The sequence below is a fragment of the Corvus moneduloides genome, chromosome Z, assembly GCF_009650955.1.
Source record: "Corvus moneduloides isolate bCorMon1 chromosome Z, bCorMon1.pri, whole genome shotgun sequence".
Classification (NCBI taxonomy): Eukaryota; Metazoa; Chordata; class Aves; order Passeriformes; family Corvidae; genus Corvus; species Corvus moneduloides.
The window spans coordinates 43,886,929-43,959,017 of NC_045511.1; the positions used below are offsets into that span (position 1 = coordinate 43,886,929).

Genomic DNA, 72,089 nt, shown 5'->3' on the forward strand with positions numbered 1-72,089 from the left:
AAAGATCTATGCTTTCATCCTTAAAATAATTTACTATTTCATTTCCTTTATAATTTATGACACTGTTTTCGTAACACTTAATTATAATCATCTGTGTAGAAAAACGTACTAGATTAGCCTTTTATAAGAATTTTAGCTGACATGGGGACCCAGATTTTTTAAACAAAGTTGCATCAGAAATTTTAAGCTGTAGGCAGAAAGGAAAGTCTTAGCAGGAGTTTAACTCTTCAGATGGTTTCAGAAAATAATAATAAAACATTGAGATATTTGTAAATAAAGAATTTTTTTCTAAATCAATTGACACAATTTTTCAAAGAATAGGATTTTTTTCCTTTATTTTAAAATAACTCTGGTGTGCTGGTCTACATGCAGGTAAATAAACAGGCTCCCTAAAATCAGTTTTTGTGTATTGGAAAGGGTCTACATTTGGACATTTATGTAATAAAATCAATTTGGTTTAGACCAAAAAAAAAGTATTCTCACTAGCTTTATGTATCTTATCAGTGCTTAAGTCAGAGATCAAAACTCCATATAGTTAGCAGAAAAAATAAGTGTCTTATCTTAAGATGTTCTGATGAGCTGCCCTCAGAGAACTCTGTGAAATGGATGTGTTCCTCATACTTGTTCCAAATGTTTTCATTTACAAGAGAAAAGACTGTCTACAGTCGACATGGGATGCTAAAGAATTTTGAATCCTTGGCATAAAGGATAAAAATTGACCAAGCATGGAGAGTGAAGTTTCTGTTTGGTTAACAGTTGTATTCCATACAACATCTTACTTGTAAGTCCTTCTGTGAGAGGCATCTTACTCGCGCTTTTAGCTGGATGCTAAAAAACTATTGATCTTCAAAAACAGGATACATTGATGTATCAGCTCAGTATTGGAAATCAGGGATTTTAGTGGGGTTTTTTTAATAGTGTATTTTTATAAAATATGCTACTGAGGGGGGAAATATACTGATATCAATAAAAAACTCACAAAATTTTAATTTATTTAAGAATATGGTGAAAAGATGTGAAGCAAATTTAGTCAGTAGCTACAGTTCTAAAAGAAATTATCTTTTTTGCGTTATGAGAGTTATAATGAGAAAGCAGAAACTTACAGATCCAATCTGATGGACTTTGTTTCACTCAAGTCAAGCTAAGCTAGCTGGAAAGCTTGAGAACTAGAGTTTCAGGAAATTTCCTCAGTGCATCCTGAATTACTCATATTGCCTTATCTATAACTTGTGGAAACAGAGCACTGGGGAAATCTAATAAAGAGAAAAATCCTACCCTTAAAAATAAAAATGTCTTTAATTTTTTCAAGTACAGAGACTTCTCTAAACAAAAAGTAGTGAGGGGCATACAAACTAGACTAAACCTAAACAAACTGAATACTAAATAAGGCTTGCTTTTAGTCAAACTCCTTGGAAATAGCACAACTAAGTGTTTCTGCCACTCTTTCCCACACCCACAGTAAGCATATTTTCTAAAGGAAATATTCATTTCCTTCTACCTCCCTTTTGTGACCAAATCCTCAGGTTCCTTTGTCTTCTGTAGTTTTTGAGATTGAAACTAGAACTGTTGTTCCCTACAAATACTTTAAATCGTCCATTCTATTCCTTATTCTTTCCCCCAACCCAGTACTTACAAAAACCAAAGAAATTGTCTTTTATTTTTCTTAAATAGCAATATAAAACTATTAATATGTTCAGTTCTCAATCCATAATTATTCACAAGGCTGAGATTTTCTTGGATGACCTTTTTAAAATTTCTATTTATAAAACTTATCTGCATGTTCTTTTATATTAAAAAGCCATCAAAGCACATAAAAATCGATACAGTACCAGCATTTTGTTTTCTGCAAAACAATACTTACATGTCCAATAATTTCTTATCTGCTGAAATATGTTTATTATATAATGCACACAGAAAAAAAAGGCACTCCTACCTCATAAAAGCTATATAAACAGGCAAAAAAGATCTTGAAACTAAGTGGTAAATTTACCTGAGATTCTTACTTCTTGCCTTGAATCCATCAGTGGTGAAAAGGAAAATTATGTTATTGTCACAGAGGAGAAAAAGCTGAGAGCTTGCTTTGATTGAAAACTTTATTTAATTTACCACCTTGTGAATTAATATTGTGCAGTTTGGTACTGAATCTTAACCCAAAAGCTGCACCATTCCTCAAATTCTCTTTGGATCTGTATAGGTATTTTCTACTACCAGGTACTCTTCAAAAGTGTTGCTTACTATTGACAGACTACTTGAGGTCTGCACAGGAGCACTAATATGCAAAAAATGTATAATAAAAAAACCTCACTCGGTGAGCCCTAACTTTGATGTTTGATGGCTTATAAAGTACCAATAACCTTATTCCCTGAAATCAGAAGCTGGCCCTGTAAAAATAATAGTTGTTCTCCTCAAACTACTACATGATTAAGCAGTGCATTCTTTCCAGAAATGCCCTCTCAGTTTCTGCTGTCCTTTAAAATGGCCACTGGCAAGGATTAAGATTTGAGTGAAAAATAAATACATATATATACAGATACATATATATATATATAAATATATATACAAATATGTATATATGACCTTCAGGTAATAGTGGTCAAAGGTGAGGAAATGGTTCAATATGCATTGTTTCTCCTCAAAGGAGACAACCCTTAAGACAGGACAAATAGCAATAACTTAACAATACACTTATGTCTGTAAAGGTTTGAAATCTGCAGTAAATCTAAGCTTTCTCAATGTCTAATTTTCTATACTTTCCAGGGATAATGTGAAAATCATATGAAAGTGGGCAAAACTTGAGTAAAAATATTCCAAGGCTCTTTCTCTATACTATGTGTATTACGATGTAAAAACATCTATTTAGAACTTATATTGAACTCTGAAACTTTATTCCTCAACATTTTTTATCATAATTAAAAACCTTCATCAGTAATTACATATGTGAACAAAATGTTCTTGTATAACACAGTCAACTCCCATTTTAAGGTTTTCCCATGAAGAAAACCTTCATTTATTTGTGGGAAAAAAAAAAAAATAGATCACAAGCATGAAAAACTGATAGTCTTTGATAAATCAGTTTTTCAGGGGCTTATTATAGTCCTAGGTACTTTATGAAAATAGATTAATGAGAGAAATAGCAGCTGATTTCGTTTGGACGATGTAATATATATGTGTGATTGTCTGAGGAATACAGTGGGACGCGAGTGACATTTTAAAAGTTCACATGTATTATGTAGAGGATTTACGAACATAATGCACTTATTTGGGTTTTTTTTTTTTTACCCAAGGCTGTCAGGGAGCTCTTTGTTTTGAACTTTCCTCTATATATACTTCTCATCTTCCCAGGTCATTTTCAGTGCTCTACAAAAATAAACTTACTAAATCATTTCAAATACACAAATATCATAAACTGTAAGAAAAAAAAACCCAAAACAACACTGTCTTGAATCTACTGTATAGTAACATAAGTATTACAGTAGATAACATGAACAAGCACCAAAGCAAACATGAAAACTGACCCATTTGTTGCTGACTCCTGCTATGAGATTACTACTTTGTACATAATTTTTGATTCTCTATCTTGTCCTAATGTCCTTACATACATGTTTACCACTGCTTAACAATTTTCTTGTTCATCCTCTGACATGGCTTTATTGAGTGACTCTAATTTAGCTCAAAGCATTTAATTTTGGTCCAATGAGTGCTCTATACAGTCAGGTGAAAGGACAAAGAGGTGATCAACAAAATAATCAAAACAAGAATGGTAATTTTCAGCAGTTGAGAGCTATGACCTCTGAATCCAAGCCCTACTCAGTAAGAGCTTGCTTTGAAACAGAATAATATATAGACATGTCACATTTACTTAATGTCTTCAACACACCTTTCAAAAGTAGGTTCCCTTTGTTTCCACAAAAATAAACAAACACGATAACTTTTTAGGACTGGTTGTCACAGAGACTCCATTCTGCAAAAATGAAGTTTAGAATTTAACTGATATTACTGCCTTTCAGGGATTGTAAGATTAGAATTTTAGCCACAGTGAAGTTAAACTTTTCATAAAATTCTGATTTAACTCTGCAGTGAAAACTTCATGATTAACAAGATCATAAACCTTCAATGTCTAAGAATTTTTCTGCAGCCTATGGCTTTGTCAGCATTCCAACCAACAGTCTACTTCTTCTACATCAAGATTTATGTGACTGAGAGAAGATTCATAAGATAGCGCAAAATGCTGCACAAAGCCCACTCCTTTTTTTTTCTGAAATATTTGTCTGCAAACAGTTGATTAAAAACAAACATAGAAACAAAAAAAACACCCAAAACATGAATTTAGAATCTTAAATATAGACCACAGAATTTTAAGTTCTTAGAGCAAAAAATTACTATTACACTCAAAAATAAAATTCATGGTTGTAACAAACTTTAATTTTGCATTACAGGTTTTGGGGTTTTTTTGGATAAACTTCCTTCTAAAGTCCACATAAAAATATTATACAGAGCATTTCAAGCACGTATATGTAACTTTCTACATACTAGTACATATTTTGTATGTGTGAATATTTTATCTAACATTAGTAATTGGAAACTGTTTAGAAAAATCTTACAGGGCATCAAATGCAATTTATGGTATAAGTTCCTTAGCATTGGACATTTAAAAGTTAGAAAATGAGATGCATGAATAATCGGGGTTTCCTAGTGCTAGCTCCAGAATTTTACTTTCAATTATTAAATAAGATGTAAAACTAATCTGGTTCATTTTCTCATTAGAGAAATGAGATAATGTTCAAAATCAACATAATCAGGCTCAACCTTGTTAGAACAGTTTTTAGGTACTATACATCTCTATCTTATTAATGCTAATCTGGTACCTGGAAGTGGGAGTTTACAAAAATTTAAAATGTCACCATGACATTATATCTATCCCACTGCTTGGTGATGGTGTTGCTTTGAGCCTAATTTGAAACTGGAAAACATCATTATAAAAAGTTTCCCAGACTTGATACCTCACATGCAAGGTACTGAAAACCACAAAAGTTATAATAGTGTGTTAGAAATTCACAGTTAACCGATAGACTTTTTGCAAATAATATTTCCATGAAGGCCAGCTGAATCACCAAAGCACAATCACTGTAATTCTGAGATGTCTGCTTGGCTCAGCAGTTTTATTACACAGATCAATTTTGCATTACCTCCTTCTGGCTGTGAGTGCCTGCAAGTGCTCATAGAGGGAGGTCATGAAACATTTATAGGCCTAAGAATGTAAAGTACAGCAAAGAGTGAATCCTCGATCTGTGGGCAGACATTTGAAAGAGGTTTTTCTCAGAAGTCTGTGGTAATTTGCCCCATTCCACACCCTAAAAAATTTTCATTTAAATTTCCTTTACAGGGTTTATCTTTGATTAGTATTTGGGATTCTAAAATGTAACTGCAAATGATACACACACTGAAAATCATATGCAATGACTTTCTTATTATTAATATCCCATGTACCAAAAAAGGTGGAAAAATAAACGTTTCGGTTCTCCTTCAAGTGACAAAGCCAACAGACAATTTAAGAAGAAAAATAGAAAGATTGGACTGAAAAAAGAGTATATAGTAGAACTCTGCAACACAAGGGCTAGTGTATTTCAGATTACATAGGAACAGAAAAAGGGTTTATTTAGTTTTATTTCACACTAAAAAGATCAGATTGAGTGGTAAAAATGTCCAACTTCTCCCTCAATATTTTGTCATCAAAGTAAGAAAATTTCTTCAGTTAAACATGCCACAGTAACTGATCTCCTAATTAAGAAGTCCATTTGAGGCCTTTGACCTCACAGCAGAAACACTCAATCCTTTCTGAAAGTCTACAGTATAAAAATAGAACAAATGTTTCAAGTCGAGAAAGAAACAGTAATTCAGTAATGAGAAGCCCACAGAATTCTCAGACTCCTTGTGTAGGGACATCTTACATTAGTTTTGGAATGGTTTACTAATACAACAAAAGGGATAAACTCAGCTGAATAGAGAGGAACATTCCTCCTATCAATCATTAATAATGGTTGTGACCTTTGTCACAATTCAGTGCTAAAACTATTCTATGAAAAAATGAGAACCAAGGAGAAAATAAACCATGAAATAGTTATAAAAATCCTGTGTTTAACCATAATGACCCAGCAGGTTGCAGGTACTGTCCACAACACACAATTCTGTTGGGAAGAAAGTATGAATTAAGAAAGGTTAAAAAGTCAATAGTGCTGACAAATTAAATCAGGAGAACATCAAATGCAATATACATCTTTATTCATGACAGATGACTGATACACATATACATGAGAAAACTGAGTAGTCTGTCCTACTGAAACCATATTTTGACCTTCTCTCCCACAAATGTTAGAAAGCTAAGTTATTAATTCAAAAACTAGAAAAGTGCTAGCTTTGAATCTAATTATAACCAAATGACTAAGCAGCAGGCAGGTATTCTATGCATATATACATGTTTTTAGGCATATATACATATTTTTATACATATACACGAGGAGATGTTTTTTAGAAGGCTTTGGTGTTACAGAATCACATAGAAGTTGAACTTAGAAGGAACCTTTTGAGATGTTTTTTGTTCAACTCATACATTTTTTCACACGCCCAATTGCAACTGAATTTCCTTCTTCATCAATACCTAAGCTGCTCCTTTCAATCCACCTCATGCAAAGCAAACAGTGCATTTCTATAATCAACTGAACAGAATCCAAGAGAAAAAGATCACCAATTTGCAGCTCAGTTACAGTGACATTTATTAAGCTCTGAAGATCTCATCTGAGTGTCAGTGAATGTCATGTGCTGATTTTATAATATTTACTTCTTACATACTTTGTAGGTCAAAATGGCATTTACATGTCTTGCCCTTCGATGATACTGAAAACTGAGATTTAATATCTGAAACATCTAACTTTTTTTTTCCACAATTTATCAATAAAATACAGGACCTTTAACCGGATCTTGAGTTTGGCCTTAGAAATTACAAATGAAACTTTGAATATCTATGCAGGGCAGGTATTGGAAATATATGCAAATGCATAAATGTGGGAGACAGAACATACAATTTCTCTCCTTACCAATACCAAGGATTTTTGTTTCTTTCAGATTTGGAAGTCATTAAGTCTTATCTGCATAATGGAGATAAAAGCTACTTGACAGGGTGCTCAATAACAGATTCCATTCTTCGATCCCTGGTGATGCAAATAACAATTACATACCTTTCTTCCTCCATCACCTCCAGATTTCTGCAATGAGTTACCATCTCCAGCTCAGCTCCTTACCTCTCTCATCCTAATCTGCTTCTCACTTTTGCTCTGTGCTACACTGTACTTACAGGCTTTCCTTGCCTCAACCTTTTCATCTCACTACCTGTTCTTGCTGAGCTCTTTCCACGGACTCATCAGTTATTCGCCTTTCTGGATTCTGTTGTCTCCTATGGCAGCAAAACAAACATAACCCCAAAAGCGAAAGTTTTCCTTTTAAGCCCCAAGATGAAACACTTACAGAACAACCCATTTTTCACATCACAAAATTAAATGCTACATTCGAAAATTAAAATCTTCAAGAATCACATGAAAACTGTGGGGTTGATTGAATGGTTGGTTGGCTGGTTGGTTGGTTGGTTGGTCTGAGAGAAACAAATAATCTAAATTAAATAGCCACAAAATTACACAAAACTTAAAAAGTTAAATCTGCTATTAGAGGTAATGTGGTTATCTGAACCTGCCATATATGACAGATCATAACTTTCTGTAAGAAGAGAGATGTACTCTACAAATGTCTATGAGTTGACTTTTAATACTTTTCAAAGTTAAAATATTTTTTTTTTCTGGTTGTATAATGAGGTCAGAAAGGTAAAGGTGTGGAACTAATGCAATATTTTTGCAGAAAAATCTGGAGCAAATAAATGAGTGAAGTTTTCACACTTCTACATTCTGATCCTGAACACCAGAGTCTACAGTAAAAAATATATGTTCCTTTGGCATTAGTAGTGGTACTGTCTGCAAGTGCTGATTTTTGTCCATCACAGCACATCATTCCGATTCTGTACTCTTGTTTGTCTCTTAAAGCTACAGTTAATGTAAAGCATTCAAGATTATAATTAATTTCTACAACCAACACCAAAGGATTGTTCATCTAAATGCATCCCCCACTTGCTCTTTGTTGAGAGGCATAGGCAGCGCTTTTTGATCCCTCCAGATTATTTCCACACTTTGACAAAAATTAGACAGTGGAAGCAGGGCATTGCATGCTTATAACTAACAGAACATCATATTTCAGTGCTTTGAGATGAATCATGAAGCGCCTGTAACTGTGTGAATCAGGGCAGAATATCTCAGAAAAGCTGTACAAAGTCCAGAGGTGTGACAACTTTAGTTGCGGACAGTTTTGCTCCAAGAAAATAATGAATGATGACTTATAACACTATGTTTAGGATTTCTTTGGTCAAGGTAAGTCCTATGCTAGTATTTCTTCATTACTGGTGCCAGATGTGATATTCTAACAGAGATTGAGTTGGAGTATTATATATTTGTAGCCTTTATATCAGGGAGCATCTTATGTGGGATTAAGGTAGAAAATGAATGCACAGGTCTAGGAATAGAAGATAATTTTTTAAAATTTTGATTTGTGAGCTGAACTTTCTGAGAATCTTGGCAACTTCACAGGCATTGTCTGTTTATTGATCTTATTTACACAAGCAGATTAGCATTAACAAGTATTTCTCCAGCTGCACCAGTAAAATAATACCACCACTGTAATTCACACATGAAAGATGTGTCATGTTACCATGGAATATTGCATGATAACATAGAAGTAACATTTTGCTCTGAATTGCAAGTGGATGTCCACAGTCTTTGGTAATTCTGTAGGTAAAGAAACGTAGAAATGATGAATGATGACTCATGACGCTACTGTTTCAATAATTGGAGCAAGCTGATAGGAGGCATGTTTTGATATGGGAAGAGGCATGGAGACACGGTGGAGGAACAGAAGTATCTTCCCACAGAATTCAACCTCTTCTCTTTGCTAAACAGAGCTGAATTAACCCAGTCTTGCTCCCTGTAGAAACTACCCAAGAACATCAAGTCAAATATGATGTTTCCTGGGGAAAAGGAAAAGAAAAGATATTGGAGAAATGTTTTATAAACAGTAGCAATGAATTGGTAAATAAGTTGAAACCTGGATGAGGTTTCATTTTCACTGCTTATATTGCATTTTAACTTGCTCCTAGTTACTGCAGCATGAAAATATAAATATTCCACAGGATTTTTATGAACACCATATTATGTTTTTCCTTTCCTTTGGCTTACTTGTGTTTTACTTTTAATATTTCTGAAAAACACTTATCTGATATGATTTTATCACCATTTTGCCTTGTGGGGTTCATGCTGATTATATAGCAGGGTTTCTGGTAGTTCCCTTCCTTTCTTTTTATTTTTCAACCAAACTTCATTACAATAATGCAATATCAAACACTTATTTTGCAGAAATCTAAAAGTATCACTAAATGGAAGAGCAATTTTTGCTTTTTCTTTAACTATCCACAATTAAATGGGTTCTCTGTCTTCCATTTAGTCTGATATTTTCTTATTTTGTATTGTGCTCTCTTTTTTGTGTGTTAATCTTTCCTTATGACTCATGTGTGCCTTTTTTGGATTCTCTGTCTGAGTCTTTGTCTTATTCAGTATTTTATGACATAAAATGTTAGCTTATAGAAGTAAATACCATGAGATACCATAAATAAAAGTTACTTTTTAAACAGATAATAAGAAAACTCCATACTCTAATTTGTGTTTCTTTTAAATGTATTCCCTGGAGGGTAAACAAGATAATTATAAATTCTTCTCTTGGAGTCCCTTTCACATCTTTCTATCTCCAATCTTTTTTGTTTACTCTTCTGAACCAGGGAATACATGAAGCGAACAATAAAATAATATGTTCCGTGGACTTCTTTAACATGCCTTGCCTATTTCTAAGTAAAATAAAATTATCCCTGGAATTTTATAAATAGCTTATTTATACACACATGGTGTACTAATTTTCTTTCTGAGGCAATGACACTGATAATGGGGGTATTCTCATATCTAAGTAATACATATGTAAATAGCTAGCTGTTAGGGTAAAAGGATGGCCATATATCTTCCACGTAATTCTGACTCTGTAGCATGTATCTACTATTTTCCTGTGCTTCAAGAAGGATGGGATGAATTAGTTTCCCTAGTCTTTCACTGTAGTTTCATCCAGAAACACTACTGAATTGACAATGGTTATACAATTCTCAAGTTATCTATTCTGTGGATGATGCACACTGCAGTACAGCCAACCAGCATACAGGTATCAGTGTAAGCTAGAAAAGAAATTAATTCTCTGAAGTTCAAGTTGTGCAGGCATGGAAACCTTAAATAAAAAAGGCGAGGGGAACAGGAATCTAATCCTTAATGATTATAACTAGTGACTGCAACTGTGCTTTAGTGAAGAGAAAAGGTCAAAAGACTCTTTAGCATATAAAGAGATAAAACCCACTCAAGGTATAGCAATTATTTTCTCACTGAAGACTTGTATACACTGTTCAGTATCCCTCGTAAGCATGCCACCTTTTCATAGGTAATGGGTTTCATTCTGCCTTACATTTCTAGCAGGTATTATCAGCAGTCCAAGCAAAATAAAAATCCAATGCACATCTGACACTGCCTACCTGGGGTGATGTTACTTGAGATTCATTAAATACTATACTGGAGCAGATCTTCTTACCCTTTAAAAAGGTTATATATGTCTGATGACAGCTTCTGCATCTTGTTCTGTAATGCACCAGAAAAGAAACTAAGGCAATTCCTTTATTCTTTCCAGCTCTGTTTCCAGGAACCTGAGGTCCAGTGATAATATCTCCTTAATATTAAGTAAATGAAGCATTTTACTAGATAAGCTAGAGAATGATATCTGGATACATGTTAATTTTGTATGACTAGTCTGTACATATATCTTTATGCAAGTGTTAATTTAGTCATTTTGTTGTTGTTTAAAGACCTCTTGTTTTACTTTGCAATTGCATTTTTTGTTCTTTTTTTCTTCTTTTCTTTTTCCTGTTTTTGGTTGGGTTTTATATTTTTGATGATTTTGAAGGCTGATATATTTTAATCTGACTTGGAATTTATGACATGTTAGCTTAGTTGTTAGTGTTTACAGTGAAAATGCCTTTTTTAAAACTCATGAGAAATTATTTTCATTCACATGTTAGTGATGCCAAAGTGCTGTGACCTGTGTGTTTGTGCAAGGTGCCATTACTATTCAACCTCCCTCCCCAGCTAATACGCTTCAGTTTTACTCCAAGTCAATCTGTGTGAGAAAAAGTTGCTTCATATTAAAAAAACCTGACACTTTTTTCTGTAAGAGTGGTAATTTTGAGCAGGGGCTGGAAGTTGGCACCTCAGCACCTCTATTTGTCAGAAAGGGAAAATTGAAAGTTCTGTACAAATTTGCTACTGCAAAGATACAAAACTGTCTTCCTCTTTTGGTACACGTTATACCTTCAGATACAGACTTAGAATAAGGAAAGCTGTCACTTTTACTCTCAGTGTATCTTATTAGACATAGGCAGATTGAAAGAAGAAGAATAGTTCAATTTGAATAAAAGCAAAGGAAGAAGGCTGTTCGGGAAAGACTAAAAAAATTACTAGGAACATAAGGACCCCAGGGAGAAAGGCTATCAGGAGGAATGGGTAACACCTGACAACAGTGGAAAAGCAGGCCTGAGGAAGGGTTGATGAGGCTAGAATGAAAAGAAGCAGGGAGGAAGAGATGTCACCAAGCTGTCTTGTATGTGTTGGTACCAGACTGACTCTGGCTGGCACCCCTTTCCTAGCATAATTCCTTACAGAAGCAATAAAAATGCAGAGGAACCAGACTGAAATAAGGTATATCAGTTCTTGCATCTATTTCCACTAAAAATAAAGGGATTTAGGCAAAGGACATTGTATCTATGCTTCTGCAGTCTTGTGATTCCAGCAAATTACTACATCTGTACTGTAGAGATGGATTTGAGACTAATTGGGAATAATAGGGAAACAAGTGCAAAATCCAATTTAAAACATCCCACTTTCATTCACTCTATGCTACAAACTACCTGTTAATTTTTGTTTTATTGATGGCATCTCCTGATTTGTGCTACCTGGCATTTAACAGCCCTGCTAAGACCTGACTGAAAGAAATGGCAAACAATGACTACGTATCTGTACATTTGTTGATAAAGGACTCAGCAGAGGGGAATGTATTTAAAAGATCAAGGGAGAGGCAGATAGTCTGTGTAGGATTAAGAAAAAGTTGTGTGATTACAGGCTGTCAGTATGTATTCCAGTGAGAGACTGGGCTTTCTCCATGTCACTGACTTTGGCCTCAACTCTTCACTGCATTCAAATGTGAAAATGTTGTCAGCAGATTTAGTGTGGATTCACCTGGGCAGCAAGAGTGGAAAGGGAGGAAGAAATATTAAGCAAACTCATGTCATATCTAGGTTTTTTGTTAACTCTGTCATTTACAACAGTAACTTTTATTTTCTCCATATTTATAGAATCACAGAATCACGAAAACACTAAGATTGGAGAAGACCATTAAGTCCAACCACTAACCCAGCACCTTCATGGTCACCACGACATCATGTGCCCAAGTGTCACACCCCACATTCCTTTTGAACACTTACAGGGATGTGATTTCACCATTTCCCTAGTGATGCCAGACCACACTTTCAGTGCAGAAGTAACTTCCAATATCTAAACTAGATCTTTCCTGGTGCAACTTGAGGGCAAGTTCTGTTTTTCCCTTGTTCTGTCTCCTTTCACATAGTTGTAAAGAGTGATGAGGTCTCCCCTGAGACTTCTTTTCTCCATGCCAAACAACGCCAGTTTCCCTAACTGGTCCTCATCAGACCTGTGCTCCAGACCTTTTACCAGCTGTGCTGCCCTTGTCTGGACACACTCCAGCACCTCAATATTTCCTTGAAATGATGGGATAAGAACTGAACACAAGAATGTAACCTCACCAATACTGACCACACTATTTCTGATACAGGCCAGGATACCATTGACCTTCTTGGCCACCTGGTAACCAGCATATCTAAAGACAAGGCATGTGATTTTGTCTTCCTCCTCATCTTCTGCAAATATTTGATACTATCATGTGGATATGGTATTTAAAAAAAAATCAAAACCAAAGACACTTCATTTCCTAACGTAATATCAAAAATATAAGCCACTATCCAGAAATAAAATATGTCCCTAGAAAGCATATTTTAAAGTGCAAAATGTACAGTCCTCCTTTTAGTCTTATTTGAACCCTTAGATTTCAGTATTCTGTTTGAAATACAATCTTACCTTTGCCTATTTGATGTTTTACTTGCAATTTCTTTCCTTTCTTCCTTGCAGTGTCAAATATTTTCCCCAGCACATAAGCAGCAGTATGTGGTACTAGTGCATCAAGCACCAAAAACTTGATTGTTTTAAAATTAATTGGGTCCAAAAGCTGGTATTTTTTCTTTAATCCTGTCTTACCCAAATAAAAGAAAAAAATTGTAATCAGTAGTCAAATTCAAGAATCTGGAACTTCCGGATCTATGGAGGTTTGCTTCAAAGTGTCTGTTCTGTCATCTCATTGCTTTTTCCAAACTGGCAAGTTTTCACCTCTGTCTTTCATTTTTCTTCATTTATTAGCTTTCTAGATGATTGTTGTACTCTAGTTTATGCATGATTTTCCTTAAACAAGATGACACAAACCCATCCTCAGAAGTTATAGTTACATTGCACAGCACCAGAGATGGCTTACTGCCTTAGCTAAGGGCCAACAGTTTGCAGCTCTGTAAACTTGAACCAGGCTGCTCTTGTCAAGCATATTTCAGTTTTTCCACATGTTTCTTTCCATGAAATGAAGACACAATTAATTCTCTTCCCTAAGCCATTTAATAATTAAGTAGGCAATCTTTAATTCTAGAGGCTGGACAAGTGTACCATATACTTTTAAAAGTTGAACAGATGCCCTCTCCTGCTACAAGAGCTGGATGGTGTATCAGTCCATAATTTGTATAGCTTGAAAGAAAAGGCAGGGTTTGTAGCAAGTTTATAGTTTCAATGAATGTTGACTGAACTCATACAGCAACTGAGCCAGACTATGGGCTGGAAACTTTTCAAAAACATTGCAAACCACCATAATTGTCAACTCTAAACAGAAAAGAAGCATCAACAGACCTGATGGGCTTTTTTCATCTTCTAATGTATTTAAGGAAATACAGAAAATTGATGTAAGTCAGAAACACAGGTAGGAATCAGAAATGGTTACAAAAGCTTTTTGATATGTAGGACTGATGTTTCTCCAGAAGCTTGAGTCCTTCAATTCATTTTTTTGCAAGCACAAATGGATGCACCCATGACATTCTTCCTGTGGTTTATCAGCATAACATTTTCTGGTGAAATTTTTAGTCTTTAAATAAATATTGACGGTCTTTGCCACTTACTAGTCTTCCCTTTTTTTTGATGCACTCCTCAGGACTTGTTGGCTGCTCACCACATCTCCACTGCCAGCTCGTTAGTTCAGTTCCTGGATGAGTTGCAACAAAGGCAGATATTTAAAGCTTACAAATCACTGATTAATTTCCACTCTCATCCATATAATTTTTTTTCTTAGACCTTTTTTTTTTTTTAATAAAGTGCACAATAAATTATGTTTGAAGTATTTATTAGCTTTTTCTTTTTAAACACTGCCATTGCTCTTTGTGGCAAAAATTATAATTAACAGCTATGCAACATAGTTCCTTTTTCTGCTCTATAGAAAAAGCAAGGTTTATTCAAATTATAAGACACATGCAAGTTGGTTTCAGTGATTCAGGTCAGTATGAAACCTCCAAATGCACAGTTAGTTTCAGCTGTTCCTACTGAGCTGTCAGTACATCTTATCCCAAATGGAAGACATTTATCCCACTGTGCTCCTGGCAGGACACATACATTCCCCAGATGCTTCATTCCTTGCTTCTTTAAAAGGCAGCTGTCATCATAAATAGTGAACAACCCTTTCTTTTCTGAGAGATGAGTGCTCTTGACCAGGAAGGTGCAGTAAAGATAGAATTAGCATCTGTTTTCTTTTCACAGATAGTGTATGAAAAAAAAGGAAAGTTTCCCCCCCATCCAAATAAACTATGTGGACTGCCACAGTGCTTTCAGCGTGAAATTAGTTGGATTTGTCTGGGGGCAGGGTAAAACAACACTTCATTTTTTTTTGTAAATTCATCATGGTCCTATTTTTGAATTATAATAGAGTTCCTCTAAAAAAAAAAGAAACAAATCAAACCAAAACCAAACCAACCAACAACAACAAAAAAACCCAACCAAAAAACAACAACAAAAAACACCCCACAAAAAACCCAAAGCAAAACAAAACCCAACTAACCAAACCACCAAACCAAACCAAACCAAACCAACAAACAAAGTAAAAAAAAACCCACCCTGAAAGGGAAATATCTTATTTTTAATCCTGATGAATCTCAAACATCTTACATTTATCACATACTGCAAAGCTGTTCCTCAGCAAAGTTTCTGCATTCTAGAAACCAGTGACAATAGGTGACTTTTGGCCTTATTATCAATAAATACCTCTAAATAATCTGAGACTGATACACACAGAATTAGTACACTCTGTGAATACGAAAGTAGAAGCTTACCAAAGCTGCTCCAGCAAATGGCTACAAAGGTGATGAAGGGACTGAAGCTTCTCTCATGCATGGACAGGCTGAGAGAGCTGGGACTCCTCTGGCTGGAGAATAAAAGACTCAGGAATTTTATCCATCTGTGGATATATTTAATGAGGAGGAGTAAAAAAGATGGAGTAAATGTAGTGCCTAAGGACAGGACAAGGGGTAATAGACACATATTGAAATACAGGAAATTATTTAAACATAAGAAAAGTCTTTTTTACTGTGAGGATGGGTCAAGCATTGAAGAGTTTATCCATAGAGGGTGTGGAATCTCTATCTTTGAAGCTATTCAAAACCCCTTGAAGCATCACAGAAACATTACAAAATATTCTGAGTTAGATCATCAAGTCCAACTCTTAAGTGAAAGGTCCATATGGAGATCGAACCCATAACCTGGGCATAACTCAAGTGTACACAGCTCTCAACGCTGCCTGAGTCTCCTTGATTGGAGGAGGGGAGCAGAGAGTAGGAGGGAACTGGGCAACGTCATCTAAAAGGTGCCATCCTGGCCTTTGTACTTATTTGATTCAGTGGAAGCAAAATTTAAACTGTCCCCTAACAAGTAAACAAAATGACTAGGATTAGGACAGAAATTACCAATACCTTGTTCCCAGACACAAGAGTCTGTACCAACTTTAGCTGATTTGCTTTATCCTTCTGAACATTTGATGGAACAACAGTTAGAATGCCCATGCTTAATAGCAGTAGTTTCTTCATACTGATGAATGTATGACTTTTTATATTCCTAACCTTTCTCTGTGTGTATCTAGTAGAAAAATCACCACTAGTATTTACAGAGGCTTGAAAATAATAAATCAAATACCTATTTCTAAAACATGTTTTCTTGGATTTAGTGCACATGAATGACAAGGAAATCAGCACAGTCAGGTCAAAACTAAAGGACCCACTGTTTCCACCACAAGCATCATAAACCAAATGATGAGTATTTGGGAACTTTAGACGATACAAACTGAAAGTCAGAACATTAAATTAATCAAAGCTTCTACAGGAGGTAACGGGAGTCAGAACTGAAAAATGGGGAAGTTATCAGGCAGAACCTGAAGATGTAGAGAATCTCATATTTATAATGTCGGTAGGCAAACATGAAAATTGTCTGCAACTTTTCATTTATGGATACAGTTAAGAAGCACCCATTCTGGCAATGGCAGGAAAGGTGTTTTACTTTTGAATGCTATATGTGACACTTCAGATAAACTTAGCTTTGAGTTATGAGAAGCTGTTAATTTTGTAGCATCATCCTTGAATTTACACAATTTATGTTTTATACATTATAAGGCAAAACCAGATCATTTCAGATAACTCTTTTTTCTCATCAAAATAATCGTGTTCATTTCTCCCTTATTTATATTTCCCTTACGAATTCTGCATTGTGATCATTAGAATTTCTCTCCCATCACATTTTTTCACACTAAACATGGGCATCACACATCTATCTTTCTACCGCCTCTTCTTCTGCCTGTCTTGCAGCTCTAGCCTCCAATATCTCTTATCCTTTTTCACGTATCCTCCACTCCCACCAACTGAACTGCTGTTGAAGGTAGTATTCATTTCTATCCCACTTGAATTTTGCTGGAGGGAGAAAGAGAAGTATGTGAGGAAAGGCATTTCTTTCTCCTTTCTCTTGTCCCCTGGGAAGAATTACTATCAATCTTTTCTTCGCTTTCATACTGAAATAAATGTTAATTAATTTAAACATCCCTGCAGCACAGAGAGGGGATTGTTCCAAACTACACAATGACTCCTTCCACTTCTTTCTTGTCAGCCTTTTGCTCTCAACTTTCATTTTCTGAAATTGGACCTAATGCAGCAAATGATAAAATACAATGGGAGAAAGACAAAAATAAAGTCTTTGGACTCCTTCCTTATCTATTCTTAAACCAATTCCAGGGCAAAAATATTCAGTCAGCAAATAGGATGCCTTTACTGCCCTAAAGCAGGAATAATCCCTTGAATAAAATCAAACATGGCTCTGTAGAATGGAGAATCCTCCAAAGATCTCTTCTATCACATGAGCAACCTTTGCCCTGACAGGACTCAGAGACACTGGAAAATAACTAATGCCTATGTTAGTATGTTCAAGTAAATGAGCCAATTAGAAGCCAGTCCTGCTGAATTACAAAAATGCTCCATAAATATGGAGCATAACCTTGGGTAGAGGTAAAAATAAAGGAACACAACAGGAGCTTTAGTCAGAGATTTAATAATAAGGCCTTTGGCTTGCAAGGATCGTTTGACAGATAATAGCAGTGTCTAAACTGCCCTTCACTGCAAGTATTGGAGAAACTGACATATTTGTAGAAGAGCAGCAAGGAAAATTTTACTGCCTTCCATGAATTCTACCTTAGTAAATTCTCAGGATTCTTTTTCTTATACTTTGTAGCACAGAGTGTTATCGGAATATCAATTCTGATTTCATTAGTAAATCATATACACAAGGTATCTCTGTAACATCAACTGCAATTCAAGCTATCTTCACTTGAACCTTTTAGGAATAAATTGTTGAAATAGAAAGACAAGTGAACTAACAAATTAAGATTATGTTCTTTCTTGTGCTGGAGTTTTAGAGAATTTTCTGTAGAAAACAAAACTCCCCTCTCCGCTGTACTTTTCTGCTTCCATATGAGGGCTAGAACTTCACTACCTTTCACTTCATTGCCACCAAGATAACATCCTGGGTTCAACATAGCATTAGAAGTTTAAACTCTGTATTTAAGACAGTTTGACTGTGGTTTCTGTCTTACTCTAATCTTGCTAAAATACACACTTAAAATAAACAAGTACTTTCTGTAACTAGGCAATAGGTATTTCACTGTCCTTCAAATATTTGCTGAATAATTTGGTTTTTCTCAGATTTCATCTTTTCCTCTTATAATAGTATTTAATTCAACAATAAAAAAATTAGATCTCTCTTACTTGAATTTTTATTCCTCAGTCTCTTTATGATTTTCTCCCATGTATCTAAGTTGAACTTATTTCTCTCAGTTGCCAACACAAAATCCTAATCATTCTATGATCCTTTAAATTTACCAATTATTTTGACTCTTGAAGTAATGTCAGATAAGAATTTCCCATAAGCTCAACTTTCTGACATTCCCCACACCTGATTATTTTACTCTCACTTGCGCTCCTGAGCCCACAAGAAGTTTCAGAAGTTGTACCATCCTTTCACTAGAATAGAGCAGCAGGCTAAAAGGGCAGTTAGCTGAAATTAGAATCAAAGCTACAAAAGCTAAACGAAATTTTAGGTTAAGGTTACCTAGTCAAATATAAAAAAAAAAATTATACTGTTTTCAGTCAGTATAAGTCTTTTAGGAGTACCATTTTAAATTAATTAATTTGTCATTTCTACTAAAAATATACGTTAGAGAATTCAGTTTGAAAACGTCTGCCCTTGAAAAAATTATGCCAATATTGAGGGTGAACAATTTTCCAGAAGAGAAAAATTTGACAGTGGAAAAAACTATTCAGAAGAAAGATACACTGAAATTAACAGAGTGACAAAAATTCATAATCACATCCAGCCAAAAAAGCTGGCCTTCTATCCTCATAATCAGCTGCCAAACTTGACCAGTATGTGTTACTTCACAGGGAAGTGGATTAAAAAACAATGAGTATATTTTTAATTTGAAAATTTTACTGTAATGCCCAAAAAAGGATACTTCATTATATTACAAAGATCGAACACAGCACTAAAGTCACTCCTCTTTCCTTAAGTCAAGAATTTTTAACAGAGGGTAACACAAAGTCCCTTGATTTGCGTACAAGGCCCATTTTGTTTTCTTATTGTAGGTGGTAGATCTTAGTTTATAACAAGCATCTCCTGAAAGATTATTTTGGTTATCCTTTTTTCCTCTTAAATTTTATTTTCCTTAGCTATTGATGTAACACATAACATAATTTTAAGACAGCATCTCCCACTCAAACCTGTTTGTACTGTGGGCAGAACCACCACCTGCCACCTCTAATTAGCTCTCACTTCATTGTCTACTTTCATCATATTTTGCTGTGCTTTTCACTGGAAACTTCTGGAAATACAAAAATTTCTTATTGCCTCTCTGAGGTCAAAAACTTATAAAGCTAAATATTTGGTAAAGAGAAGCTAATCAGATGTTTTTATTTACCACCTCTTGAGTTGTACTATTTTAAAAAAACCCAACAAAACAAAAAATGAGTTTAAAAGCAAAGTTTACATTTTGAACACAGATGCAGTAGCTTCTTAATTCTCTCAAAATATTATTGAGACCAAAGCCTTAGGAGAGTTAAGCATAAATAATTATACATCTGCACATATTATGAAAACACCAGTATACTGAAAAGAACCTCTAAAAGTGCAGAAAGGTTATTTTGTTACAGAAAGCACAATGCCCATGTTTCAAAGGACGTGGCAGGAAAAAGTGTTTCTCACACAACCGCCTGGTATTTCCACCACTGTCAAGGAGATAGCACCAGTGCAAGTAAATCAATGATTTCATTCACCAGTAATTTCTGCATCTATAGTAGATTTTTACATGGCTAAGTCAAAAGGTAGCAAAAGGACAGTACATAAAACACAAAAAAAAGTACATAAAAATTATCAGGCATATCAGGAAAAAAATCACCACAGAACTGAGAAAACCCAATGCTCAGCTGCAGTCATATTACAGTGTAGTGTATATCAAGGAGAGCTGAAGTAAGGAGAGGGTGGGTGAACAGAGAGAAAAAATCAGACAGCTCATTATTAAGTCAAAAGATTAATAAAAGCAGACCGTATTTATGAAAGCTTCTCAGTTTATCAGTCAATTTAAATGAGACCCTTTCCATTACAATGAGAACAGTCAGCCTAAAATTATGACCACTGATTGATTGACTGAAAGTGGATTAATTTTAGGGTCATAAGAAAAACATAAAATGACTACTTCTCTTTATGTTATTAACCCCCTGAAGAAATGACAGATCTACTGCAATAAAATGAAAAAAGAGCAAGGAGATTGGGAACAGGATTTTTTTTTTTTGACAAGCCAAAATATGTACTCTTGAAGAAAATACTGTTTAATGCTTTTTTCTTCCAGATTAACTCACTCACCAGTATTTTTCACAATTATCTATGAACCACAATGTCTCGGGGTTGTACACATTATTCCATGCATGTCAGTAACGTAAACACAAGCTGGTTGTCATGCTCTGACAAACAGGTAGATCTAAGATAAACCTTCATTATCTGTGTTTCCTGATATTGACTTGCCTTAAGGGAAACAAAAACTTAATAATTAATAAAAAATGAATTAATTTATATTAATTATTATTATACTTACCTGTGTTCCTAAGCAAGGTTGACTGATAGCTAATGATATATCAATGTTATGGAGAACAGAGATGCATCAAAATTCTGTAAATGAACATGACTTTACACAGAATTTTACACATCTACATACACGAATATACACAGGTTTTGGACTATCTGCCTACCGTCAGAACGTGAAATCAGGCATCAAACTGGGCATTCCAAGTTGGGACTTCAGTCTTCACTAGTAATGCTTGTTGCTCATTGACCGTGTAATGCTCTTCTGGCAGCCCCCACTCATGCCCCTGCCTTCCACTGGCATCATGCTTTTTCACACAGTCTTCTCCCTCTTCGATCAGTGCTCAGGTCCCGGATGGTGTGTAGTTTAGATGGAGAGCCTGTGAAATCCTTCAAGTGACAGATTATGCTTGGAAGTCAGCTGTTCATGTATTTTAGTAGACAGCAGTAATCTTCAGAAAACTCATGGATAAAAATCAAAAAGGTAGTGCTGGTATTTCCAGACATTGTTTTCAGTTTTAACTATTCTCATTAACGGGATGATTATGGCTTTTCACAGGTAACCAGAAAAATGACCACATGTATACGCTTTGCCACAAGGACAATGATACTGTGACCAATCAAATCATCTGACCTGCCAAAGAACATTTTGTTTTTGGTAACTGCCGCTAAGTATTCATGATACACAAAGTCTTTTCCACTCTAGAGCATTCTTCAAATTCAGACTTACTAGAGTTTCTTCAATATATATAAACAAGTAGCTTAAAAATATAACTTGTAATTTGTTTATCATTTTCTTAAATCATCCTTTGTTTAATAAGTTTTCAAATACAATGTCAGAAATCAAAAACAAATACAACACATGAAGCATAATAGATGCATTCTGTGATACTATGGTTAAATATGTTTTCCGAAGAATTTAATTTTAATTATAAGAAATGTGTCAAGAGATTTAATTTTAGTTCTTAAAAATCATTTTTTCACCAAATAAAATCAAACAAACTTACCTGTATTCAGACTGCTTTTATTTTCACTTTCAGAAAATATTCTGGGTAATTTGGCTTCTGAGAATGAATAATACTACAATAAAATAACCACATATATTTTGCAGGTTAGAGATAGAAATACTTTTTGTACATCTTGTGTTCCATCAGGTACATATTTAAAATTGAAGTGCTGATTCAAGCCAATCACAAACAACCTTCAGAATAAACTCCTTTTATCAGGGAAGTCCTTTTGGCTTGGGAAATTGTTCTGAGCAAGGTCAAGAACTTGCTTCTTGTAGATCTCTAAGGATCTGACAAAATTAGTATCTGACTAGGAAAACAAGTGCCTTTAGAAACTAAACTAAGAGGTGACTCTTAACACCTAACCTGTACTGTCAGCTCTCTCAATTTGATTCTGAAGGCTATAAAAATCTCCCCAAGTTCTGACAGCAGAAGTACCTGTATTCCATATGTACTTTGTTTAACATGTAATCTTACATTCCTCAAGAATGAAAGCTAAAAATAATACCACTTACATCTCTATTAATCTTCTGGTTGCTTAAATTTGAACTACATATTTTCAAAGGCTCCTAACTTCTGAGGCACAGCACACTGAATTCATGAGATGATGCTTCTGATCCTAAAGAGGCTAACATTTAAAACTACACTAGCTGGTTATCTTGTAAATCTAAGACACACATAGACAGTTAGTGTGATTGCAATTAGTTCCCATTTAATAGGGAGTATTGAGGCTTCTGTCATATCTTCTTGGCTAACTGCACTTTAAAATTATTCTTTACCTATCAGACAAGGAATAAGAAGGATGTGTAGTAGCACACAATGATAGAAAGAAATGAGTTACATTTGATGACAATATTGGTTTCATGTGTTGAAGAGTGTGGAAGGAGCAGCCAATCACATTCACACATTAACAGGCGGCAAGAGTACAGTGCTACAAAATCTGTCAGGGATGTAGAACCACCATCTACAGTTGTATTTTGAAAAATTAGAAGAGCTTATCCAATTAGCTTTCCTATCAAGACTCTTTTCTTGATCAAGTTAGTCCTGCAGAGGTGGTCCTGGCTCTTGAGAGAGAAAAAAGGACTTGTAGATACACGGTGACTTCTTACACTACCACTGATAAAGTAAAATTATGCTTCTTTAAGAGTCAGAGGCAAATCTCAATTTGTAATTAGTTGTAATTGCTAGCCTATTCTGGTAGTATTAAGTTACCTCATTTTAAGATCTGATCCATTATGTTTCTAATTTTCCTCTGAGAAAGGTTTTGTCTGATAGTATTCATTTAGGAACCACAGATACGCTGCGAAAAAACAACAAAACAATGAAACATAGACAAAACACTGGATTGTATAAAACCTCATTGGGACTAAAAGATATTTTGAATCTCAGAAGTCTAAAAAAGAGTATCGTATTGAGGTTTTGGGAATATTTCCCTATGGACATGGAAAAAAGTCTGAAGAGAGCATTAGCCCTTATATACATCACTAATAAAACACATTGTTCATGTCCTCATGTCCTTATCATTTTTTTCACCTCCACAATCCATTCATGGAGTCGTTTCAGCCCAGTAATACCTACCCATGACATAAATTATTAGAAATAGGATGTTTCCTATTGATATTCTTTGTTCTTACTCTTTTATCTAGTGGATGTCTTGCAACATAATACTAAAAGGTGTTTATATCCTTTTTCTCCATAGTAATCTGTACACATTTGACATTCAGTTATACATTTTGTCAGATCTCCCGTAAGTAAATGTCTTTTATCTGTTAGTGGAAGGGTGGTGGTTAATTTTTGCAACATTACTTTTAGTCCGTGTGTTTTAAACCTCCTTTAAAAAATAAGCAAATATGCCTACCTAGATAATATTCTGTTACAATTGAGAGGAAGCTGAGTACTAATGAAAAGCCATATTGACTTCCCACGACCAATAGACCACACTGCTCCAGAGCTCATCATTTAACTGACAAAAGATCAGAGCAAGATGAACAGCAGAACCCAGAGGATTGTAATCAGTGGGACAGGGTCCAGTTGGAGGCCTGTTCCTAGTGGTGTCTCCCAAGGTTCAGTACTGGGCCCAGTCTTGTTTAACTTATCCATCAGTGACTTGGATGAAGGGGCAGGGGCCTCCTCAGCAGTGTCACTGACAACACAAAGCTGGGAGGAGTGGCCAATACCCCAGGGTACTGTGCAGCCCTTCAGAAGGACCTTGACAGGCTGGAGAGATGGGAGGGGAGGAGCCTTCTGAAATTCAGCAAAGGCGAATGCAGGGTCCTGCACCTGGGGAGGAGCAAGCCCAGGCACCAGCACAGGCTGGGGGTGACCTGCTGGAAAGCAGCTCAGTGGAGGAGCTGCGGGTGCTGGTGGACAACAAGATCTCTTGGTGACCAAGGCCAGTGGCATTGTGGGCTGCATTTGGATGACCATTGCCAACAGGTCGGGGGAGGTGATCCTGCCCCTCTACTCAGCCCTGGTGAGGCACACCTGGAGTGCTGTGTCCACTTCTGGGCTCCTCAGAAGACAGACAAGGAGCTCCTGGAGCTGGTCCAGTGGAGGGCACTGGAGACAAAAAGATCAAAGAGAAATAAAAGCTAAGTGTTTAAACTAGTCAAAAACACATCCTGAAAATAAGATAAAAAATAAGATAGAAGTCAGACAGACATAATAAATATCTGACAGAACATTTCAAGTTCCAGGAGAGGAGAAAAAAGCCACTGCTACACCATAAGTCTAATTCTGGTCATTTAGTGCTTCACATGTCTGAATGGCACTCTTGGTCTCTTTGCTGGTAATTATGTAATAAACAACTGGGACATGGTGTTTATTATTATTTTTGCTCTTTTTAAAATCCATTGTAAACATAGCCTAAACAAACCAAACTTCCAACTAAACTAAGAGGTAAAATAGTTCAAGCATTGATATTCTGAAAAATATCTGTATGTCTTCTGCTATGAAAGTGCTCTGAAAATAAATTCATTCTAAGACCAGTGCCAATGAATGAGGCAAATCTTACTTCAAACGGTTATGTTCTGTTAATATAAATATGGTGACTACTAGGTTCTGGGACAAGAAAGGAGAACCTGAAAAAGAAAGGGAATCTGGCAGTTGATAGAAATAGGACAAATACTGTGACAAATCTGTCAAGTGCAGATACTGTCACAATGAGCTAAAGTACAATTAAATTAGAAATGGAAATGAGACACTATTTAAGCAAAATTGCAAGTGGAGAGGGAAAAGAGAATACCTAGTGCCATGCCAAATGCAGCTTTCAGCTTTAGGAGGAACATTCATCGTATTCAGTAAGGACAGGGTCAAATATATACAGCAGTTTCCACAACAACTAAGAAAATGTAATATACTAGTAACTGTCACCATCAGCTTCAACTATATTATTAGCTCTCTGGATACATGTATATTATAGTCTTATGACAAGAGAGTAACACTACATTTAAGGTTGCACTGGAGTTTTCATTTTACCAGGTTAATGTATAATTACAGATTGAGATTATTTTAATATGTGCATACGTACAAATGTATATTAAATTACAGTTCATAGTCATATTCATACTGAATTTTTTGAAGCACCTCTGTAAAATGCTTTTGATTTGCATGTTCCATTGCACAAAATGACATGAATTAATACATCTACAGATAAAGTAGGGGGAGAGGGAGGGAAGATTGGAGAATGAAAAAGCAGAGAAAATATATCAGAATAAATGGAAGTGAGAACTGGGCTACCACGTGGTAATAAGACTGGAAACACTACAAAGCAGCAACAGTCTAGGAAAACTGTGAAATTAAAACCACAAATTGTTGTGGTGGTTATTACCGTTATGGAGCAGAAGAAGTCACCAGAATGTAAAGGCTGCTCAAAATAAGCAGAAGAAGGGCATGAGAGCTGGGGAGAGGACCTGACCATGGTACTAAGACTGGGTGAAAAAGAAAAAATCCTCAATTAACTGTAGGAGAAGTATTACATTTTCCTGATTAAGGAGGCTTTGTTACCTCTGCTCTGCTTAGTCATGTATTCCAGACAGGATTAAGTACTCATCACAAAAGAAAACATGAACTTTTGGGTTGGCTGAAGCAGAAAAATATCTCCAGATACATTATGATGAAGTTTTCCCGGAGCAAACTTTACACCTTTTAAACTATCTAAAACATAATGAAAATTCCAGAGAGCAATCTTTTGAATTACAGTGTCACCAGTAAACAGCTGGGCTGGAAATTCTTCCAGTTTTCTATGCTTTTATTTGTAAGACTGTTTGGGAGGTACCTACATCAGGAACCTGCACAAGGGACACTTAGTCCTCTTTCCCAAAAAAACCTCAACCCCATACAGCCAAACATAAACAAAATAAAACAAAACAAAAACCAAACCAACAAGGGAAAAAACCTCAAACCACACACACACACCAAAAAAACCCACTCAAATTAACTCATATAGAAAATACTTCAGCAAGCCACTGAATTTTCCTTCATTCCAGGACCTCATAGTGTTTCCCATAAAGGGTTGCCTGCACACATGACTTGTTTTTCTTTGAAGGTAACAAGTACAGGCAGAATGCTTCCAGTGTTTTAGTTTCAACCTGGAGTCACACTTAATATCAGACTTTTAAAATGGAAACAGTGCATACTTTTTCTGGCAAATAAAAGGACAAGATTTTTTAATTACATAATCAGGAACAAGATTACAGAGAGTGAGAAAAAAAATACATCCTCAGATTACCCCTAAAATTTTTAAGTAATTTCTTGTGAGATCCTTGAAAAAGGAAACAGATATTAATTTTACAGAAGCCAATTAAGTGGGATTCTAGTGTCCTCCTTACAGGTGAATCTGAAAGTTAGCCTTGCTAGCAGGAATCAGACATCTCAGTTCATATCCTCTTCCCACTCAGCACTTCAAGACAAAATCCTTCTCCTCTTTTCACCTCTTTTAATCCCAAACTTTATTTCTGATCCTTTCACTGGTGGACTGATATCTCATTAGAGGAAATGTGTCTGAACATCCTGAACTCCCTCACTTCATTGTAAACAAAAGCAATGCAAGAAAACCACAGCCCTTCCCAGAGCTTTTCAAGATGGCCATCTTACTTTTGCTTTCTTTACTTGGGTTGTCTCTCCTATTTTAAATAGCTTTCTTGGTTGTCAAAATGTTTTCAATGCTGTCATAATATTTTTATAAGTGTTATGTCACAAAGAATATTTACTGTATGTACAGCTTTATCAAAACGGCAGTCTTTGATTTGGACAGGTGCCCTGAATATTTGATCTAAAGCTTATGCTTTTAGAGTTGGATGCCATTTCAGTGGAGAGCATCTCTCACACACCCCCCAGCCTAGATGTGCAAGCACAAACACATGTACACTTATGGAATTTTATGGCCCTATAGGGTCACAATGAGGAATAAAAGCATTGTTTTTGCAGATACCCTAGTAAAATCTTCGTGCCAAAAAACCAAAGGGCCTCTTTCTCAAATACTGCAGAACAGTAAAGAAAAAAAAATAGAAAACAAGAGAAAAAGAAATTTGTGTTTGGAAGTTGTGACTCTTCTGTAGTACAGAAACGTTGGAAGAGTAAGAGATTTGGCTGTTTTCCTTTCCATATGTAGGCAGCTATACAGCTTAAGATGTTTACATGAGTCAGTGGGAATCTCCATATCTGTGTGTACATATAAATAGGCATGTAAATATAAAATAAGCATGATTTAGAAAACAGGAAGTTAGACAAAATATAAAGTTATTTTCTGTAGTTTAGGGTTCTGTCAAATTTTATTCCTCACAGTAAATTTCAAGAATTCATTGGGGCAAAACATACGTTGCAATCTTGTAAAAACTTCCAGCTCTTACCTATACTAGAAAATACAATATCTCTCATGGTATAAGAGCACATCATTGTCTTAACTGGCTGAATGCTGGGGAAAAAGTACTGACACCAAAGACATCTTGACAGCATGTAAATAGCAGTTGTCTAATGAAGCATTTGTAAGCTGCTTTTTTGCTTGAGTGGTGGGAATGTCAAGGGCATTTTTTGGTATAGAATAACTTCATGCCACTTTTTCTGATCACTCCTTTATTGCAGGAAGAAACTAAACTGGGTAGCATAAGTACCCTTGATGAATGTAACAAGAAAAGAAATTTTATGTATCAAACTTACATGCAGAATGGGAAAATAAATTTGAAATTATATTCAGGGCCAAAAAGAGAATTATCACCTCAGAAGACAATTGGCAAAAAGGAGAACAATCTAAAATAAATTATTTTTGTCCACTTTAGGAAAGGAAGTTCTTTTTCCACTTTAAAGGAAGTTCTTTTTTCTTACTGATATAGTATCAGCCATTACATCTAAACACTTAGCTATCACTGCAGTCATTCATTTTCTAAAAAAGCATCAATTCTCTCAGTGTAATGACATTTCCCAGTAATTGTTCTTTCTGCTTACTGAAAAGGAAAAGGTACAGAATTATTGATGGGTATTCTTTGGTGTATTGTAAAAAAAACCAAACCAAACAAACAAAGAACACTTTATCAATTCTTCTCTAGATTGATGCTCATTTTAGAAAGTTGATTCATATGCCATGCTGACAAAATTCTACCATCCTGTAGTGTGATAACAACATGTGATAAAACCACGTCTCCATAGATCTCAAGGTGCTTCACAGAACACCATGAACTGGAGAAACACCAAAGAGAACTACTGGGGTAATGAGGTTATAGTGAAAAATTCAGAAAGAAATGTTGGCTCTCCTGAACTCCAAGTGTTAGATCACACTATATGTTCACCTCCAGTCCTCTTCACAAATAACTATAAATCAGTTGTGTTCCCACCATTCAGTCATAGTGTAAGACATGAAAAAGCTTTCCATGTAACCAGAGATGTCATCTCTTCAATACAGCAGTGTTATAACCTGACATAAAGCTAGGGAGTAACAATTTTGCATTAATTTTGTCATGGTAGTTGTTCCAGTACACAAGTTCTTCACAAGCAATGTAGTGCTATCAACAGAGCCATAATGAAAGAAGCTGGCAACACAGAGAAACTCAAAATATGTCATAAACTATAAAACCATATCTGAAAAAAATAGTCATTATGACAGATACTTTCTCCACAATAAGCAACACGAGGAGTGAAAGACCAGGTTTTTGGAGTCTGTACCCTACCGTTCATACATCCAAATAGGAATGAACAGAGCAGTAAAATTTAAGATATAGGTAAAATGGTTATCACCCCATCCAGCTTCTTATTCCCAGGAAACATTCATATGAAAAAAACCCAACCAATCTTGTAGCAATTACCTATTGAAAATTCAGGAGCAAATTTACTGTCTTGAAGAAGTCTCCCAAATCCCACTGCCAAGACAGAGAGCCAGAATTGGGGATGTATCAGCAGTGATCTCATTTCGGCAAAATTATTAAGTTATAGGTGTTTCATAGAATTTAACTTTATTTAAAACTCTCAATATTCAATCAAAGTTTGTTCAGAGTGGAGAAGATATATTTTTAGCTAGTAAACATTGTCTATTTGATACTGCCGATTCTGCAGTTTAGTTCAGTGGACAAAGATTATATTTTGTTGTCTTTTTGTTGACAGAATGATATGAGCAAAATTACGTTCTATTGACAAAAGTGTTATGAAACTTAGTTGTAGAATTTATATATTCATTGCAAAATGAATATATAAATAATTCACAGAAGAAGAGGAGTGACAGTTATTGAAAGCTTCTTTTGAAAGCAAGACACTTTAATTCACTGATGATTTTCACTAATCTAATAAAACTTCCCCAATTCAGAATATATTTTTGGTGAAAATTTAGTAGCAGTCTTTGTAGTGGTTAAGGAGAAAGGAAATTTAAGCCTGGCCATGACAATGTAATTTTAGGCTTTGGCAATGAAATTTCAAAGCATATTCAGGCTTCCATTTCTAAGTTCTAATATGTGTTGGGAGGGGGGTGGAAATGGAAATATCAGTTATTTCCATCTTAAACCAAAGGAAAAGATGAGTCTTTGGCTCTAGCTCCTTGTAAATGCCATTGCAAAGCACATCAGGTAGATACGTAGCTGCACCCAAGCATCTGAAACTTCTCTGTCTTTAATTTTTAAGGTTAATCAGTGACACTGGGAATGGACACATTGTCAGCCTATTTTAAAGGTCACCAGTTTAATGCATTGTGGTAGAATTAACTCTCTGTTAAGCCAAACTAATTTTCACTATTTCATTCAGTGCTGGTGCAAGTCTGTTCCACTTTGCTCCTTTGGCAAGTTTTGCACACTAAACTCAAGGTACAGAAGAAAATAAAAAATTTGAAATATTTCTGTGAAATGGAACCTCAGTGTTGCAGCATCCACTCAGACATCTGCTATAATAGATCTTTTGCCTGGTTGAAAAGTGCCAAATAAGAGCCTTGCAAAATGAACATAAATTGAATAACCTCTCTAGGTTTGTTCCACATGTGGTTTTTTTGGACACAGGTATGGATGAGGTTCTGATTAAAGAGGATACAAGAAAACTGGGGAAAGGAAGAAAACTGAAATACATCTTTAAAAGCCTTAATAGAAACAGAAAATGTTTGCAGCTTCTGGTAGTAAATCTACAGCCAAGCAACCTTTTCAGTCATAAGCTGCTATATTCGTTGTGACCACTTGGGACACCGTGACACACCTAATGACAAAAGCAATTTGGGTTTGACTCCAGTGATCCACTCCTAGAAACCTACCAGACTAACTCTGTTTACCCTAAGCAGTCATGGCAGCTTGATAGCCACACATTATACCCAAGAGAACAGAAAGTATGCTCACATGCTTTATGATACATTATAGAAGTTAAATATATCAAAATATAGAATCGTTTTAAAAACAGGGAGGAGATGAAATCTAGCCTTTTCCTCTGGTAAAACCAACACAGTATTCTGTCTTGGTACACTTTTAGAGGTTTGTTACTAGACTATTTCATAGTATTCTTCGGAAATTATAATAGATGGATATATTTGGCCAATGGCTCGCTGTGTATGAAACCTCGACTTTGTAACATCCATGAATAGAAAAGACCCAGGAAACTGTTTAAATTAGATATGGTAATTAAATATAGCATTTACAAGAACAAACATGCTTTGCACATTTTCAGCAACTACATGGCCAAAAAGAGAAATGTGTATATGTATGTATGTAGACGTGGTTTTATATTCATACAGCATTATGTTGTTGAGTTAAAATTCAAAAGAATCTCAAAATGCATCTGAGATTTTTCAACATTTTCCTCTCCCAGTGTAAAAATGTATAAATACAGTGCAGCTAGTTCAGATTGTCACAAAGATGCGTTATTCAACCTTCATGAGTTAACTGAAAGTAAATGGTCCTTCTCTTTGCACCTTCTCTCTCTTCCAGAGATATTGTACATATTCTCTAAATTATGTCCTCGTCTCCTCTGACTGTTATGAGGCATTATTTTCTGTCTTCAGTGAGGATCTGCAGTGAAGCCCAAAGGGGTGCATGCTGTTTAGGAGGGACAGACCTGTGGGTGGGGCTGTGCTCTATGTCAGGCAACACTTGATATGTGTCAAGCTCTGTCGTGGGGTGGATGATGAGCAAGTCAAGAGCTTATGGGGCCAGATAAAAGGGCAGACTAGTCAAGGATGACATAGTTGCGAGTTGTGCTACAGACTCCAGGAGGAAAAAGTGGATGAAATCATCTATGAGCTGCTTGAAGAAGTCTCTGAGTCACAGGCGCTAGTCTTTTAGCGGAGTTTAACTACCCAGACTTCTTCTGGAGAAGCAGCCCAGCAAAGCACAAACAGTCCAGGAGGTTCCTGGAAATCCTTGATGACAACTTCCTGCTGCAGGTAGTGGAGGATCCCACAAAGAATGATGCGCTGCTCGACCCCATACAGAGCAATAGGGAAGGCCTCATTGGAGATCTGAGGGTTGGGAGCAGCTTGGCTGTAGCGACCATGACATGGTAGAGTTCATTATTAGATGATGACAAAGCAAAGCAGAAATTAAGATTGTAACAGGTATCTTCTTGGAAGAATCCCATGGAAACAGACCCTGCAAAGAAGGGCAATGCAACCAAGCTGTTTTATATACAACAATCACTTCCTTCAGGCTCAAAAACAATGCATCCCAATGAGCAAGATATCAGGAAAAGCAGGCAAGAGACCTGCATGGAGGAGTAAGGAACAGTCAGACACAAGAAGGAAAGAGATGGGAGATGGAAACAGTCAGGCCACTTTGCATGACTCTAAAGAGGTTGTGAGATTAAGTAGAAAGAATTCCAGGCTATCTGGAGTTAAATCTGGCTACAGGTGTTCAGAACAACAAGATGGGCTTCTTAAATACACTAATTACAAAAGGAAAGCAAGGATAATGTGGACCCTTTACAAATGGAGAGGGGGCTCTGGTAGCAGAAGATGCAGAAAAGGCAGAATTGCAGAATGCCACCGTTGCATAGGCCTTCACTGACAAGACTTCCCTTCAACTAGGTACCAAAAATTAAAGACAGCACAGATACATTAAACAGTTCTGAGAAAATAATACTATTTTTGTGGTAGCTTCAGGCAACCTCAAGCTGTCTGAATGATCTTTCAAATAACTTTTACTTTATAGTATCTCTGATGTGTTTTGGTGACACAAAGGTTATGCTCAGCCTTACATTGTTTTGGCATTATTTTTTGTGAGAAATAGATGCAAGGCATGTGTGAATTACAACTGTATATGCAGTTTCTAAAAACAGTTGGGATTTTGTTACTGCCATATCAAGTCCAGATTAGAAACAACTTGACAAACTTCAATAAATAAGTGACCACTGTTGGTAAGTGGATAAACAGACAGAAAAAATAAATGAAAGACCAACAAGCAGAATCAATGCTTCAAAAAGGCTGCATAAAAGCTTAGAATGAGGGAATAAATGAAAAGGATTGAGAACGTTGGGATGAAAATGAATGAAAAATAAAGTGTAGGGTGAAATGATAAATAATAAATGATTTTGCAAACATATAAAAATTAAGAAGTTGGCAAGGGAGGATGTGGATTCCTTGTGGGAAGGTGAAAAAATAAAATATCAGAAAATGTAAATATTGATGGAAAATGTAATGCTAGAATGAGAGAAAGATGTTCAAGGTGAAATGAAAAACAACTAAAAATGGAGCTAAAGAGTGTACCAGAAAAAAAACCATGGAAGCAAGAAAAGTACTCTATTATATTGTATTATATGAATAGAATAGAATAGAATAGAATATTTGGTAAAACTGAAAATGCAACCTGTCTCAGTAACCATGAGACAGATCATCCCAAAAATTCAAAGCAAAGACCAGGTGAAAGATCCCCCCAAACCCCTCAAGACAGGAATTACTGACTTTGTGTTTATTTACTCCTATAAAAGGCAGAGTAATGTCCTACTCCATAGGTATGAATGGATCAGCAGTGATGTAAATTAATACATGTCATCATATTAAATATGGTTCAAAAGGACATAAAGGAAGAAATTAGAAGATTGAATTTGGTTGGTTTAAACTGGAGCAACTATGATCTTCTGCTAATCTATTCTGATTTCTTTATTTTGAGGAATTTTTATTTTGAATTCCTTCCTGGTATTTTAAGAATTTGGGTTTAAGAATCTTCATTCTGACTCTGATTTGTTTCATTCCTGAGACTTAATGTCTCATCTTCATATTTAAAAATGAAAATAAAAATAATAGAAAGCATGACAAAATGTTCTCTGTTGTTTCTAACCTCACACAAAGCCTACTGCGTGATGAGGATTTCTATTTTGATCAGAGCTGACAGAGCTGACAGGCATTGTTTCAGACAGTTGATCTATGATTAGTTGTAGGAGTCTTACAAAATTTTTTTTATCATTTGGACTATAGATTGTCTCCCCCAGATGTATGAAGACGTTCACATGGTTCCTTCACCTGAGACACCTTAATTAACTCTTCTGATACCACTTATCAAACTTGCATTATTACTGAGACCTTCTATTTGGGAGTCCTTAGTTTCGGCCCTGATAAGAGCCTTAGTGAAAAGTATTTTTGGAAATAAGGCTCATTCTATCACTAGAAGCTTCAGTAGAGATGCACCCAATTGTGTTTTCTGTAGTTTTTATTGGGGATTAAGCCCATCTCTTACATTGGAAAGAGGGTATGAAGTAATCTCAAGGCCACCATAGCACTGAATTTACTTTCATGTATACCTGGGATTGTTGTAGTTAAAAAACCCACAGCCATGGCAAACCATTAAAGAGGGAACCATTTTGCATTTTGGCAGCAAAACTGAGCCACTATCTTGAAGCCAGGTGACCTAATTCCTTATTAGTCAACACATTCTTCTAGGTAATAAACAAAGGGAGGTGCCCAGAAGAAATTAATGTTGCACTATTAATGTTACCATATCATTTATCATGATAGAAGAGTCATCAATTCTGCAGTTCTTGCAGGAATACATTGAGTTCTCTCAGGAGGTGTCGTCTTCCTTTGAATAACAGGAAGGTAATCATAGGAAGTATTCATCTTAAAAGGATTTCATAGTTTTTTCGCACTAATATATGGAAAGATACAGGTTTTACAGTAGTGTATGTTTACATTTTTACTTCAAGCATAGAAAACTTCCACAAACCTGTCAATTACCTTCTTACACTGACTGTCATCAATTATAGTCCCATATATATCTGCAAAATGTGTGCAGATATTTAGCATTTTTCTCTTAAAATAATTGAATCTGTGTGTAAAAACTGCATTACTACTGTCCATTGCCTGGACTACCAGGAGTCTGCGCAGGTCACAAGTCTTTATCATTTTATGGTATGACCTTTCAACTGCAAAACTTTAAGATATATTTCTCACTTCACAGAATAATAGAGGAGATTGAGAGCTATCTATCTATATCTATCTCTCTATCTCTCTATCTAGCTAGCTAGCTTGAGCTACAATACTTGAGCTAAATGGCCCCACCTCATTTTAAAAGTAAGATGGCTGATATTTTCAGAAAATTCAAAGCAAGTTTGGAGGAACATTTTCAAATATTTTTACATTTCCTTAAATATTTCGTTTCCAAGATTCAGTTATAAATTCTACCCAGATTTCAAAGAAGTGGAAAACGTTGAAGATTATAACAAAAAGATGGAGGAAAAGAAATATCTTTGGTATTCAAGAGTCTCATGGAATCTATTAATGCAATTAATTAATCATATTAATCAATTAGTTTGATTAGGAAGTGTAACAGCCCTCTGTATGTGTCCACTGCTTTAGAGAGGTTCCTTTTTAAAAGCTAGAAAAATATATTTGAGCAGTATCCTGGTACATTATCCCACCCCCAAAGTTATGTGGGGATAGATCTGTTCAATCGGAGAGCAGCTGAAAAAATTCTTTCAGAAGGAAATGTGACCTCTCACAAGGTGCATTTGATTTCATAAAAATCTAGGGTTTTTTTTTAAAAAACCTAGCTTGTATGATTTATTCAGTATGTTGGGGAATGAATAGCAGGGGTTGAAGAAGATTTTTAAAGTACTAGTGCAACACATTATTTCAAAATTATGGTGTCCTGGAGGGACTGACTGAGATAAGTACTCATATTGTGAAAAAAACACATTTAAATGAATTATCTCAGCGCTGAAGATATGTGCTGTAACAACACAGCCTTTTCTTTTTGAGACTATAATGTATTAAGTGAATTTCAATTTAGAATATGAAAGGTTTATTTTCTTAAAAATAAATCCTTTACTTTTGAGATTATTTTATTGATATAATTAAAATTAGACTCTTGTTCACACCATACATTCATTTTTTCAATTAAATTGCCAGGATTTTAAAGTATTCACATTAATTCAGGTCCAATTATTGTTTGCAGTGGCAAAGAAATTTTACAATACCCCATAGTGTCACTGCAGATAAGATGGTGTAATAATTTAGTTCCCTGCTTTTTGGAAGGCCATAAGACCCCTAGGAGGTTGTTTGTTGGGGGTTTTTTAAATGCCTTGTGGTCTGGAAAGCCCAATGTAAATGTCTTTCTCTCAGTGTTTAGACCATATATATTTTACATATCTTTACCCCCTGGGATGGGGACTTCAAAACTCAGGTGTTCGAAGGGCAAGAGATGGCAGAGAACATTTCTGTTGCAGAGATGATCAGCAGTGTCACAAACAGAGCCTCCAACAATCATGGGCTCAAGAGCCTTCATACTTCACACTTCATCTTCTAGAGTTCTTCACATATAAAAGAACAAAGAGTTCAAGAAAATTTGTATTGCCTTTTACAAGAACAGAGTGTATTTTCACTTTGCTGTAAATTTGACCTCTTCTTACAATACTGACTTTCACTACAGTTTTCTGCCATTGTGTTTCCCATGAAAATATCCTTCACTTCCCTTCCCTGCTCCTCTTCCAATAGGGGGACAGCACTTCAGTCTTCATGTCTATTGTAACATGAAGTATTTTAGCAAGGAGCTGGAATGCTCAGAAATGCTACAATTGAAGCTGACAATGATTTTAACACTGGGCCTGTCATGAGACGTTTCTTGCTGCACACTTTGGGGGAATTACTCAAAGAATCAGCTTGAAAGAGCAATGATGTAACCTAGGAATTAAACTAGAGGGGTTGCATTTATATCTGAGAGGAGTAGAAATGATAGATATGCTCAGTGAATTTCAAATAATCAAAGGTGTTAGCTTCTAATCTTTTTAAGATTTGCCATAGTACACTCTTAGTAAAGACAGAGTAGAAGATGCCCTGGCAAATGTTGGTTTTAGCAGCTTTGCCTTTAAGTTATTCTGAGCTTAATGTGGGGCTTTTTATCCCTTGTTTTTCATTTTCTATGTGAATAGCTGCCAAAATCCAGATGTAATCCAAGGAGACAGGAATAGAAGACTTTGTGTCAGTCCCTCCTTAGGCTTCTTCCCACCTCTGCTCACCCTGAAATTTCTCATTTTTCTGGGACACAAGAGAGGTGAACATCAACAATGTGAGCTATGATTCTATGTCTGACCTGTGCTACAGCCTTTAAGATAGTAACACCTCAAAATTATCAACTCCACTTGGTAAAATTACCCTGTTTCTGATTTTAATAATAAATTTAAAACCTGTCACATATATACTCTGGTATTTCTATTCTGCTGTTGAATGAATCTAGAGTTTCTAATAAAAAATAAATACTAATTTAATTAAAATCAAATCACAATGTGCAGGATGGAACTATGATAGGTGGTAAGGGAGCAGAAATGTTTCAACAAGAAAACTCAACTTTCATTTTTCCAACTTATAAAACCAAATTTTTTAACCTTACAGTTCTCTTTCTAATAGCTTATGTATAATATTGCATAACCAGATACATGCCAAATTGAGTTACTCCAAATCTTCACGGAAAACATAGAAATACAGAGCTTGAAGGAATCAAAAAAATACATTCTTCTGTTCTGAGACAGATTTAGATATTACTAAAATAATCTCTCACAATCAGTTCTGCCATCTGATCATTTTCACTTTAAGAGTGCCCCATAGTTGTTTTCCCTTTCTGGGCTTTAAAAATAAATAGATAATTAAAGAGAGACAGAAACCATAGAAAGAAAAGTACTCTCCAATTGTTAATAGAGAATGGAGAGAAGATAATAACAGATATTTATTGTGAATATTCTCTGCCTATTTTCCTTTCCTTAAAAAAAACAGACAGTGTGAAATCCAAATTACCTACTTAAGGAGAATCCTCTAGAGAGTCAATCAGCTATAAAAATCTTAGGAATTTGAAAGAAATACCACTAGAATAGCATAACTGACTTAGGTAGCAAACATGCAGTTTTCTTTTAAAATTTTCAATGTATAGTTATTAGTTCTTCATATCCAGAAAATAAAATATATGAGGACCCATTTTAAAAGCTTATTTATGGAAGAGAGGTGAATATTTACAGGAGTATAACTGTAGAGAAGAATAAATCAAGATTATTTAATAAATTTTGTGAAGGAAAATTTGGCTAAAAAAGGCTATACTCTTAGGAAAAAATAATCAGGATATTACTTAAAATATGGCTACTATAACAATGATGAGACAGAGGAAAAAAAGTATAAATGCAGGCCTTGCTTCAGAAGACAGTAATGTAAGTTAAACTACATCTAGTGACACTACAGAGAGGGAAGAAGAGAGGGAAGAAACCTATAAAACTGCTGAGATATAGGACTTTTAATTTTTATATATATGTAAGCATCTACATATAAACGTACTTAAAAATAAAACATACATATAACGTAAAGACTGCAAAAGAATCCATCTATTTTAAAAGAGAGGACTATGCAGCGGAATGTACTAGAATTTGCAGTTGGGGTAATTGCAAGCAAAAACCCCAATAATTTACTTTGTTAAATGCATCTTTAAAGAAACGCTGTCTGAAGTACCACTATTTTTGTCAGAGCCACTGCAAGTTGTGTAGAAAAGATGCGTACAGAGTTTCTTTGTAATGTAGAATTTTTTACTTTCACTATTTTCTCAATCATTCAGTAGAATTCTTGGTATGAAAAAGAGAAGCCCAAGGCACCATAGCCTTCATCTATCCCTGCTCTTTACCTACAAATCCCCCGCAGAGACTGACAGTAAGAGCAGCTTTCCAGCTCTTCTAGATGTCTGCTGGCAACACCACCACAACTGGCCACAGCCACAGGTGCGAGGGCAATTCCAGATCCTGGCCACATCAGAGAGGAACTGGGCTCCACAGCTGTTCCTAATATTCTCCAGTTCCCAGGTGGAAATGCATATCCCAGTTTTCCTTGCTGAAAATGAAGCATGCTTTGTATTAAAGGTCAGTGAATTAGGTTAGCACAATGAGCAAAACAGTAATAAATGCTAAGTTATGTCAGAGTTGCCCAAGTGCCTGGCTAATTACTGAACATTCTGCTCTTTTGAGCTCCCTATTTAACAAAGTTACAGAGGTTTAGTACCTCACTGCAGACAAAACTAATCACAAAAGACAATTCCATGCATGGACAACGCTGATGTTACCCTCTCTGCACAGTATTTAAACTGGAATTGCCATCTTTCTCAGCCTTCTCAAATGCAGTTTAATAAATGAACAAAAGGGTTTAGCTCCACTTTACAGGAATCGTTATTTTGTGGCTTTTGCTTCAGGGGAGATAGAGAGACGTAATCACAGAATGGCTAAACAGGTACTTCAGAACTGTGATGATGTTTAACTATTGGAGTACAAAATGATTAGGAAGGAACACCATTGCCTAAAAAGGTAAACAAGGAAGCAACGCATTTCACTTTAGCAAAACAACATTAAAGAAATAAACTGCAAATTGTTATAGTTCAGTGAGAACATCTTTTGTGACTCAGAGGTACAAAGAATATAATCTTTCCACAAACATGCTTATCAATAAACCAAAACATAAAACACTGTAGTAATCATAATGGGAAGATTAGCTGAACATAATGATGAAGATGCTACTTTTCTCTCTGCCTCCTTTTTAAAAAAAGCGTGTAAGATACCATCATCTTTGTTTCCATTATCTAGCTATATTATAAATGGAGGGAGAAACTGAAGGGCAAAGAATATATATATACACATATTCTAATCTTTAGCAGAAATTAGAATTTGGGCCAGAGGGTTAGGTTGATTCGTTAGATTCACAAAAATCTAGTATAAAATTTAGATATGTCAACACCCACAGAGAACTGAGCAACATAGTTTTGTTTCTATCCCATTTACGCCTGATCTATGAAAGGCAAGGTCTTCCATTATATACAGACTGTGTATGCATGTATTGTACGGTGTGTGCCTGTAAATGCTGGTAAATACAGTGTTCTGTTTCTTTGATGCTGAAAGAATATATGTGTACCATTAATTTCCATTTAAACAATCAGCACCACATTCAAAGCTTAGAACGGATATAATGATTTAAATTGACAACTCATGGGTAAGAATTTTAACCACAACAAAAATGGCCAGGAAAACTTGTTTAAACACAATCAGGAATCCAAATCATAAGTTAAATAATATTCCACTTATACTTTTCAACACCTTGAAGCCTCAGCAGATACATAGTCTCAAAAGATAACCTTTAAGAACTTTAGAATAATTTTTAAAAGAGGTTGAACCAGGTATCAGAACAAAGATGCCACCATACATAATGTCCTGCCAATAGTGACTTTCCCTGTGAATCAACACCATTTAAGTGTTTTGTATCTCCAACCAGCACCTCCAGCTCTCACCAGATATCTGCTAGTAGACGATACAACAGAGCAAATGGGTTGCCATCTTTACAGCTGCACTAAAGAGACTGAGTAATGTATTTAGCACCAGCTTCCACTTCTGGACGAACTTGGGGCACTCGCTCAAAGAGAGCACATGTAGGGTAATTTATTTTTGAGAAAGAAACTATCACAATCTACTACTCAAGCAGACATGGCCAAAGAGTTGACCTTGCTGCTAAAATAATGCAGCAGTGTAAATGAAAGGGATGATCTGAAGTCACTCCTAAATTCTAGACTGAGCAACTCTTTGAGTCATTGAACACCTTCACCCTCATACAGCTGTGTTGTGCATACAACAGGTAAACTCTATGCCAGTACCAAAAGAGTTCCAGTCACAGCTTAAGGCTTTTGGTTATAACATTTGGCTTACATAAGGCGGCCTTGAATTTTGATATCATTTACAGGCTAGACATATTGCACTGTTTGAACTTATTCAGTTGTAACAGGAAGGGCAGCATGATGCAATGTTGTGATGTCAGGCCCTATTAAGGCTGCTGGGAGTAGCAGCAAAAGAGTATTTGGATGCATCAGCTATGCTGAACTCCTGAAAGAGTAAAAGGCAGTTTTGCCTGCATGAACCAAGAACTGAATAGACAGCCTGGATACTAAATAATTATTCATTACCTTCAAAGTGATCCTGCCACGAGTATTTTGGGCATGACTTATTTATATTATCATTGCCTCAGATAAGCTTGGTTTTGTATTTTTGGGAATTCTGTTCCCATAGAATCAAACAAAGAAGGTTTTATGAACGTTAAATACACAAGCGAGAAAAACGTTCAATTCACTCAAACCAGCCTCTCAATAGTAACAAAATGACATCTATACGAGATTAAGCCCACAAAGTTGTGTTTCTCCCTATGGTTGCTGAAAGCTTCCTGTTCTCAAATAGTAATGAAAGGTGAGGTCTCTAGAAGTGCCTATCATTCAAAGAGACATATAAACCCATAAATATTCAGGGTACTCAAGCTACATTAAAGTGAGATAATCTGTAAAACAGTGTTTACTTTTAGTTTTCCAACATAACAATATCATATCATGACTGCTTTGTGAAGAAATTCTGCCTCTCTCACCCACAACACTTTTTCCCTTACTTGTTTTCACACTATCATTTGCTATAGGGTTTCCTGAACCTACCTTTAAGACGGAAGTCCGTCTTCTGGCTTCTGAAAATAAGGAATACCAGTTCTGGTCTTCAGTAGTTTCCAGGTTGACCAGTCAAGGTCGTTCAAACCACACCAGCATGTAAAGGGAGACACCTAAGCCTACAAAGCAGGTTTTTCAGGGTTTTGGAAGCTACCAGCAGTTTCTTTCAAGCTAATTACTGGGCAGGATGATACATGTGGAAAGTTAAGAGTTGTAGTGCTGTGCAAGTGCCAACCCTGCAAGACTGGGGTATGTAAGAAGTAAAATGTTCTAAACACTTCAGGTGCGTACAGGAACCAGTACAGTGCTCTCAGAAGGCTAGAAGCTAGCAAAGCAATTTCATACTTTTTTTTTGTCCCCTTAAGAGTCATAATCAGTGCAGGAAGTTAACAGATCAATATATAGTGAGGTTGGTGGAACCCAACCTGCATGTGATGACTGCCCAGACTGACTTAATTTTTCTTATAATTATTGGAGAAATAGATACTCACAGATATCTATCTATCTATCTACATATATATATATACATGCTATTTGTGTGGAGTTCTAAGACATGTATTTTGGTGCCTCAAGCACCAAACAATCACGTAGCTCCACTCAAATCCGTTTGACTGTGCTAAGCCCTTCCTCCACAAAACACACAGATCTCACCACCTGTACTGTTTAAGAAGCCCAGCAGAGTTCATTAAATCAGCTGTCAAACATTAATGTATTATCAACTGACTAAAGGTTAGGTAAAGGTGCTGTTTACCAGCTAAGTAGCTCAGAGAAGCTCTCCTGCTGACTACTGTTGGCAGAGATCCATGCTAACAGAGTATTGCCTGCTAAAGACTATTGTTGCCTTTTTTCTGTGGCTGCCATGAAGGCGCAGATTGCACAAGCAAAAACCAGGTGCACAAAAGAATTTCTGGAAGAAGGAAGATGGGCCATGCAAAGAGTCTGACTGAAGTGTCATATTTAAACTTTTTTCTTCCTTTAGCCTTGGCCTTTTTCTTCTCTTCTCTGTCTCCTCCAGTAAACTATGTCTTGCCTTCCAATGGGTGTCTTTTCCTTGAAACACAGGACAAAGAGTTCAGGATTCACCAATGCCAGTAAGTGCTAACGCCAGCACATAAGTACCCTCTTGCTTGGAAAACAAATCATCTCGAAGGTTTCAGTGCTACAACCAGGTGGTTTCCAAGAGGAAAGGCATCAAGCCTTTACTCTAGCAAAGCACAATCACCTGGGCTTCCAGAAAGCAGTTTTCATACTACAAATTGTCCCAGAGACCACCTGCACCTTCCCACGAGACAGCTGGCAGTGCAAAATGGTCATGGGCATCTGGATCCTGAGCATTTTGCCTTCTCACTTACTGGTGCTAATAATCTAATAACTGAGGCAAATTTAGAGATCTTGGACAGTTTCCATCTGATCCAACATTCATAGAGACCAGAGTAGAGGTCAGAAGTTCAAAACTGCATTTCCTCATATATAATCAAATTCACAATGTTTTTAAAATTATCATATTTTGTTTCAGCATGCAATCCTTGTCAGTGACAGTAGTGCTCATAATTATTCAGCTGGCTACCAGCAAGCTCCTAAGCATAATGATGTCGTTTGTACTCAAGTCAGGTGGAGAGAGATAACACGCACTCAAATAAGATGAAGTCCATCCCACTAATTTGGTACCCATAGTAAGGAAATCTAAAAGAAAGCAGTACAAGCTGTGGAATAAAAGATAAAGAACAAGTGTAATGGATCAAACAAGTGATATCAGTAAAGTAAATCATGACTCTTTAACAGTCATGATTTAACATTTGAAACTGTAAACCATGATGTTCTGCAATCCAGGCCAATTCACAGTTCTCCCCTGACAGATTACATCTAGACAAAGCTGTCCAGTTAATAGGTTTCACAACAACCAGAGCACTGCCCTATCACTTAATCTAAATACAGGGATGCAGATGGATCCTTCCCATTCTCTGATATTTATTGATTGGGATTTCTGATTCAGAATTAAACATGATGCTCCAGTAAACATCACAAGAATCACAGTTTGATTAGTAACATCATTTGCCTGATTAATCTGCAGCCTGGCATCACATTTTCTTTCTGTGATTCATAATGTATATTATAAATCATAAGATTTGCCTCTGGTTACGTTAAACAGATACTACAAATGCTGCTTCTCTGTCTTCCTTGTCAAATGGTCTTCACAAAGAGACAGAAAGCTTTAGATGAGAAATTAGAGAGGTGTCGGGTATAAAATTTCAGTGACTTCATCTCTGCAAATAGCTGAAGGGGGAAGGTTTTCACATCAGTGTTTTCTGTTCCACAGAATTCTCTGGAGTCCCATTTACTCCTGATAGTTTTGAAATGGCTCAAAACCAGTAGTTAATAGTCTTCTTCCACTCCTATTTTGAAAAGAAATTAATTTTTTGCTTTAGTGCAGAACTTTGTGTAACGCTGTGTAAATAGACCCATTAGAAAGGGTCTGAGCCAGAAACAACCTGCAAATTTTACACCACATTTGTATTTCTGCATTTGCTGAGACTTTCACCAGGGGCTACTGCAGAGTACACAGAAGAGGTCTGACAACTGGTTGGCAATGCTGTGTGTCCATCTATGAGGCAATATGGTAAAATATTCCTGGATGGGAGGGTACTGGTGACTGCTGAAGGAGGACCACAATGACACAAAACAGGGTGGAAGCAGAGACCTGAAACGCTGCTTTGCCAGACCTGTACATTTATAGAGTTTCACTAAAATTTATTAAAAACACACCAGAGACAGATATGGTATTAAAGGAGCTTATTCAATAAGCTAGTTCAACTAGACCAGGTGCTGCATCCTGCACTCTGGCCATAAAAATCCCGTGCAGCACAACAGGTTTGACAAAGAGTGGCTACAAAGTCATCCAGCAGAAAAGGGTCTGGGACTGCTGGTCGGCAGTGGCTGAACATGAGCCAAGAATGTGCCCAGGTGGCCAAGAAGGCCAATGGCATCCTGGCCTGTATCAGCAATAGTGCGGCAGCACGACCAGGGCACTGATTGTCCCTCTGCACTTGGTACTGGTGAGGCCACAGCTCAAATCTTGTGCCCTGTTCTGGGCCCCTCAGTTCAAGAAAGACACTGAGGTGCTGGAGAGTGTCCAGAGAAAGGCAGTGGAGCTAGCAAAGGGCAACAGAAGTTGATGGGGAGCTGCTGAGGGAGCTGGGGGTGTTACTTTGGAGAAAAGGAGGCTTACAAAAGAGAGCTTACAGCTCTCTACAACTACCTGAAAGGAGACCCTTCTCCCAGGTAACCAGTGACAGGACAACAGGATCCTCAGTCTGCACCAGGGGATACTCAGGTTAAACATCAGGAGGAATTTCTTCCCTGAAAGAGTCGGCAAGCAATGGAATAGGCTGCCCAGGAAGGTGATGGAGTCACCATCACTGGGGTTGTTCAAGAAGTGAGTGGGTGTGACATTTAGTGCCATGGTGTACTTGACAAGGTGGTGATCAGTCAAAGGTTGGACTCAATGATCTTGGAGGTCTTTTCTAACTAAATGATTCTATAAATCTGTGATTTATATCTTCCTTACCATTTTTCACAGACTTAATGGTATGCTCCTAAGACTGCTTTCTCTGAGTTCTAGATTACTGGTAGACAGACAGTATTGATGCTTCCTGACATGACATCTTTTGATTATACCTATTAGAAAACCTTGTTTTTAGACAAGATCAGATTTAACTTGAAAATAACATAGAAGATGAAGTAGTCAAGGTTGCAACACTCAAACTATAATTCCATATGCACCTCTGCAAAAAGCAAGTCTTCATTTATATAACATGGAAAAAAGAGAAAAAGATCAAACTATGTATATTTTTATTGCAAATAGGTCATTTAGCTGTGACTATGAGTACTACCTGATGGCTACGATATGAACAGAAGGAAAATCCAGCTGCAGAAACACATTAAATCTTATTTTTATTTCAGAGATCAGATCAAAAAATCTTATGACAACAATATCTGGTACAGTTTCAGAAGAATGTGCAAGGTTTTAGATAGACAAGTCCCATCATTTGTTGTGAAGGAAGAACCGTATATAAATTTCTATGCACCAGGCAGAAAACAGATCTCTTATGCTTCACAAATCATATCACTTACTTTTAACAGAAGTCACTGTCCCAAATACTCGTATACTCTGTAAATCTATCCCAATCAGTTAGTCACAACGCCTGACTATATGCCTTTTCAAATATGAATTTTAGCTATTCCCCTTTATGTATGAGCTATGAAAAAGTTGTCTTGAAGGTCAGTAAAGGATTAATAAAGAATAAGACAGAAAGTCTGGAAGAGCTTTTGTTCAGAGATGCATGAAGTATTTCAACCAGTTTTCTCAAAGAGTGTACCATTTTACTCAAAGGTGAATATTTTTACCATTTTAAAAGTAAGGTTTCATTAAGAATGCAAATACAGAGGTCCTTGCAGAGCAGTTCCCCCAGTCCTTCCATTAGACATACCAGAGAATGCCAAATGATCCTCTAACTGAATCAGTGGCAATTAGATTTGACATTTTACGTTTTCCTAAAGCTAAAATGCATGCAGTAAAATACTCTATGGACACAAACAAACAAGTAAATAAAACAAATATATTTTCTTCATTTATTTGTTATAGAAGGACAAACATGTAAGACCCTGGCTATGTGAGCATCTTTGGAAAATTTACTGAAAATTTTATCAGAATTTTTTATTTTTACTAATATCTAGTGTGGCAATTATTTTCAATAGGAAAACTTATTTGAAAGAGAAAAGAGTTCTAACAATATTTACCTGTTTCTTCTGTAGCAAACACCTCATCTTCATGTCTTGCCCTGAAGCACTTACTTAATGGTTCCCTCTGGCCTTGAGAGTCTTTTTTCTCACTCTCCTAAAGAGGAATATTTGTCAATCACAGCAGAAGAAAACATTTCATAGCAAACATGTAAATTCTTGTTTAGTGTCTGCATTAATTCTTGACATTTTGATTAATAACTTAAATGTGCCCGTTTTTCCTTCTCTCAGTTAACCCATATACCTCATTATTAGCCTCAGCAGGGCTGGCCTACATAAACCCTGAAAAAAACCCCTATTTTCTCCATCATTTAGCTAAAAGTTTTCCCCTAGCCCTAAGACAAGAAGCATAACCTTTCTTTCAAGAAGAAATGCAATGACTCACTCATTCCAGCCGCCTATGCAGTGTGGTTGAGACAGAACCCAATGTTTATGCCAAGATACCCTCCTTAAACATGAATAATTCATTTACATGGCAAACATCCACCTTATATCCAGTCTGAACCTCCAAAAATTGCAAGAACTGTTTATTGGAACCTTAATCAAAATTGGCTTTAACAACATTTTTGCCAATTTCTGTACCATTCTTGGATGCAGTTTAAAATTTAGTTTTCGAAAGATCCCTCGTTCATTCTAGCATGTCCTTCATCCACTTCTCTTATTTGTTCCTCTTTGGTCCATTTTTGTACTGTAAATGTTGGAGCATTGCTCTTCCTTTACAACAACCTTTATCAAACACTCCTATTTTTTCCACTCAGAGGCTCATTTTAAATGTTAGAAGAGAACAGATTTCCTCTATTCATTCACCCTTATTTACTTTGTTAAGAAGTAGAAGAAGATATTTATTTTATTGTTTAACTCTTGCTAAATAGTTCAATCCTGGAAAACACACACAAACACACACATACATATGGCTTTCTGTGAGCCATATGAAAATTACATTTTTTTTACTATTGTGAATGCAATAAAAAAATACAGAAGTACTTCCAACTCAAGCATTTTTCAAGGTGAACAATGAGTTTTAAAATGAAGCAAAGGACTTGGAAGAGTGCTATAGACCTGATTTTTTTTTATTTCTCCCTATGCAATTGACATATCCTGTGACTATGGGTAATTAATCTTTTCTGTACCCTTGCAGTATGACATTTCCCTCCCTGCACATGACCAACAAAATAAAGTAGTTTAAAAGAGTTCATTGTTATATACTTGGTTTTGTCCCTAAAACGAAGGAATATTACCTCCAGTTACAACTAATTACAAAAAACTGAAATCACACTGACCTTGTATGACCTTTTCACTTAAAATGACACAGTAAATCCAGGCATATTTTAGGAAAATATAAATTCTTTATACTGAAAATAAATTCTGTAGTTGGAGGTTTTCGTGTTTCAATCCCATAGAAATCATTAAAAACCCTGAAGCCACTACAAGCACAGATGAACACTTTATCAAAACAACATATATGAAGAGAAAAATGTTGTATGTAATGACCTTATTATTTCCAATCAGAACAGGAAATTTCATACAATTTTACAGATGTGTGTTCTGTAACTCAGCTCTATGTTTTTTTCTAAAGTGTAGTACACATTTACAATACTTGCATACTTTCTATTATTGATATCATTGCAAAACTTTCCAGATTTTGAATGAAATTGGGAAAAAAAATTCATGCATTTTAGACTTCAGAAAGGAGTACTGTTTCTAGGAAATAGTAGTTTTTTGATGAGCATTAAAGTTCTGAGATTCCCTCTTTCAGAATTTATATTCCTAGAACTACAAGCAAAATCTGCTCTATAAGAGAGCTAATTTTAAATCCTACCTTTTTTTGAAACATTGAAAAATGTTTCAGTGTTTCAAAACATAAGAAAAATTTTCACTCATTAGAAAAATATAAAAAGTTAATGACAGGTGTAGTCTGGCCTTAGCCCGAACTATAATCAGAATTAGATCATCAGCATGAGGAAATCTTATCCTCCTTGGTCATTAATCTGAATTTCATTAATCAGATTTGAAGCAATTTTGTTTGTCTGTGTCTGGATGGTCAAAAAAATCAGCAATGAAGATGACACTAAGCAGATTTTTGAGTTGAAAACTATGGAGTCATTATATGGAGTCCCCCTAATAAGGATGTCTTTAATTAATTCTGTTTTTCTGCAGGAAACTAAGAATGATATGTTATAATCTTACTAAAAATATGGTGTGTATAAATGGGCACCGCTTCTTCTAGTGAATACTGCTAAAGCAAAATCTCAGTGTAGGAAGTTTTATGTTTTCATTTTTCTGACACAGTTTAAAAAGTAAAAGCTATGCAGCAACCCAGTAAATTGATGTAAAAAGCATTTCTGCTAACATAGCTTTTGTTATTTTGAGACTGCCGTAATATATATCCTTACAAGGTTTCTTTTTACTACTCTGCAGTTAAGTGCAGTATCAATATTAGGGCATGTGTCAATATGCTCTAACAGTAACAAATAGTGCACTCAACCTTCATATTTTTACAGAATGTATTTTTATTCATCTTATGCAAAATACGTAAAATATTTAATGTTATTTTGCACAAATCTGACCACGTAAAATTCAGTGAGACAAACTACCATACTAGTTTAATTCAAGGTGAGTATACACACCACACTGTATTGTCAGACACCTTTGTTGTTAACACGGTGTTAAATTGCAAGGAGTGGAGAAAGACTAACTTCCTGACATCATCCTTTTTTGTAACAATGATATAGGAACAATAATGTTTTTGCACTGTCTAAAACTGTCACTTAATGTACCAGAAATTCTTTATCAAAGGAATAATTAAACATAGATGGTAATGGTTGAGTTACCTCAAAGTGCATTTCTACTCTACAAGAGACTGCATCATAGCATTTGTCTCTTTACTGATTTCCAGATTTAACACGCTTTTGTGAGTTCCCTTCTAAAGGTTTTTTCCTGCTACTGCATTCTTCTGTGACCAGTTCATAAAATGCAAAAAATTAGTCACAAAATTTTGTTAGCTTTTTCAGCTTTGGTTTTGTTTGTTTGGGTGGGATTTTGGAGGGTGTTTCTTGTTTTGTTGGTTTGTTTGTTTAAAGAGATTATATCCATGATTTTAGCACTGGTAGCAGCTGGGGACCGAACTATGCTCCCTAGAGTTTCATATGCATGCTAATCTGCCTGTAAAAACTACGTAAGATAAAAGAACACAACAAATCCAATACACGTGATCCTATATGCACAGAGTTACATGTGTATACAGCTATTTCATTCACATACACTTTGAGCTTGACTCTGCTCACATCTCCAGGCAAGGCCCTAAGGTGCTGGATAAGGCTGTAGCATAGCAGAGAGCTTTCTGAGAAAGAAGTACCATTGTCCTTTTCAATTCAGCAGGGTGCCAGGACTTACACTGTAAGTGCCAGCACTTACAGTGACTGACAAAAAGATGCCAGTTTCTACATCTAACTTAACAGTTTTTCTTTCCGTTGGGCAGTACTGTAACTTTGGAAAGGCTCATCCTTTTGCTGTCTTGGGTATTATCCTGAGCATAAGCACCAGGCACTTAAAAACTGTTGATCAACATGCGTGCTGCTCTTGTGTTAATCTCTCAAAACAAACTGAAGTCTTCATTTTCTACAGCCAACAGTTTTCTGTTCTGTCCTGTAACATTACCTTCTCTGATCCTTACTTATCTTTTTCTTAAGCTACAAGCAGGATTAATTGCTTATTTTGCTCTGTATCCCATTCTAAGGAGGTCAAGGATATGTCAAAGAATAGCTGGGCATGGAAATCTGAGAAAAAAGACTGCTGAAAACTTGCACTTTGAACATCTGCATAACTGTGAGAAACATTTTGCCTTTCTCATCCCCACAAGCAGAAAGTATGAACGCCACTTTCTTTTCTGCCTTGCAACTCTGCTCTCTAAATTTCAGCTTACACAGGTAGGCAGGCTATATGGACAGCCATCACTGTCACCAGTGTTGTTCCATGTTAGGCTTAATTATCCAAGTCTTTATTACTCTCTACATGGGTTTCTAGATTCATGAGCCTAACAAACCACAGCTAAGCTCTAAGTGAAGCATAAAGAAAAATCATCAACATCTGAAGGAAGACATACTCTCCGTGGACAATTTGGCAATAACAAATTTCTAAAAAGTTATTTGCGATTAAAGCAACCATGGAAATGCCACCAGGTAAAAACAGAAAGCTAATGGAAACAGTAATGAGATTTAGAGACATAAAAGAATTGTTTGCTTTATTCCCTCCTGTAGTCCTGTATAAAGTGGACTTCCTAATGTCTTCTGCTGCTGTGATGAAGCATAATCTTGTTTGCGTTAAGAAAAGGCAACTGGAATGAGATATTTTCTGACCTTGGTGTTACTTGAATGTGTAGTGCACTTGAGAAATCCAGCTTGTAGAGGTAAAAACCTAAACAAAACAGCTCCCCCTAAGTAGATCACACAAGAAAACAAATAAAAGTAAATCATTTTAGTTTTCAATGTCATTAATTAAGACATTTAAATCCTGAAATTGATAATCAAGCTTTCCTTTATAATAGTTGCATTTGAATTCATACAAATCACCACCTGCTCACTAGCCAAGCCATTTTACTTCACTCCTTAATGTTCAAAATAATTACTCTGCAGTCCTGACACATCTTACCAAAAAAAAGCTGTGTTTTATGATCTCTGAAAAGGCCATGACATGAAAACGTGATAGTCAAGGCACCAGTTCAGCAAGCTACAATTCAGCAGGTACTACTAGATTTGAGCACATGTATAATCTTGCTTTCATGGGACTTGAAAGTTGATGTGTCATTTAGGAATATTACCTAGCAAATAGAAGTTTTCTCTGGTAACATTTCCACTGTTCGGAAGTACAATTATAGCTTCAATCTTAGTTTCATTAAAAAGTTTGTAAAAGAATGGCACTTTTAATTAGTTTCTACCTATTAGGAAAAAGTTTGTGGTAATACTAATCCTTGACCAGTACCTTGTATCAGGATCAGTTCAGTACCTTGACTTGAATTACTGCTTCCATCATGCTGAAGCACATGTCTAGGTTCATGTGTAATTTATGCATTCCGTATTCAGCTGGTTACATGCAAGCATCAAGTTGAAAATGCAAATTGTGAAATCTGAAGGAGGAAAAACCCTTGAAGTAAGAGAATCAATTTAAATATAGATCTCTGAATTATTGTCTGAATACACTTCATTGCTCTGGTGGCAGCTCAATTCATGTTGATCACGTAAAAAGTGCCATTTTAAGTTTGCCTGTAGAAAACTCAAGGAGCACCAAAGAAAGATGTCAGAAAGATGGCTTGTATTTGGATCGCATCTTTCATTGCACAGTTACATCATTCAGTGCCTGTAGACATAGCAATACTGTTGTTTAGTCACTGAATAGAATCCTTTTCTATTAGAAAAAAGGTAGCATTTGTTTGGAAATATCCAGAAATCCAAAGTTGCATGGTGATGCAATACTTTAGGAATCTGTAAATAACACATGTCAATAACTTACTTAAAGTTCATTTCTCCATAGAAGAGAGATAAAAAACCCTATAGCAATTAATAAATGCTGCTGCCTCTTCAGAATTTTCTGACCAGTCCATGGTAAAAAATCGTATTCATACTACAGAATTTTACAGGCAAGCAAAAAATCAAATGATGAATAATTCTGCATAAAACTATTCAGAACTTCACAGAAATTGCTTTAAAACTCATTATATTTCTCTAAAAACTTTCTTTTTAATTTCCATTCAATTCTACAGAATCTTCCAGAAGGAACTATTGCTTTTGGCAATACAAGCAGTGGAAAAAACTTCCTGAGAAGGAACTCCTTTGGGGCCAGAGACAGAAAAAATATGTATTCATCTGAATACAAAGAATCAGAACACAGTTATAAATGTTCAAGATTACTTTTCCCTTTTTTCAGCTTCTAGAATGGAAATGTGAGCTATTTCCATAAACTTGCCAGCATCTTATGATCTAAAAAGTTATTTTTGAATTTATTTCTCACAGAAGAAAACCTACATCTTCCAATCTAAAATAAGACTGTGAGACTGTCTTATCCTGCAGCCAATCGTATGAAAGGTAGGTACTCAAATAAAAATGAGAAGTCTGAGAATTCTAAAAGCAATAGAAGTAGGTCACAGGGAGCCTTACCTGTGGCTAAGAGAACGTTTCAGTAACAAAGGTATTCTTGTTAATGAGCTGTAATTTAATCAGCTTTCTCATGAGGAAAAATTATCTTCATGTAAGGCGTAAATTGCCCCATACAGAGCCAATTAAAGAAGATAGAAGGTTTTTTATGTGCCCTATCCAATGTACTTAAAGGAAAAGTCCTTGCAATGGAGCAGTTCTCAGGTGCACATTAGATAGTTACATATTACTGGTTCTACTTAGCTGCATTAGATTTAAGGCAAGGGGTTCCACTTTCATTAGATCAGTGAATGACCCAGTTAAGTCATTTAGAAAAGGAAAAGAATCAGTAAGTGGTGTCTTAATTGCACAGGTTTCATTTCTACAAATCAAAGCCTGGAGACTGTGGCAGCCCTGCATCTGTTCCCTTTCAATTTTATTTTTTTTCAAATGGCAATATGGTGTCTATTTTAAAGTAAAAAGTGCCATGAGCTGCAGAGATGTGAAGAGTGCCCTGTTGGTTTCCAGTAACAGCACAAAGAAAATATCTTTTGTTGCTTGGCATCTTTTCTAGGTTTGAAAAAACAAAAGCTGCCTGCAGGAACCAAAGAGCTACTGCACACTCTTGCTCTTTGCAGTATTTCCACATTCAGGGATCAATCTGGAGCTCATATTCTAACAATATCTGTCAGGATCTCAGGTACATTTTCAAGGACCTTGGTGTTATTTCCCTAGTTGGCTGTCAATAGCAGGAGATGGATGATGTCTGATTATATTTAGATAGAAGTCATGCAGGGATTACAATGTGCTTTCAAACAGTAGTTAAGACTTTGGGAGGAATGATGAGCTACAGACATCCTTTCTAAGATATGTACAACTAGATGAAAAAATGCTTATTTTTTTAAAAAAATTACAATTCCTAAAATTTTATAGATACAAGTGAGACATTAATTTTCTTCAGTTATTTCAAACCACTTAGCTAAACCATTCCATTAAACTTTCTGAGTTCTTTGATGTATTTAGTAACATTTTTTTAGCCTAATTTACAATTAGCTATTCTTTTTCAGACTACATTAACTCCTAATCTAGATAGTGTGCCTGTGTCTAATTTGCTGTGTATTTTGACAGATTATTTGAAGAACATCTATATCACCTATAAGAGGCTTATTATGTAACAATTTCTTTATTTAATTATCACATTTTTGAAAGCCCTAAATTATTTCTAGTTTCTAGTTTGCACTATGATATTTGTGCTAGAGAAGCCAAGAACTTAGTGTGACTCCATGCATCTAGCAAAGACCAATATATGCCCAGCGTTCAATTGTACTTGCACATGATTTAAAAATTTTGGTGGGATACCCGTATGGGTAAAGGAGAAACTGTATGATTAACTGGGAGTGTTGATATTTCTCTTAGGATACTTAGATATGCAAGGGAAATTCTAGCTATTTTTAAGACTAATGGCATAGCTGTACTTTCAATTCCATGAACCACTAAGTTAACTTGTGATTTCCAGCTACCCTAGTCTCTTACTTTCCCTTATAAAAACATTTATTTATTTATTTAGCTTCTAATTCTTGATATTTCTACACAGGGAAAGCATTGTGCTGCATATCTCACTTTCATTTAAAATTTATTGGCTAATAATAGCACATTTAATGTGTAGATGTGTTTACTAGGCCTTCATGCACCATATTAAATCAGATCAGAATGAGTAGCTCCATCCACCCTTCACTCTTAGACATAACTGCACTTGTGAAATCCCCACGCACCCATTCTTTAGTCATTTCAGGATGTTTTCAATGGCGCTTTTCAACTAAAAATATACAATAAATAAAATATTACTATTTCTTGAGAGTCTTTAGGCACTGAATTTCTGAAACAAATTTCAAAAACACGTCTCCTGCAGCTGACCTCTAGGATACCTCTCATGAGAATAAGAATGGTGAACATACCACTGTAACAATCATATAAATATTAATATTAATATAATAGTAGTACTATTATAGCATATTCAGATACTAATGGGGTCAATAGCTTCACCATTTTCTTTTAGGAAATACTGAAATTATATATTTTTATAAATAAGTAATAGCAGTTGTCAAAACTACACATATCAGCACCTGATAATTTAGACTTTCTGTTGCATAACCTTTGAGGAGAACACTAGGAGAACATTTACCATTTTTGCAACTATCTAGAAAAAATAGCCCACAGACATGCAAAAGGACGTGGGACATTGTTCCTAACTCTGGCGAGGAACTTTTAAGATCCTACACAACCCTGCCTGCTTGAGGTCATAATCTTAGTACCACATTTCAGTTCCAAGAATTTTACAACAATTTTCCTTGATTCTCAGTCATTTCTATTTAATTTAAAATATTTTTGGAAGAGTTTTTTCCCCATCAGTCTCCTTTGCCACTTCAAATACTGTTCCATCACAGTCAATCAGCTGATGAAACCATAGTATACAGATTCAGTCACAGACAGTGCTTGCTTTGTTCACTTATTATGTAACAAATGAATTTCTCCTCTTCCCATCAACTGGAACACTAGAAAATTTGCTTACAGAGGTACATGTCTCATGTCTCACGCTTAACACTGAACTTCGGATTGTGGAAGAAATGGTGAAATACATATCTGTGCTGAACACTTTTGTCTCTGCTTTTTTTTGCAGCATTTATTGAGCTGTTGGATTTTTGTGTCTTCATTTGTTTTTTGTGGCTTTATCTTCAAAAGCATAAAGCACTGATCTTCAGAGAAGGAGCTTAACTATTGGGACTGTCAAAAAACTGTCTGTGAATAATTAATTATCTAAATGTGTCCATAGACACTAGATGGCACAAGGAAGAAAAAATCAACTAGTTTCATTCTTCAAAGATAAGGATTCTTCTCTTTGCTAGCTCCATACTAAGTTTACATTCACTTACAGCCAACACAATTAAAAATCTATCTTGAAGCAAAATCTTACAGAAATGGAAGAAAACATCTGAAGTGGATATATAATGAAGTATTCCTTGTATGCAGACAGAACATTCCCACTGCTTTATACATGTAAACATTTACAGGTCTTTTGTAAGGGTGAGAGCCGTGTGAAAAATTGTACAATCAGGTGATAAATGACCTTGTGACAAATTAATTTGTCATGTGCTTTTGACTGCCTTACCTGCCCTTGACCCATGAATCCATCTCTTGGAACTTTCTTTAGCATCCAAAGCACTGAACAGCCTCAGATATATGCCATCCTAATTCTAAACTAGCTAGACAGTAAAAAAAAATTGTGTCTTGCTATTTCTATCCAGAAAAATGAAATAAATCAACCATGACTCACTGAATATGATGTTAACTTCTGTGGCTGTGACATTTGGAAAGAAAAACGTAGGTATGAATGTCCTTGTATACATGATTTTCCAATTTTAAAAACTTCTAAAATAATTTGTTCAAATAGGCTTTTTGTAACTCATGATATACAGAGGGTCCCCATTGGTATGTAATCAGTGCAACAACTTCCGGAAGCAGAGACCTGCAAGTCATGAGCACAGTACACCCCTAACATGTCATTCATTCATCTACTCTATAGGCCCATGTGCATGGTCCCAGGCCCACAATGTTCCTGGGATGAACAGCTGCTGATGAAATTGCCCTGTACCCAGGAGAAATGCTGCTGGAAAACTACTTCTTCCTTCATTGAGATCTCTGTGATCAGCTGCCAGATTTTGTAAATGACCAGTCAGGCTTTAAAAGATAACATCTCATCTGGAACATTCCCAGGTAAATATATAGCCCCCCACTACACTGTGATCACCCCAAATCAAATTCTGTTCTTCTCCTGTCTTGCAGCACTCTGTAAAAATCCTAATGAAGAGAAAGGCTGAGATTTTCATTAGTGACTCTGGAGAGGGACTTTTGCAATGACACACCTGCCATAAGGGTTCTTTCACCATAGATATCTTACCATGTGCACATGCCACAGGGAGAATAAAACATCCTCTAAGGTCCTCTAAGGTCAGATTTCCTTCTCCTACATAATGGATCCATCAGCAAACGTATTGGATTTTTTTGACTAGGCGATTGAGCTGGCAGTAATGACTACCCATGCACCTAGCTGGGATTGAACCTCCCCCAGCACCTCTGTTCATTTCCAGCATTGCCTTTCCTACATAACCTTTTATGGACAAATAGACATGGATAAGTGTCAGCACAACAGTATAAATTCTGAACCAGTTGTGCTGTTGAACCACACAATTCTCAAGGGCCTTGCTTTCTGCACCTCATAGTCAGTTCAACAATAATAGCTGGCTGAACTGGCTAATGAACACTAGCAAAATGTTTCACCTGTGGCAGGGAATGACCAGAATGCAAGACCTCTGACATTTAATTCAGCTTTTGCTACATTGCAGAAAGAATGAAATGTGGGAAAGCAGCCCAGAACACTGAGATTTTGTATGAAATGTGATTTGCTGGTATCACTTGCCTTGTGGAGTTATTTTCTAGACTGAAGAAATGCTGAAAATAAATTAAAATTCAGATGTGAAAGTTCACCCCAAAAAAATTTAGGAGTGTTTCATCAACTGTTGTTAGCTTTCATTATCTGGCCTTGCTTTAATGTTGCTGCTTACATGTCAGTTACTTATAGGTAACTGGTCATGAATAATAATTCTCACTTTAACCCAGATTTGACATTTGGGAAGGTACAGTTAACTGCAAAATGCAGTAGTGTAACAGCAACAAGTTCGATTTTTTTTTTAAATTAAAGTGTTTTCCAAATTTTCTTTGCCTAATTGCAGAGGAAACAGTTTTGCTGAAGAACATTCAATAAATACCCTTAAACTGAATCTCTGTTATAGAACTTCCAGCTGATGACTTTGAAATGCTTTTTAGGTGGTTTATAAAAATCTGGCAAATTTAGCCTTCCTGAATGACGTACCTATTAGGCATTTCTACCATAGTAATAAGGAAGTAAGGAAGAGCACTTTACACCTTTCCCAAAGATCACACTAAAAGTCTGTATCATGAATCACTGATGTTGAATCTCCTAAATCCCATTCTTATTTTGGTTTTGTGGTTTTGTGGATTGTTTCTGTTCTGTTTATTTTTTTGACAATAATATGACAACCAAAACAGCAGGTAATGTGTCCAATGCCAACATTATTTTGGTAGTGATTTTGTCCAACTTTCTGACAAGCCAAAGAATAAGAATCTTGAAACCATTACCTCTAATTTAAGGACTTGGAAATAAGATATTTGGTTTGATTTCCAGTGTATAAGTAGGGCTGCAAACCAGTGAAGTCTGCATTATGGCAGAGCTTTTTCAGAGAAATATGAAACAATGACATAATTTTTTAAACCTTAAAAACTAATTACAAACAAAGACATTTAACCAGAAAAACATTGGCACTGTATCAGCTCATCTCACCTTTTGTTTAGGCTTTGATATGAAGAGGAAATGGGCATTTTTCATGAAAATGAAGTATCACTTGTGTCTGTGAAGGCCTTCTTTGTTGACAGAGGTGAAATAAGATCTGCAAGCAAAGGATTTGGGTTGGCAACCAAACTATCTAAACTTATTTTATAGATAGAGGGGCTATTCTGATAACCCTCTTCCGTTCTGTTCTAGTGTGTTACTTTTTTCCTGACCACACAGTGCTAGCATGTTCCACTAGTTTTTGAATCACAGGAAAAGATCTTTTGACTTTTGCAATAGCAACAAGGCGAAGGGCCTCAAAACCACATTCCCAAACATGTTCTCAAATGTAAAGTTTTTCACCAGTTTAATAAGAAGCAAATTGTGAGGATCCTGCCAAAAAAAAAGTCTAAAGTCTATTCAGTCAGTCAGCTGCTTCCCTGAATTCATTCTTGATGACAAGTCACCCTGCTATATGCCCTACCTTCAGTAGTTACCACAGCAGCTATTTTGAAAGGGACACAGTGTTTCAAAAGAAGAAAAAGTACTACAAGAATACTTTCTATTCCTTAATCTCTGGTGGCACCTACATTCTATATGTGCATAATGTCTAAAAATTAGAGCCAGATCGAGTGGGAAAAACCCCAACTCATTCCCTAGCCAAAGCATCTGATTCTTGTTTCATTTGCAATGACTTTGTGTACATAGCATACAATAAGCAATTCCATGTTTATACTTTAAAATATAGTTGATTCTGTTTAAAGTGAATTTAAAGACAATTTACAATGACTTAATGTAGTGGGTTGAATCTGACTTGATGGACAGCCTTTTAGACTAATGATGCTTCTCGCAATTTACATATTTAAACCGCACAGAAAGGCGGGAATTGTCTTTTATCCCAGCTCGCCTTATGGAAGATGGAGGGGGCCTCAGAGCCTCCGGGCCCCACCAGGCTGGGCTGGGGCCCCTGCCCCCTCCCCTTTCCCCAATGCTGTGGCACAGACCCTGGGTCGCTGGGGGGGAAACTGTTCCAGAGCCTCAGGCAGCTAAACCCAGCCATGGACTGCTCACAGCTCAACCCAGCCATGGAGTGCCACACAGCTAAACCCAGCCATGGAGTGCCACACAGCTAAACCCAGCCATGGAGTGCCACACAGCTCAGACCAGCCATGGAGTGCCACACAGCTAAACCCAGCCATGGACTGCTCACAGCTCAAACCAGCCATGGACTGCCACACAGCTAAACCCAGCCATGGACTGCCACACAGCTCAAACCAGCCATGGACTGCCACACAGCTAAACCCAGCCATGGACTGCCACACAGCTCAAACCAGCCATGGAGTGCCACACAGCTCAGACCAGCCATGGACTGCTCACAGCTCAAACCAGCCATGGAGTGCCACACAGCTAAACCCAGCCATGGAGTGCCACACAGCTAAACCCAGCCATGGACTGCCACACAGCTAAACCAGCCATGGACTGCCACACAGCTCAGACCAGCCATGGAGTGCCACACAGCTAAACCCAGCCATGGACTGCCACACAGCTCAGACCAGCCATGGAGTGCCACACAGCTAAACCAGCCATGGACTGCCACACAGCTAAACCAGCCATGGACTGCCACACAGCTCAGACCAGCCATGGACTGCCACACAGCTCAGACCAGCCATGGACTGCCACACAGCTAAACCAGCCATGGACTGCCACACAGCTCAGACCAGCCATGGAGTGCCACACAGCTAAACCCAGCCATGGACTGCCACACAGCTCAGACCAGCCATGGAGTGCCACACAGCTAAACCCAGCCATGGAGTGCCACACAGCTAAACCCAGCCATGGACTGCCACACAGCTCAGACCAGCCATGGACTGCCACACAGCTAAACCAGCCATGGACTGCCACACAGCTCAGACCAGCCATGGAGTGCCACACAGCTAAACCCAGCCATGGACTGCCACACAGCTCAGACCAGCCATGGAGTGCCACACAGCTAAACCAGCCATGGACTGCCACACAGCTAAACCAGCCATGGACTGCCACACAGCTCAGACCAGCCATGGACTGCCACACAGCTCAGACCAGCCATGGACTGCCACACAGCTAAACCAGCCATGGACTGCCACACAGCTCAGACCAGCCATGGAGTGCCACACAGCTAAACCCAGCCATGGACTGCCACACAGCTCAGACCAGCCATGGAGTGCCACACAGCTAAACCAGCCATGGACTGCCACACAGCTAAACCAGCCATGGACTGCCACACAGCTCAGACCAGCCATGGACTGCCACACAGCTCAGACCAGCCATGGACTGCCACACAGCTAAACCCAGCCATGGACTGCTCACAGCTCAAACCAGCCATGGACTGCCACACAGCTAAACCCAGCCATGGACTGCCACACAGCTCAAACCAGCCATGGACTGCCACACAGCTAAACCCAGCCATGGACTGCCACACAGCTATAAATCCATCCGGGGCAGCTTCCTGGGACTGGCGGGTCCCTCTCCCCTCCACACGCAGAGCCGGCAGAGCCAACAGGAGCCGGCGTAGCCTCCTCTCTGCAGCCAGCACACTTTGTGCTGAACTGAAGAAGACACCACGCAGCCAGCAGCACAAAGGGAGCGAGGCTTTCTCCACCATAAAGCCTGAACAAGAACGCTCTTCAATGTGGCAGCTTCAGAGTCAGAGAGAAGGAGAAAGTGAGTCCCATGAGACGGAGCTGGAAATGGCGACGGGAGAAAAGAGGGCGGTGCCGCGATTCTCACGCGTAGCTTAAAAAACCTTCTTGCATGCCGTGGTAAGAAACTGTAATACCACAAACTGTTTCTCTCTTTAATCCATTCGAAGTACATGGGGGGATGGAAAATTCACGTGTGGCCCGTGAAAATTGTTAAGAGTGCCTATGCCAGGCTAGATAGAAGCATTGAGAGGCTTCTAGAGACTTGTGGTGAATAAAGACTTTGTGTTCAGGCCAAAATAACTCATCCTTAAAAAGATTAATAACTCCATGTGATAGCCTATGTTTGGCAGTGTGAAGGACCTGTGAGATTTTCATGGAAGAGATGTTTTACACCACAGCAGATTGTTTCTTTCTGGGCGGGTCTGCTGTTGGTGGCGCTTTGGGAACCATGTGCAGCTGAAGAAAACCCTTTTTCCCTTAAGCATAAGAAAGAGACTTACCAAGAACTGCAACACTGACTAAAATCCCACGTTCTGTTACCCTTTGTGTGAGTTGGGTAAAAGGAGGAAAGTGCTGGAAAGGGGGAGAGGGTTTGCTTTAATTTCTTGTTATTTCTCTTTACTTTTAATTCTATTAGTAATAAAACGCTTTCTTTGTACTGCAACTGTTTAAGTTTTGTGCCTGCTTTGCATTCTCCTAATTCTTATCTCACAGAAGGAAAATAAGTAAGTAATAGATATTTTGAACCAAACCACTACACTTAAAACTAATGACAGACAAATTAAGAAAAACAACTTTTTGGCAAAGCTGAGTAGGCTCAAAATAAATAAAGTACTTAGTGAACTGAGTGGGAAAATTACACTAAATGATTAAGTGTTGAATCACCATCCTATTTATCTCACACTGCCATTTTTAAAAATAGCTTTCATCGTGCATGTTTGCTATTTTTCCTACTGTAGGAACACTGTGTCATATATTTTTTGAAACACGTCCTTTCTATTCAGCAGACAAGAAATGTCACTGTTGATCATAGCTTTGGTCCATCTCTGAGACTGTAGTTCCCTTCCACACAAGGGCAAATAATTGGTGTAGTCTCACAATAACTGAAATACTTCAGAGGGTTCCTAGCAAAGTAATGTGAACTCTCATTGTATTATCTGTGCTGTACAGACTAGAAAGGGTTCCCTTGCCCACCTCTGATCTAAAATAAACTCAAATCAATGAATCACTTCACACATCATAAAATATATTTTTAAAGAGAACAATAATTCTCTTTTTTAACTTTTTTAACCTGACAGGTTGTCCTATAATACATGTCACCATCATTTGTAGAACTATCAGAATAATGTAACCTGGTACCACTGGCCTTAAGAGGAAATTGCAAATGCTAAATTATCCTGAGTTTATACTTTTCAACACAACTATGGCAATAATATTTTATGTCAATATTGTTATAGACTTATGTTTATAGATAAATTTGGCTCATTTTCTGGTCTTTTCCCTAGCCCCTAAATGAAGGGAATGGTCCATATATCCTAGCTCACTTTAGACACAATCCACCTAGAAAGATCTAACACTCTGGATCACGTTCTGTTGGCACAAATGCTTCTCACTTTATGCATTTCACATCCACTCACACAAGAGTTTTTGAAAAGGGAACACTGCAGTCTTACCTAAGAGGAATCTGACACTCCTGAGCTCGGGAGAATGGACTATGGACAAATTACAAACTAGAATAAAGTCCACTGTGGCTAGTTCTTGAATGTCTAATGTCTGTGATGGCTCTACGCAGAATATAGGACATCCAACCATTTGCTTAAGAAAAAAGTTGTATGTTGAATGAACTAGAGAGTTTTTCACCTGTAAAGACAAATTACTTAAAATCAGGCATTCAAAGAAAGAAATTAAGAGAGGGGGTTTATGGAAAATTTTTCCATTTCAGCCAGGCACTGTAAAAAGTTTAATGGTAGGCAATAGGAATGTAGAGCTCTATAAGTATTACAGAGATTATCAAGAAGTCACGAAAATTTGAGGTTGTTTATACTATGTAAAACAAGGACAGTGTCCAATCGCAGATGCTGACATTAGCTATGAAAAAAATAATTTCCCCTTCTACTTCCCCAAAGGAAAGGAATTTATAAGAAGCTGTTTGCATGCAAAGATGAGTGTCTGCCAAGAAATACAAATTATTATGTGTAGTATATCAGAAAAAATAGATTGGTCTAAATTCATCCTCGGGGTAATTCCATTGCCTACTAAAGACTGTTACCAATAATGTAGAAAGCCTGCTCATTGTGAATATCTTTAATGTAGATACTGTCAGTATTTTTCATATAAATTACTAGTTCTGCTTAAAAATATTTGTACTTAGTAGCTGATTATGAAATTTCCTGTTGCATAAGACTGAAAATAAGGTACATTAACTTCACACATTCACTGGTCTATGTTTGGTAATGTATGAACCCGCAGTTTCAGGATTTTCCTTTGTATAAATTACTTCTTGACATTACCTGAAAACAAATGCAAAACAGCTTTTAAAATTTTGCAAAAGTACAAGAATGAACAAAGGGTTATCCTTATGAAGTGATCTGTCACTACAGCTGGCACTATCTAGGTGTTTTTCAGTTTCATTTAATTTCCAGAAATCTTGCACAATTTTATGTCTGCATGTTCGCTTAGGTGTTAACTGAAGAAAACCCCACCAAACAGTACAAAATATTTCACATAGAGCATAAAGGGCTACAGAGCACACCAAAGCTAACTTTTTTGGTATAATATAGTGCTTTGTTTCCCTTACCATTGTACATTTTGCCTTCTTTGAAGTTTAGCACATTATAATGCATAATCACAACAACTTGTGAAAGAAATTGAAAATCAAAATTTGTCATGCTCAGGAATTATTTAATTTAAAGTAAATGCTGGCTATGCACTGCAGTGACCCAGATTTGAATCTGTAAAGACTATGGAGCTTTGACTTAGCAGTATGGATTGCACAGGGATAATTTTGGAAAAAGCACTGAGAGTCCTATGTGCATTCTTCTGGATAGAAAGGTAATGTCAGCTTTATCATTATCTCTAAAAGATTTCTTAATTAAAACCATTCTATCTCAGAAGCACAGAATGCTTCCAATTTTACTCCCTGGTGCCTGATACATAAAATAGAGTCATGATCTCACAGAACACAAGGAACATTGTTACCCAATAGGAATGAGGAGGAAAAATAGGTAATTATTTTTAAAAAAATTAATAATTAATGAAAACACCTCATTTCACACTCCCCCCCCCAAAAAAAAAAGGAATCAAGCAGAGTTTTGGGCTTCTGTAATGTTACTCCACAAAAAATATAATTTTTTGTTTTTCCATGGAAAATTAAATCATAATTTTTCTAGAAAATGAAAGAAGAAAATAAATATATGGTAAACCTATTTCTGTTTAAATCTGCTTGAGTCAGAGAAGCACCAGGATATGTACCCTGGCTCAGTCTAGGACTGGGTTTCCAGGCGCACTTGGTCAGAAGCTCAATGGTGAGCATCTGAATGGCCCCACTGAACCAAATGGACGTATTCATAAGCTTTAGGGTATCTACATACTTCAGTACTTTGTAGGTAAAAGCCTAAAGTCCTGCCTCTGTGTTAGACACTCTGTAGGAGAGAAGTGCTGAAGGACAAATTTTGGATTGTGAAACCTCTCTTGTGCTATTGATGACCTTGCTTGACTGACTCTACTGAGAACAGTATAGTTTTCCCCCCAAAATATTTGACTGCTGCCTAAACACTCCCAAAATGTCAGAGTTTCATTGTTATGCTAAAGGTAATGTTTTGTTTTCCAAAAAGCAGAACTAAATAAATTTAAGTATAGAAGTAGAATAAAAGATAATAAAATCAATCAAAACTAACTAGAAAAAAACAAATCAAATGCTATTTACCTTGAAAATATATATGCAAACTGAGTTTGAATCTCAGGTATTTCCATATGCATTCAAACCCCATAATTAATGATTTATAGCACCTTCTAGAATTCAGAGTTTCTCCAATTTCATGTATATTAAAAGTGCCTTATAACTAGAAAAGATACCTTGATCTACAATTGTGTGTGAAGATAGATCTGTGGGATGAAGGTATAAGGTATCTCATCTCTTCTGTTGATTAAATGAGAAAGGCAAAGGTACGTGCCCACCAAAGCAGCCAAAAATTCAGAAACTGTTAACAGAACAGCATAATGAATTAGTGTTCACAGAGGCACAATATGAAGCCTAGGGAAAGGCATCCCAAAGGATTTAATATTTTCATGCAAGACTTCTGGCAGAATGACTGCAGAGAGGTGGGCAGTGGTCATGGAAACAATCACTCTGCCATTCCTCCTTTTCATAGAAATACAAAATTCTTTCTGCTTTATGCTCTGCCTCTCCATCCTCGTTCAAAAGCAGATCTGAGACCTGAGCTGAGTGACAGAAAGGTTATGCTGTCATATTTCTTTATGTGTCACATTTCTTTAATAGGTAAATAAATGTCATACACCCCTCTTTCCTTCATGGAGTATCTCAAACCATGTTGATGGGTATTCATTTTTTTCTTGATATTATTGTGAGTAACTCCCTAAGCAATGCAGTTATTCCTTCAAAGCTGCAATACTGAGCTGCAATTAGAGCAAAAAGCATATTTTTTTACATACGTGTGTGGTCTAAAAACATTCAGCTACTCAGCATAGACAGCACGAGCCACAGCATTCCTCTTACAGCTCAACCTATTACACACCACAGATATAAAGAACTGCTGACAGGAAATCTATGACTTAAAATACAACATAGAATACATTAATGTAAACAGGTGTAGTACTCAAAGAAGCTGGAATTAATTACGCTTTATACTGGAAGCACAAATTTGGTACACCAAAGATCACTGTGGAGGGATTAACTTTTCTCTCATGTTCAGGTGGAACATAAGCAATTTTAAACATAGAGAAAACTTAATTAATAGGAAAATAACAATCTGCCAATTCTTTGTTACTGCACACTTCCATTGCATATCACAACTACCTGCAGTTAAGAATAAACCAAAAACCAATGCCAGTCTTTTTATAAAGTTCAAAATGCAGAATTGTTAACCACAGCAAAGATGCTGCAACTATTTTCTTTTTATTAGGATATCTATTTTCCTATTAGCTGTAAGGCATAGTATTTTCCCTCAAGGATTCTGCAATTAATGCTGTTTTCAGGTCATGAGTGTCACAAGACATTTGCTGTCCACAGAAAACCATCAAGTGTCTGAATCTCCTGGCCAGAAACAGTGGCCAAGAGTCAGGACATCTGCTATCCATATGCATCACTGTCCTTGCTCTCTTCTGCTCCCAGGTCACCTGGTTATGATAATCAGGTTATCATAAAAATACAGCACATGGGTGTACTAGGTTAATGTCCTCGAATTGTCAATACAAAGTGTCCTAGAATGAAAGGTCTCTAAAACAGTAAGATGTAATATGTATTCTTCTGACAAATAGCATGATTTCACTTGTTTAGGCATAAATCAATCGTTTACATCATGGATAGTAACAATAACCAGCACAGGTAATTAATCAACTGTAAAAAGACTAATTGCAGGAATACCATGTTCAGGGAAAAAGTGAACTCAGAATAGGGGAGCATGAAGGCTCCAATTATCTCCTAGTTTCCATTTTCATTTTCTGCAGAACTGTTTTGTGAGTCCCTAGGAAGTATTAAATCACCAGTTGTGAATGCTGTCACTTCATTTATGTGTCATCTCCTGTATCAGTACCAGGTCACCTGTGCTGAAGATGTACAACATCTCCCATAGGGTCAGACAAAAAGAAAAATTTCCTCTTGTATTATGCCCTTGAATGATGTAAAGCAGGTCATGTTCTTCAAAGATGTCTTCTGTATAATTCAAAGCAAAAGGAAGTGTTCAAATTGGATTTTTGATAGAAACTTCTTTTTAAAGAGCCCCCTTTTCTGAAGAGATTGGTATTCACAAGGCTTTCCAACATATTTTGATGTCATCTCACATCAGTATTGACAGTGTTTTGACTGCTGTAGAAAAAAGAGAACAATTCGCAGTACTTCAGCTAGATTTTATTGACACATTTCACTGTACTTGGAGTATTAATGAAAAAGAAAAGTACTGAAGACTTGCAAGCTTTCCCTGTAAATACCCTGCTGACCAACAGCCTTTCTTGTGGTAGCACCATTTATTAAAAAAAGGAGATATCTACAATGGGAATCAGAGTGGCTACAAGACAAAAAACTGTGGAACAGTACAAAAGGAGATTTGTGCTAAAATTTGGTTTACAGTCCCCGATTTCTTCTAGTCTGTGGGTTCTTAGAGGGGGCTGAATTCTTAGGAAAGGTATATCGAAGTCAGTGGTCACCCCCCCCTTTGGAAGGAACTCAAATCTGGTATCCACTCCACAGGGTGCTGTTACCAGAAAAGATGGTTTGGTTGTGAACATGGTGATGCTACATTAATGGTTGATCTGAATCATCTCAAAGGTCTTTTCCAGACTTAATGATTCCATGATTCTAATTCTGCAGCACTGAGAAAAGAATGTTCTCTATTTCAAGCTGGCATTTTAACTTTTCACTCAGAATGAACAATAGGTAGGTTCTGTTTGAAAGCAGTGTCTGATGCAATATCACAGAGACTGCCTTGAACAGATGTCCCTGAAGTTGTGTCAATCAGATAAAAAGGCTTGAAGAAGTATAAAATAGAATTACACTGTCTTCAAAAGCAGGATACCTTTACATATAAATGGTAGAAGAAAAAGAGAAATTGGTATATAGGTATTTTCTGAATGCTTGTTTCCAAAATTACCAAGTTTAACCATGGAATTCTTCACCTAATCTGACTTACCCTGTACAGTCAACTCTTCAGATACTAAGTGGTGTGAAAACCTGTCTGCAAAAATCAGGACACTTAGAGATACCAGCAGTCATCAATAACATGAAAAATGTATGGACTTCATATGTATCTGTATGTATGCATGCAGACATACATACAGACTGAAAAACATATATATATATGCCCATATACACATACACACACAGTACTTTGTGCACACTAGTTACTGAAACTGATACGTGCTCAACCCCACCACTTTGCTGTTTCCTGTGGAACATCAGCAAGTGTCGATAAGTAATAAATGCTGATATAATACAGCTATCTACAAGAAGCCAGTACTAGTGTCAGCTAATCTCTGGTAATCAAAAAACACATTACATAGAGTTTTAAAGGTATTTCTCCAATTTTAAATGTGAAAACTTTTCTAATGTTTAATAACAAGTCCCAATTATATGGACAGATATGCATTTTCTATCAATTTATGAGAAAACAGATATGCAGAGGGTTTTTCTTTTTAAATCTGCATAAAATTCAATGGAAAAAATTGACACAGACTGGGCATTCAACCACTAAACGAGCAGCCCAGTAAAAACTGGCACCAGGACAAAAGGTAGAAGCAAACTGTTGCTTTCATTGTGGGGAAAAAGAAAATTTGTGTCTACTCAAAGTCATTAGGAATAAACACTATTATTACACTTCACCTAAGAAAGATTCTACAGAGGAATGCTTGCAGTAATATTTGTCATGCCAAAAACCACCTCTTTTGTGCACCTCCTCTCAAAGCTTCAATTTTACACAAGACCTGTCCTTTGGGCCCAATATCTTGTCCATGATAGCAGCTCATAACACCATATGCTGTGGGAAAAGATGTCATAGTCCTGTGGTCAGCAGAAGAAGAACCTGTTTCCCCAGAAACACAGTTATAGACTCAGAAGGGTGAACACTACAACAATGTCATATGTAAATAATCAACATAAAGTTCAGAAATTGGAATACGGGCTGTTTGCCATTTGAATTCTTGATCTCTGCTTATCTTTTTGTCACATTGCTAGAAGGACATTGCCTTATTTTGCAGTATTGTTAACTGTCATTGCAGAAATCATAGCAAGACAACTATGTCACGTTTTCCTTGTGTGCTTGCTTCGACAATCCCTGCAGACCATAGAGACCAATGGTTTAAGGTGACTTGTACGCTAACACTTACTGAGTGTATTTAGCCCATTCCCCTTTTTCCAGTACAAACATCTGCTTTAGAATGCAAAAGCCCCTCCTAATCATGTGAAAACAATAATGTAAAGTTACATTATTTGATCTTTCACAAATTTCTTCATATGAAGATTCAATAGCATTATGCAATGCTAGGCTGCAAAAGAGCAGATATAAGACTCAGATTCACATGAAAATTAATGATATTTTTATCAATTTTTGTTAGAGTAAAAATAACTCAATTAAATATACTCCAAGCCAAAGTTTTTCCAGTAACAAATCTCATTAACTCAAGCTACTCTAAAAATGAATTCTATGCTATTGTTAAAAGATTTTTATTATGTCATTGAGACTATACTTACCCAACTGGAATATGACCAAGGGAAGTTGAAATTAAGCCCTCTGCTCTTGTAATAAGCATAACAAACTCCAGGGTGGTAGCTGCATGCCTTAAATTATAAAACTAAAATGCATCATCTGATGACTTAGACATCATCGTGCCAAGATGTGACAGGGCAGCCCCAGACCACTTGCCTTTCAGCCACATTGTTGTCAAAGGGCCAGTTTGCTGGAAAAAGGAATCCCAATCTTTGTGGCCTAGGCACACATCTTCTACCCAATTTATTGAAGGATACAGGTCATAAGCCCCATTCAACACTCCAAAAAACCACAAAAAAAAAAAGAACAATGATCAGGAGATTCGAATAGATCTTTACCAAAAATTACATTAAAAGAGAGGTAAGGAAAAGCAAATGGCTTTGCATAGACAGACAACTTATGCTCCTGTGTAGGTGATACACGTGGCTGTAGTCATGCTATCAAGAAACTAATGAATATTACTAAAACCTCTGTAGATCTTTATCAATTTATAGCCCTGTGATTTCAAAAAGATCTTGGAAAGAGACGCAAAATAATCTTTATCACTAATATTTAAGATGTCATTCCCTTTTTTCATAGAATTTGCCATGTAGGTAACATGAAAAAAATTGCTTGCAGAATTCAATGAAAACTGAGAAAATAGCAGTATAAAGAAGGCAAAACAAAGAAATAGTATGAAATCACATTCTGTAGAAAAGAGACTAATATAAGAAAATTATAGGACAAACGGCTCTATTGCTTATGCCTAGAAAAAAAAAATTACTATTTCAGTGAAATGTGTGACCTCTGATTAGGCAGAAAAATAGAATGCTCTAATGAAAAGTGAATTTGTATAGAAGAATGAATCATGAAAATCTCCCATGAAAATGAAAATCCACGAGGCAGAATTTGCCCAATACACGCCACAATTTCTACAGGAGATTGAACAACTCTACCTGACAATTGTGTTTTGCACTTAACAGTGCAATTAAGAGTGAGGATTCTGGCCCTTTGTTAGAGTTGTACTGTGTTGAATTATGAATAAACTTGTACTGATTTTATAAAGAATTTTGCTAGTTCTCAGGAAGGCTTCAGAAGGAGAGTAGACAAAAACGAAAATAATTTTTAGGAAAAAATATAGAAAAGGAAAGTGCCTTTTCTGCTGAGTGCCTTTTGTCCTTTTCATCCTTCCTGCTCATATTTGACCATTTAAGTTTTTCAGGGTGTAGTGGTTTGGTCCAAAATACTCATTACTGTTTATCTGCTGTGAGATAAGAATTAGGAGAAATGCAAAACAGGCACCAAACTTGAAAGAATATAAAGAAGTTTATTAACAGACCTAAAAGAAGAAAAAAAATTATACCACCTTCAGAACTCTCCTCCTCCCCCCACCTTCCTCCCTTCTCCCACTGACAATGTGAAAAGACAACCCTTAAGATGTTCAGTCTGTTTACCACTTCCATAATAACCTTGTTCAGTCCATTTAGAAAGAGAAGTCTCTTCTTGCTCATGCTATGAAAACAGTATCACAACGAGACAGCCGCCCACTTCCAAATATTGTTCAGTCCATTTAGGAAGAGGAGTCTCTCTGCCTGTGTGTGAGTCCTTTCCCCCGACTTGCAGCTTTTCCCGCAACTGCTTTCGAGGGTCCACTCTTGAAGTTTTTTGGGGTACAATTTTAAGGTTGAGCCGTTCAGAAACAAAAACAGAGGCCCTTCTCCTTCCCTGGGAGCAAAGGGTCTTCATCATCTTCATCTTTAGGACTATCTCTGGGAGCATCTCTAGGGACTGAGGTTTTCTCCTTTCCCGTTTGGAGCAAAAGTCCTCATCTGGTTCATCTCTCCCTGTCCAAACTTCTCATGAAATTACAGCTGCGTCAGCATCTGCCTATCTCAGCGCAGGTGCTTTTGCTCACGAGTTGAACACTCCACCCCCCATATCTTCATGAAATTACAACAGGATACTCTGGTATATCATAGCTTCACAAAAGAATTTCAGCTTTAAGCATCTCCTCTCTCTCTTCCTTCAGGTTTTCAGCTCTTCACAGCAATAAAAAGGGTTAATCTCACCTCGGCCTTGCAGCTTTGCAGCTGGAATGTTGAATGTTTCTTATCGCAGTGGAGAGGGGGGAGAGCCGAGCCGCTCCGGCTGCCCACGGCAAGGCAGTGGGGGGGGTTCCACGGCTGGAACAGGTCCATGGCTTCAGGATGGCCGTGGCCCGGCCTGGCCTGGCCCAAGCAGGGCCTGGCCAGGCCCGCTGGCCCCCACTCGGGGCCCGCAGCCACCTGTCCCAGCGCCGGAAACGAGAGAGAGCTTGGGGGGGGAGGTTTGCCTGTTCTTAAATGTGGATCACAGAGGTGATCACAACTTTAAGTGGCTTAGAGAATTGTCCATATTCAAGCTGGCCGCTGATAGGTTCTTTCAGTTCCCAGAGGAAACTGTAAGCACCCCTTAGCAAGGACGTCCCTTCTGGGACTATGCTTGCTAACCTATGACACAGGGTTATTAAAATATCTGTTCTTCTTGACCCCTTGCCCAGACTCCAGGTACCTTTTACTTCCTGTTTCTTACTTAGAGGAAATAAGAGAGGAGGGAAATGAATTAACTTCTCAATTTCTGTGATTCTGTAACAGAAGAAATGTTACTCCGCTAAGTTACAAAAAATCAAAATTAATAATGCAAATCCTTAAAATACTATGTTGCTATAGGAAACACATTGAAGTTACAGATATAGATATATAGATAGATATAGAGATAGATAGATATGGATGCATATGTCAGCTGCTGGCATTTATTGAATTTGGGCTAGTATAAAGGCTTATGAGCTGCCAAAGGAATTATTTTCCTTTTGTATTTTAATTTCAGGGCAAGTGAGGCAAACATTTTCCAGGAAGTAAGAAAACAAAAGTCATATTTATTAGCTTTCTTCCAACACAAGAGCATATTCCTCTGCTGGGAAAATCAACATTTCCTTACAATAATTGGGGGGCTTCCTTAATAAACATACACCAGAATTTTTTTGTCATATATTTGTGGAATACCTGGAGCTGGAAGTGACCCATAAGGAGTCCAACTCTCATGGTTTGGGAATGGTTTCCCCAAGTTAGTGTTCACACCAAAACCACTCCAAAACACAGGCAGCTCACTCACTTCCGCTCTACCCCCCCCCCCCCCCCCCCCCCCCCCCCCACCAGCAGGATAGAGAGGCGATCTGGAGGCACAAAAGGTAAAGATTGTGGGCTGAGATAAG

General features: G+C 36.7%; 1 long non-coding RNA gene across 6 annotated transcripts; it reads right to left on the bottom strand.

The window, feature by feature from the left end:
- Positions 1-6,262: 6,262 nt before the first annotated feature.
- LOC116438304 lies at positions 6,263-46,536 on the bottom strand. Of its 6 annotated transcripts, none has more exons than XR_004237667.1 (6): positions 46,216-46,536; positions 24,536-24,610; positions 23,264-23,351; positions 15,713-22,124; positions 13,380-14,595; positions 6,263-9,118 (listed from the first exon to the last, which is right to left on the bottom strand). It is a non-coding gene; the product is annotated as an uncharacterized LOC116438304 (long non-coding RNA). The 6 variants fall into 6 exon arrangements; XR_004237665.1 differs by having other exon boundaries at positions 13,380-13,547; positions 14,513-14,595; positions 15,713-23,351; XR_004237663.1 differs by having other exon boundaries at positions 13,380-13,551; positions 14,513-14,595; positions 15,713-23,351.
- Between the last annotated feature and the right edge of the window lie 25,553 nt (positions 46,537-72,089).